This window comes from Dufourea novaeangliae, unplaced genomic scaffold, assembly GCF_001272555.1.
Source record: "Dufourea novaeangliae isolate 0120121106 unplaced genomic scaffold, ASM127255v1 scaffold115, whole genome shotgun sequence".
In the NCBI taxonomy this organism is placed as follows: domain Eukaryota; kingdom Metazoa; phylum Arthropoda; class Insecta; order Hymenoptera; family Halictidae; genus Dufourea; species Dufourea novaeangliae.
In genome coordinates, this window is record NW_015373998.1 from 1,103,977 (window position 1) to 1,176,065 (window position 72,089).

At 34.8% G+C, this 72,089-nt stretch overlaps 2 protein-coding genes across 2 annotated transcripts; both read right to left on the reverse strand.

Annotated features, from left to right (window-relative positions):
- Positions 1-10,897: 10,897 nt before the first annotated feature.
- LOC107188136 lies at positions 10,898-15,036 on the reverse strand. The gene is made up of 4 exons (XM_015576387.1): positions 14,959-15,036; positions 13,057-13,302; positions 12,030-12,172; positions 10,898-10,985 (listed from the first exon to the last, which is right to left on the reverse strand). Exons 1-4 carry the CDS (start codon positions 15,034-15,036, stop codon positions 10,898-10,900), a joined length of 555 nt encoding a protein of 184 aa, XP_015431873.1.
- A 3,926-nt stretch (positions 15,037-18,962) lies between these two features.
- LOC107188079 lies at positions 18,963-55,326 on the reverse strand. Its single transcript, XM_015576322.1, is given in 7 exon segments — positions 18,963-20,840; positions 26,397-26,593; positions 45,459-45,576; positions 45,578-45,600; positions 46,682-46,706; positions 54,393-54,479; positions 55,006-55,326. Coding segments are annotated over 7 exon segments (2,649 nt in total).
- Between the last annotated feature and the right edge of the window lie 16,763 nt (positions 55,327-72,089).

Consider the following 72,089-nt stretch of genomic DNA (forward strand, 5'->3'; position numbering starts at 1 on the left):
AAGTTTTAACAAATTTAAATTTCTTCAAGTTATGATCTGTTTTGAAATATAAGAATGTTCTGCTCTCATAACTTTACAGTTTGTTTACTTTAACGGAGTTCCTAAATTCGCGTATTTCATTACTAGAAACAATCAATGAATAAACACAGCGTGAAAGGATTGGTAATAACGGGCCTTCAACGAAAAGAACAACGTTGTTGACTATCATGGATCACTTAACCACCATATAAAATTACCAATGGCTGGATCAGCCTGCCTGAATAATTGAGTACTTCGTTTACGGTTCGTTACGCAATCAAATATGCGTATCACATTCGGGAAACGCCTTTCGTGAAAAAATCACTCTACCGTGGGAAAATCTACTCTAGGAGGAAAGTGACCAGTTGACTACGAATTTTTTTGTTTATTGAAAAGATCATGAATATTTAAGGATAGTATCTTGTATGTAGTGTCTGCAACTTAACAACGTAGATGTAAAATTATACTTTTACATAAAATGTTGAAACTTATTTTTTACTCGTGTAAAAATGGTATTATTATCATATTGATTTTATAATATGTAATATTGTATTATCAAATCTTACATAACACCAAAATAAGTTATAAACGGATTATTAACTGTTACTTTGTGCAAGTATTTGTTAGTCTGTTTCAACCTTTTCGATCATTTTCGTTTTCCTACGCTACAGTATTAAATTATATTTTGTTCATGGAGGTTTATTACCTACGAAAACAATCATAGTCTAAGAATTATTAACTAAAATTCTTTCTTTAAAACGTTGAAATTATTTTCAATTAACACCGTCATTAATACACAGCAAATTTAATATTTTACAGTAGACACAGCTAAGTAAAATATAAATGATAACTCCGATAAAATTTATGTCATACATTCTTTCCTGTTTTACCTAATATTGTATAACTATCAATAGACACCATAAATTTCTTCTTAATTTCTGTTTGTTCAAAGGAAATGTTTTAGTTTATTTATGGTATTCAACCTACAGTTCAGACTTTGCTTTCTTTGAATTTAAGAATGTCTACAAAAAATTGATAATACAAATTCACAATTACGAAAATTACACGCTTTGTTATTGTCTGTCGATGGCGTCCCGTGATATTTTCACTCGTATTGAAAGTTCTCATGGTGCCAGCCATAAGAAAGAAGCAATTTAGGAAAAAGAGACAAGTAGAGAGAGAAGATGCAGGACTATCCTAGTCAAGCAGTGAAAGTGTTTTGGAGCTCGAATCACGTGCTTCAGTTTCCTCAGGTATATCACCAGGTGAACTCTTACCGAGGAGTTCAGTATCATCTTCACCATCCTTCAACTTCCTGACTCGGTCTCTTCGTCCACGTTACCGTTACTAAACGGAATCGCAACGTGCGCTTCGATTAATTAAAATTCACGTGATCAAATTTTTTCATTAAAATCCATCGGACTGTATCGTCAAAAAATTAATATTTTCTTCTCGTATTATTTTTTTTTTTTAAATCAGTTTCGTGCACTGTGTTTATATATTCGTGTGGTAATTTTGGGAAGAATAAAATAAACGAGTGAGTGCATTGTGAAGAATTTAATGACACTTTCTTCTGCTGGTTTGTACTCAGTTTCTTTATATTTAACCCTTAACTGGTGAAGTAGAGTCTGAGGAACTCCATGAATATTTTTCGAATATTTTATTTTGATTACGAATGAAAAAACAAGTTATGTAATGAGTAATCGGATTTGTGTAATAATTAATAAGACTTTCATCTCACCAGTTAAGGGTTTTTAAGTAATGTTTTTAATCAATACAAAATAACGAAAGTAAATTTTTAGAAGATAAATAAATGAAACCATACTAAGTTTATAAATATTCTGGTAAATAAAGAAATCTCATTTCTTTAATTCATTCTATTATATAAATTTGAACTATTGGAAATTTTAATATTTCATCAATGTTACAAGCAGTGACATAAATACAAGAATTCAAAAGTAGGAAATATTTTATCCTGTGGATCTCATGCAGTTGAAGGAAACACGCGTGCACCAAACATAATAGAACAAAAAATTTCATAAAACTTAATCAGATTTGTAGTTTGTTTATAATTTCTTTAATTTCATTGTTCTTAAACTAATTCATTAGAACATGAATCTCTACAAATATCCATAGCCTAATTGTTAACAAACTTCACGAACACTAAACTACGGACGTTTATGTATTTAAAATAAAAACTATAGTAAAATTTCACAATGTTTTATTTCATTTTTAACGATGTGAAATCATTGGGAGACTTAACAAATTTCGATTTATCATTTATTATTGTAATCTAATTGAAGAAAATATGATTCTGCATAAAGGTCCACAGTCTAGCGATCAAAAAGGTACGCTCTGAAAAGTAAACAATTTTCTGCTTCTATTGTGCCGAAGAGCTGGGAAGAAAGTGTCTAGATGAGAATACGATAAAAACATTGTTATGCTGTGACATACATTTTCATTACGGTTTTGCGGCTTCCATGTAATATCCACCGCGGTGTTCTCTTGTTCATTTTCGTTTGAATACAATGACGGCAATTAAGATACAAAACAGCGGTGCATGTTTTAAGGCGAACGGAAAAAATCTTTTTTCAGTACTTTATTAATTGAGCAAAGTGTAATCTTGAAATATTAGACGACTCCAAAAGACGTATAAATGTCGTGACTCAACCGCACAACAGAAAGTTGTTACGTTTATATTTCACAGGACTAACAGCAATTGAAGATGTCGAAAGAATGAATTATTATATAACTAATTTTACAAAACAATCCATAGTTTTGCTAGTTGTCTATGCAGCAATTTGAAGTATATACTTTTGAGGAGAAATATTTTTTGTAAAAGAAATTTATTATATATTGTTTCTATACGAAAAGAAAGAAATTGAATTTTCCTATGAAGAATAGTTTTTTCATACAAGTAGTGTTCTATATGTTTTTAGTTTACTAACAATGTCAGGTATTTGATATTATATGTTTTTACAAAATATAGATACAAAAAGATAACGAGGAGACAATATGACCAGATAAGAAAACTGGAAAGTAGATTACACTTTATCACCAGCTGTTTCTTGCAAGTAGAATTAATCAGAGATTAGTCAGTCATACACAAAAGCGCCCGTTTCTGGAAAATGTTCAAATTCGTGTATTTCAACAACGAACCTTCCCATGAATAAAATTTACCACACATTTCTGATCTATTTTTCCACATAGAATCACCTCTGTTACGCAGAAAATCTTGTATTTAGTCATATAAAAAACAATGAGCTTCTATTTTAAATACATAAAAATAATCGTATTACAAAGTTTTTAATCTTGTTTGTTCCTTTAATGGAACTACTGATTTGTGTCTTATAGTTCTGGTGCACGTTGAACATTTACCATCTTCTCTTGCTCCATTGGATAGTAAAAGGCATCCTTTCCTCACGTTCCTTGTTCCGGGCAAGTGGGTATCGTTTTACGCTTATGTAAAACTTTCCTTCTACGTAATCATGCATCACGCAGTTTTCTTTGTCTTTTACAATTTCTTTATGTAATGTGATAATAACGATATTGCATGGAGACAAATGTAAATACAGGTATTTTACAATTTTAAAGTAAAAATATCTGTAATACAAATGTAAATATCCTTATTTAAACTAAAACATGTATTGGCAATACTGTTCATAAAAGGGAATTTTATAGTCTTTAAAGAACTTTAATGAGAATTTTATATGAGAACTTTAATATGAACATACAAAATTAAATGTGATGTAATTGTTACGAAGTAGCTTATGATACAAGAAGTTGTTTGATTGTAAAAATTCAACATTATTCTAAAAAAATCATGTTCATTTTTTGTTTTGTCGTATATACAGACTATTTTTAAAAATCCAGGATCATTCTTGGGGAACTATTTGGAATTTCCAAATTCTTTTACAGTTCATTGTTTCACCAGACGAAAAATGAATGTATGGTCTTTAGTTTTAAACTCTGCAACTTGTTTAAAAAATTCTCTGTTGCTTCATCATTCAAACAGTTCTCAAATGGCAGTCCTATTGATTCAGCATTTCGATAGACTGTTGTGTGTTACGAAAGGTCCTTTGTAAAAATCCTACGGTAAACTATCGAGTATTGACGAATGTATCGAATCGGGGGAGGAAGATTCACGCTGACTCACGCAAAAGTAAATGGAACAGAGACTTACCTACCACTGAGAGGGGATTGCGACAGGTTCGCTCGAGGGACATAATTAGAACAAGGCTGTGGGACTGCACGAAGCGAATGTTCCAATAACAAATACCGGATACAGGGGAACGCTCGTTGCCCAAATGATTCGGTCTGTTATTTCAGATTGACAGTCAACTCGAATCAGTTAACTGTTCCACCAGCACTGTTGTTACCATAATTATAATTTGGTGGATCTATAAATCTCTGAATTATAATTTGATGGTTACAGTAACATATTGTTATTTTAGTAATAGGTATATTATTTTAGTGTAAGATATTATATTATTATATCAATATATTGTACACATATATATTCTTGTAATACATCAATATATTAGGTGTACCAATAAGTAGTCCACTTTTTCTTCTATTTATGAGGCAATCAATTTTAAAGTAAAAGTATCTTCTGAATTTTTCACTGACAAGGGAACCTCGGTGACTGATACCCACCGATTTTGATGCAACTTTGTTGAAACGTTCATTAGACCTACCTAAGAATTTAGCTGTAATTTGTTCGTGCTCATTTTTTATTTTAAGGCAGAAATCAACCCTTTTATCCGAGCCGGCCTTTCTATGAAAGTGTTTGTAAATATTAAACCACAAAAGATATCAAGAAATTGTTTAAATAAAAGTTATGTAGTTTCTTGAGGCCTATAAATACGTGCGAAAAATGTTTCAAGAAATAATTTTTTTTAATTTTTATAAACGAGCACGAAGGAATTACGGTTAAATTATTTGGTAGATCTAATGAACATTTGTACAAATTTGCATCAAAATCGGCGTGTATCAGTCACCGGCGTTCCCTTGTCAGTGAAAATGTGTAGGATGTTGGAAAATTATTATTAATAATTGTGAAACAATATCGATCCTTGATTTCCATAGAAATGAAAACTGATTTTGTCAAGGAATAGTGGATGTCGTATTGGTACACTTATTATTATAGTAATTATAATGAAAAAAATCTTAGTTGGAAAATTCAACATTAATTTGTTCAGTTAAGTAATAATTTGCTAAAGAAGCCGCTTTTGCATATATTTTAGGAAGGCGAATGAACGGGAGGAATGTTTCTAAACACGTTGCTATAGTTGATCAACAAAACTGTTGCTATAATGAAGCTGAGTGAAATGGGCTGCTCGTCCTATTTAATAATTATTGTGGTACTACTTGCGATATTCGTCAATGCGGAAAAGGTGAATACAAGACGCTATACAGTACAAGTGATAGTGCCAATTAAAATAATTGTGACTAGACTGTGGATCTTTATGTAAATTTACACTTGTCGAGTATAATTTATAAAAACGAAAATTCAATAGAAATAGACTTTTCCTATCAATGATTTTGTTGAATGAAAATTTGAATAATTTTCAATAATGATTTTATTTTGATTTGATCTGGACATTTGCAAATGCTACAAATACATAAACATTCACAAAATAATTATAATAACAATTAACAATTCGAAATTTGTGATACATAAAGATATTCTGTCTCTATAAACGTTTCTTACAGCAAAAGCGACAAATATTCAGGGAGCAAGTTTTACCAGCATTAGGGGGTAAAATACCGGAGGAAGCATTCAGAACTGATCGTTTGGCGTTGAACCGACTAAACAAGGAAGGTATCACCGTGCCTGATGGTGTCGTTTTAGACGCTAGACACGTACAGAAACATTCGCAACACATTGAAACGGTGCCAGAAGTGATAAAGGCAAGTATACAAATTTGAGCACTTCCAATTTTCTGAGAAATAAATAATTGACGTCTATTTAATATTTCATAGAACATTCTGCAATTTACGCACGAAATCATATGTTTCAAATAAATACCTACTTTATTATTGTTTATATTATTGGTTATAGTTCAATTCTTACATTGAACATTACATTTACAAAATATACAAATACAACATTTATATACTTAAAACAACACGTATAAATAAATCACATTTAGCCATTTGAAATCTCTAATTCGAATCGTGAATGAACGCGAATTAACTTTTATTTTAACTTGAAGAAATTTTAATACATATGTAACAGAGATAGTGAATAACAGGAAAATCTGGTAAAACACAAAATATTATTGTTAAAGGTGTATTTAACGCCAGATGGTCGCTACGTTCCACCAGAAGGACGGTTCCATTACAATCATGCAAAGACGATAGACACGACATACGTTATTCGCGCGCCCCATCGACAGTCTAATGGCTACGGTTACAAGCATTCGAATAATCACATCGACAATAAACATCATCGAGACTTCCCGAAAGTACAAAGTTATCCGAACTACAGACAATTCGCGCCCATAATAGTGCCCACGAAACCTGGAATCTACAAACCTATTGTAACGCCTTTAGTACTTCCTGGTAACACTGATTTGTTAGAAGATCCTTATTTGCCTACGTGGGACATTCAATACGACTGGAGCACTGTCTACGAGCCACTGGATGATTACTTTGTCAACAATATCGCCCTCTTTAATTCCCATCAAGTAAGTTTCAGACAACAGTTTATTACACAATTAAAAATTGACAATTTAAACAACCATAAATACCGTAAGTTTCATACATACCTATGAGCTGTTAAATAAAATTTGCTTGTATGTGCAGAATTATTGTTTCTTAAAAATTCAACATATACATCGCATTATATGTTATTTCGTTAGTATATATATTTTTATCAACAGAAGAAAATGGCTGCGATTTAATTATAACCCGTTTCATCAAAACACTATCTGAGGTACCAGAGATATCTGTGGGCTTTTATTTCAAACAAGTTTTTTTAATTTTATATTAAAGTAGACAAAAGGAACTATTACTTATCGAAATCGATTTTGAAAACATCAATATTTTACAAAATGGCGGCTGTTTGAACTTAAACTTGTAGTCTTCGACATAAATTTTCAACTTCTTATGTTACTAAAAAAAGAAAACATGGACGAATCAAAAATTTGCTTTGTCATGTACTAGATTTTAGTCCTAAGAAAATTACCACAAAGTTTGATCGAAATTAGTTCAGTAGTCTTTTAAATATTTGTGGTACCGATATTGAAAATCGCATTTCGAGTAAAACGCTTTTAAATGGCAACCATTTTCTTCTGTTGATAGATGTATAGCTCAATTTTTACAGAAATTATTAAGAAAATAACATGTAATAAGATAGCTATGTTGAATTTTTAATAAACAATAATTCTGCCTATCGAAAAATATTTTTTTAATTTCAACAAGACAAATATTACCGAAGACGAATTTTTGTGTATTTTCTTAGGAAAAAAATAGTAAATTACCAAACACATTATTCTTAAGTAACTTCAGAAACTTACTAGGTTTTTCTATCCTAGAATAATAGTTTACTCATCCTGTTTTCCTTAAATTCGTTAAATTCCACAACAATTTTCCTCGCTAAATTAATGGTAAAATAGCTATTCGAGGTAAACTTGTTGCAATATTAAAAGACCTTGTCACGTCTCTGTCCCGACAAAGATATAAAATGATATATCTTACTTAACTGTCACGAGTGGACGACCACAGGCCACGCGGGGTAAAACGCGTGTCGACACACGAGATTCTAGTTTACCTAGTTCGTTTAGGCAGACCGCAATTTTCTAGGATTACCAGCCTGTGTGAGAAGATAGGTCATCTAGCCGTCCTGTTCTCAGGACACGAATGAAAGTGTGTGCTCCGTGAGTACACTTGCTACTGCACGCTCGCTTGCACCCGTGGTATGCAAATTACACGCGAAACACCAATAACAGGCTGCTACGCCTTTTCCTTTCTTAACGGATTCCATCCGATAATCCCGCGAGCATCTGTCGCGCCAACAGCGGTTGCATCATTTCACCTAGTTTTGTACAAACGTGTTGATTGGTTTAGTAGATTATGTGTACATATATTTCTCAACTTCGTTCGCCTCTTAAAAATTGCTAGGTATACCAATGAATAATCCAACGTTTTCGATTTCTGAACGAAAACACTGTACGTTTCAATGGAAATAAAAAAATATAATTGTCATAATAACATGTTATTTTAACCATTAACAGATTTAGGAAGTATGTTTTATTTAAAATATATTGCGTGTAACTTAAAAAATACTTACTTATACCGCAAATGAAATGTTTATTAGAAACATTTATTACTATGCCGCAGAATATGCAGATTTCTTTGTAAACTTTATAATTAGGGAATTTATTTATATTATTAGTAGAGAAGCTTTATTGCAGAAATTATATATAGAGAGACTAGATTTTTATTGCAAAGCGTGAGATTGTCGTACATGAAATATTGATAGTCCACTGTTTCCTTAATTAGACTGAGAAACGGATTAAATTCAGTGTACCTTCTTATCTTTGTGCTTGAAAATTATGTGGTCTCACTTATATATTGTTATAACAATTTAAAAATAATTAAATGACACCTTCGCAATTATAACAGGATAAGGAAGAAACCATATTTTAAATTCACACGTTATTTAAATACATATATACAGTCCTGTTTTTTGCAGATTATAACCGACTATCAAGGATTTCTAAACGATTTCCACGGACGATCATCGAGACACGTCCAATCTCATCCTGCAAAAGCAAATCAGAATACTTCTCCAAGAACTAGGAAACAAGAGTCGAGGAACAGCGGTACAAATTCGCAAGCAACATATTATGAAAATGTCCGATTTAATGTCAACAATATAGTTTCTCGGTATACCAATCTTACTAGTATTCCAGAGACTAATTTCGCATGTAACGGCAGAAGGGGTATGTTTGCTGATGTTGAAACTTACTGCCAGGTGAGTGTTTATCTGTCGCAAAAAGAATTTAATATCTGGTTTTACGTAAAAGGTATCAAACGGAAAGAGATACAGTAATTCTTTTCAAGAGACTTGAATCAGATCAACGTAAGATTAGAAAAATTAAACTGCACAATTCTAGAATTAGCAGATTCGACTTAGACTAATCTAGAATCTAAGGGCTCGAGTCGGATTAATTCGGGACCGATAGGATTAAAGTCCCATAGTCCATTGGTCCTATTCGGGCCACTTCTGAATTGACATTTCTTTTTAAAATTCTTACTGATTTATATACTTTCCGTCTAGGTTTTTTACAACTGTTCAGGTTGGTCAATGACTGCTGCACTTTGTCCTGTGGGTACAGCGTTCAGTGAAGTGACAAAGCGTTGTGAATGGTGGAATACAGTGCAATGCAAACGATAAATACAATAAATTATATATTAAACTATATTAAAGTTACAAAGACGGTAGCAGTAGCTAAACAGTTTCCATATGTCTACGTTATTTAATAACTGTAATTTAAATAATGAATTAATTTATCATGAGAACATACAATTTTAAACATATCAGCTTTAAAGGTGTAGAGCAGTAATCTTTCTTTAAATTTATAAATGAGAATACCACTACGATAAATATTGTATTGTTTTTCAGCGATATCATTATTTTGCAATGTATCAATATCGTATTGACAAAAGAATTTTTTATAGATGCATAATCTAATTTCTTCGATATCTGATATATTAAAATATTGTATGAAGATGTAAAAGCGAAGTACATGCAAAATATTGTCGTCACAGTATAATATACATATATCCATAAAGTAAAAAGATGTAAGGAAACTTGTAGAAGTGAACAATTTATTTATTAATATCTGTATATAGAAATTATTGTTGTAATATTATTGACGATTAATATTGATTACTGTCAGTTTTTATTTCTTATGTTGCTTATAATATCTCAAGTATATAAAAGGGCACAAATTCGTTCAGTATATGATATGTCATGGAACAATTCGACGTATTGGGCAATAGTAATAAAATCAAAGCTACATTGATATGATTAATATTTAAATCGGAATACGATGATAAAGAAGGTTTTATTATATGATTATTATTATAACGTATTAAAAAGATAATTTTATTTACCCAGCATCCAGATTAATGCACCAAACACATTTATATTAATTTTTTCTTAAACCTTAATTTTAATTTTCAAAGTGAAAAGTCAATATACTAAATTCATGTACTGTTTGTTCTTTATTAATCAGTATTTATACTGTTTCAGAAGTAATGAAATTATATCTACATCTTTTGACAAAGCAAGAAACAAGTATTTTCTTATATAATCTGTAGTAACAAATGTTGTTAAGAAACAATAAGTGATTCTGTTCCATTGGAATTCTTTACAATGCTTAAATATTTGGTACATTTGAATACAATGGTGTTATGTCTTAGCATTTAATGAAGGTTCGCTTAAGTTATACAATAATTTACTAAATAATCATTATCTAAATTCTTGTGTCGAAGTCAGTTTTAAAATGTATAAGCTGTCCATTCCTGTGCGTGAAAAATGTTTCCTTCGGATGTGAATGAAAATGTAGAAACATATAACAAGAATGTTAAGAAAAGTTAAGTTGTTATGTAATTCCTGTTATTAAAGCTAGTTTGAAAAGGTCTAAATTTGCATAGACATCTACAGTCTAGTTCTTGTTACAAGAATTAACATTTCCTGTTTAAATTCTGTTAATTGCTTTCTTAACATTATGAAATATAATAAATTAGACAGATGACGAAGATTCATTCGCAGCCAATGATGTTGAATTATTTAAAAAAGCATGATTTTTTAATAGATCGAATTAAAAGTAGTGTTCGTAATTTTGAACAGCAGCCACGGTCTTTAAATCACAACGATCCTCATATGTTTTGGAGGAGCATCCTTCTTTGGCTTTGGTAAATAGGGGTTCTTCTCCGGATATAAATTTAAGCTGAAATAAATCAAACAATAATATACATTACAAGAGGTTGTATTTGACTAATAATCTGTTATAAATAAGAAGTTATAGTGTTACGTTAATTAATTTCTAAGCGTCTATCTTCTCTTTAGTTTCTTTTCATTTTATTTTCTTATCACTTATCCACGGATTTCTTACAGTACTCTCACGTTACCTTTAACATAGCTGTCGTAAAGAAGGTAGTACAAGAACTGAAACGAATTGAAAAATATCTTACGAATTATTAAAATTGTTTAAGAAATCTGTTCCACCCTAAAAGTAAGTTTACATCCGGTTGCAAACGAGGCCTTATTTGCATACCAGATTCCGACACTTCCGACACTCCTTTCCAGTCGACAATTCTATTGTTAAAAAAAAAATGGTTAGCTATGAGTAATGGCACTTCAACAGACCCTACGCGCCAAGTAGACCGGGTAATTTCCATGTGTTTCCTTTCTATCAGGTAAAGGTAAAGGTAGGCATCCCTTGTTTTCAAGAGGAAAGGCGTAATCTCTCCCCATACCAATACAAAATTTGTCCAATTACGTATTAGCTGTAATAAGTATGAACCCAAGCGTTCAATGTCAATGTCAGTCGATTCCCAACCGGACACCGAGCAACAGGAAGCTGCTTATACATACTCCACTACTGTAAGTAGTGATCTTATAAGTACAGTCTTTTGTATTTGTTTACAATTTAAACCAGTCTTTCGAATATTGTAATAATTTGAAAAGTGTAGATCATGCATGCTACATTCTTAAATCCATTGAAACGAATTATATTGAAAATACTACAAGGATATCACATAATCCTAAGAAGTACGACTTTGTGTAAGAAAATAATTATTTTCTAACAAACTCCTTATTTTTCAGATTTTTTAAACATAAAGGTCAATTGAATGTCATATAATATATGATAAAATTCGTTTCTGGTAATTAAACATCAGACTTGTTCTTTGAAATAAATGTACAGTGTTTTTATGAAACTTGGTTCAGAATTTCCATTCAAAACTGTATTTATTAAGGAATAATAACATACCTGTACAATTCTATAGCTTCCGCACAGTTCACGTTATACCACCAATCGCAAGCGAATTCCTTTTGGTTGAAAAGGGTTCCATTCGTACACAGGAAAGACGCGCCTTGATGACCTTCACGGCCGTCGTGACAGATGTGATAGGCCTACGACATTAATGTACGTTATTCATTATTGTCATACGCGATTTAAGCAATGAATATGTTGGTATAAAAAATACGTAATTATAAAATATTAGTGTTGTCCAAATTATTACTGTGGTAGATGATGTCCTAAAGTGCAATTTTGCAAGGAAAACGTTTAAAAAATTACTTCTTAAATTTTTCTTATAATATTTCTTTCCAATTGCAAAGAAAAATAAATATGATATCTCCAATGTTTCTTAAATGGTTTGGACCAACTCGAATATTGTGAAGTTTTTACAACTAAATGTTCGTCTTCAAATGAGAAAAAATATGTGAAATTGTTCACTTCATTGGTGCAAATCATTGGACGAACACCTACGCCTTACTGCATATTTGCATGCAATACCAGTAAATTTATTTATTTCCAAAAAGCAGATTGTAAATAGATTGGAAAATGAAAAGGAAATATTCGACTTTACTATCGCTCGAATATTGTCATAATACAGTATCGATAATACTACCAATACTTCGGAAACAAGATTTCATAAAAACATTTTTCATTTTACATTTTCGATGTGTTTTTGGAAAATATCAAGAAAAATATTATTAACACCCCACGTAAACTTCTTTTTTAATCCCGATGTAACATATTAAGCCACGTAATACGCTTCTATTGCAACGAGAAACGTCATTAAGTTTTAATTAACGCCACACGTGTCTGACAGATCATTCAATTTAATTTTCCACTAGCACGACACTTCATGGAAATAAATTGAACTCTATATCTTCGATCGATCTTCTGCCATAGAAGTAATTCCTTTTTCTTAACACTTTGAAATAGCATAAGGAATACATGCTCGTGATTTAAATAATTAATGAGACAAAAGCCGAACGAAGCAGATTACCTGACAACCGGTTTCCACGTTCGCGTACATTCCTGGTGCGAATGGAACGTGCGCGCATGAAAAACTTGTCGGCGGTACAGTGTGATACAAAGGATAGTCGACGCCGGGAATACCAGGAATCTTGCTGAAGTCTTGTTGATTCTTCGGTTTCTCGATCGCCTTCACGACGATCGGTCGATCGAACTTTGCGTACGGTTGGTAATTTTGGTAGTCATTGTATCCGTAATCGTCGACCACTATTCGATGCTAGAAAGAACAAAGTTATTATTATAAAAAGCAAAAGATTAACGAAAGTATACTTTATAATATAAATAACAAATATTCTGACAGAACAGTAAAATATCGTTTACAACATGAAAAGAACAGAAATACAGTTATTATTGGAAAGGGAAAATTCGACGATAGCTTAGTATTCTTAACGATATAAAGGAAAAAGTATTCTTACAGTAAAGTATTCTTTATAATGTAAAAAGAACAGGAATATAGTTATTGAAAAGAGAAAATTTAACGGAAACTCACTATTGTTTATATCATAAATAGCAGTGCATTTCTTGTAGATATTGTATTTGTAATATTTAGTTCGACTATTTACTACATAGACTATTTTATTTAGCTTGATCAGTTACACAATATCTTCGTGTTATAGTTATATTCTATTTATCTTAGGTGGTATATTAATATATGAAGAATTATTGATGTTAATACACGGATCCTTTCATTTCTTTTGTTCAGTAGCAGTATGTATATCAATATTAACGTTTTTCATATTTTTGCGATGGTCAAGGTAAATGAAGCATCTTGTATAATGTTAATTATGATGCTTAACATTTCTTATACCAACCTTAACAGTTTTAAAGCGTGGGAACAGAAAAAATTAGTATTGGTGAATAAATATTACATTTTTACGTTACTATCGAGATAATATTTACTATATTTTGATAGTATTAAATAGTATGTCCAAGAATAGGATTTAGTATGAAATAAGTACTACTCAATATCAGTTTGTAATATTGGACAGTGCTGTAACAGTCTCATAGATTATTCTCCAGGAAGATATTTCGCATATACAATATTGGAATTATTTAACTTCGATGTTATTTGTAATCGAACGAATAGAAAGGAAGTGAACGTACGATACAAAATTGTTCCAAGTGAATCACGCGTAAAATGATCGTGCAAGCTACTAAATATTTGTCAAAATGTGTATAAAGTGGCTTTATATTAATTCCAGTATTTACATTAATTGTTAGATTCAGTTATAAATAACTTTTACTCTCTTTTCTTAAATTTCTGTCGATGTTTAAAATTGACATTCATCCATTGCTCAATTGTTATTAAACTTAATTACTGTTATCTGTTAACTATTTTTGCTATAATCATTACTTAATTAATGAAGCAGTTCATTTATCACTCAACCCAATATTATACTAAGCTTAAACACGATAATTCCTTTCCTAAACATTTAATAACTAATCATGTAAAAATCATTTAACATTGAACTCGAATCTTCATATAACTCTTAACATGAATAATTTTAGAAAGAAAATGAAAATAGAGCAAATAATTTGTTAATGAGATGCATAATTTTATGAAAAATACGTACAGATCGTGCACTATGTATATTATAACACACAGTCCCTGTAAATTGTATCCTGGAATCTTCTATTCTCCTAAAAGTTAACTGTATACCCATGTATTGTTATGATATAATCGATACCTTTACTGTTAAATCAACAGACAATATATTCTAAATTCTAAATGTACTGAAAATATTAAAAGAAGCTAGAATAGAAAAGTTTATGATAATAATTCGAAAGCTCGTGGTACAACGTTAAAATATTAAGTGAATTGGAAGCATAACGATGACCTTTAAGAATAGCCTTCAAGAATAATGTGGATTACCTGTAGAGGAGTAGTGTAGGCTGTTACCAAGAAGATGGCTATCAGCAATATAGCAAAGTTGCAACAGTCCCCGGGCATGTCTGCACTGTAGGTAATAATAAACGAAACTAGTCCAGTTTTCAATGCGCAGTCGAGTTTCAACTCGCCGACTGTTCAAAAGATTATGTCACAGCGTGAGAGAGAAAGTTGTACCCGGGACATAAGTCGAGCAAGGACCTATTCTGATTTGATGTGTATACCGTCTAATTGCAACGTGGAACACCGTCTTACATAAACCCACGAATCTGTTGTCGGTGGCTTTTTCTTTCGTTTTTTACGTGAATGCCAATGTTAATGCATTATCGAACGGAGACTCTACGAAAAAAGGTTACAAATCCCTCGAACTATAAATATGGATGTACAACTGAAAATGACAGGAAGTCAAAAAGAAGAAATTATAATTTGTTTTACGTTTCAATCGATATTAATGAAAATGGAACATTGTTTTAAGGACGTTGGAATAAAACATGAAACGAGAAATTCGTGACAGACATTTTTACGTAGAAAAACAGAATAGGCGGATATTTTGTTCAGTTCGAATAGATTGTTAGTTTACAAATAACCAAAGTCACAAATTGTCATTAAATAATCAGTAATAAAGGGAATAATATGTTTTTAAAACTACCTTAATAAAAAGGATTCTGCTTATTATATTTTATTCTTGTTACACACTTACCAGTCGTGATTTCTGTAATACCTTCACTGAAAGTGGCTCCATTATATTTTCACATGCCCAAAACAGCATTACAGGAAGCTGTTATATAATTTCGAAAGCTCGAGGAATTTTCTTGACGTTATTAGAACGAGAATAATAGAGAGTTAATACAGGTATATAGTTACTTAAACTTAACTTTCGATGGTATTCATTCGCTGTAGTACCTACCCTAGATCATTGGACCATCAATTATAGTGTTTCATCACTGTGCTCTTCGCGCTTTACACTGCTCAATACAGTTTGTGACACTTATTTTAGCTAATGAACCAGTTAAATCAAATTTTAGCAAAGCACAAACGTGTCCAAAATATTTTAGAATCTGATTTACAAAAATTGAAATTCTATTATTACTTTTTCTTGCTATCATTTTACTCGAGTGTCTTATTATTACTAATTATTTTTCTTATGTTGATATTTATAAACATTGACAACGAAATACTAATATAGTAAATTTATAATATTTTAAATAAATTGATAGCAGTTAGGTCGATGCAAAACAGACAATAGCGTACCGCCATCTGTACGCTCATTCTAAGTAGAAATAGTCAGTGATGCACAGACATATAAATCAGACATATTCGAAACGTCTGAGACATTTTTAAATTTAATTTTCTCGAGAACTAAAACTTGATATTGAAAGATTGTACTCTGCATTTTTTACTCATGTTAGCATCAATTCGTGTTCAATTATACAAACCTCTATATAACAATTAATTTTATCTCGATTTGCGTCAAATAATATGAAAACAATTAACGTACCCGTTCAAGGTATTACTACATAAGAAATTTAGTTCTATTTCTAAATAAATTATTAATTTTAAAATATTAGCTTTATGCAAAATTTGTATCGTTTTTGTATGGATTATTACTTGAATCCATTCACCTTGATTAAAGAATCATTTCAAAATTATATATCACTTCATTTATCAAGATTATTCTTGCGACAAATGTTTCGCACGAACCTTTCATTAGAAAAATATCCTATATGCATACTATTAAAAACCCACCAGTGTGGACAATAGTAGTCAAAAGCATTTTCTTATTCAATTATTAATTCTACCAAAGTGATTATCTCAGTATTCAGTTAACGGTTTAATAGTTTATGTTTGTAAGCAGTAACTTGTAAGGAAATTTGATCTCATAGTTTGGTTCTATTACAATTATTGCTTAAGTGACCGCCATTGTCTCTCTTACCCTGCTTTACAAGACGAACATAATTAAAGAATAAGCATTCTAGGGAAAAAAATTGAATTACACTTTTGAACAGTTTTATTAAGTAAAAATCTAGTATATACAAATAGTAGATATAAATTAAGAATTATTCGACTTAGCACCGTCGCACGTACCATCTACAAATACTACTGCGTAAAATGGGTACACGATCGTACCGATTTACGCGAAGAAATTGGTCGTTCCACGATCTATACTCACGCCTGGAGAGCGGTGACTTGATTCGATCGCTCATCTTAATTGACATCGTGTAAAGAGGTCGAAGAGCGACTGAAGCGACGAAATTTTGCTGTTTATGACGTTTCACGTCCCGGATTCTTCGGAATTTTTTGATTCATGAATAACACGATCGGCGAGAATATTTGTCACCATTCGTGTATCCCTTTGTCGATCAGTATGTTTGACTTACTTTTTTTTTCTTTTTTTAATCGTAGCTCAAAGCAATACACAACATGAATGTTTAACGAAAAAGAAAAAATATATATAGGTTGAGGAACACAGAACAAATTGTCCCGCATTGAAACTAGGAAGTGGTAAATCGTTGCTACACTAAAATTAATAGTTATCATACTTGCACATGAGGGAACATGCAAACACCTTGTTAGCGAATATCTTTCACTCCCGTTTTTAATGTACGAAACTGAGACTGAATGGTATGAGAAATGGAAGAGCGACTTGTCGGTCCTGTAACACGTGTACAGAACGTGAAAATATGATAATTGGCAATTTCTTTAATATGTTATTTGCTTCTGTCCTTTTTAGACGCAAATATCAAACAGTAACCTGTCGACCGGGGATAATTTTTATAAACATTCATAGTATGATATTCATGGTAAAAACACCATTTGCTCGAAATAAAACTTTTTTTTATTATAATAATTTCGTTATTTTCAAATTTCTGTTTTCGTTTTTGCTTGGAATAGAACAGAAATTAATTAGAAAAATAAAAGATTTTGTTTTATACCATTCCTCAGATTCATATTTTCTATAAGTGCATAAATGTCGAAATTCAGAATATAATTAAATAAGAAAATTCAAGTTAAAAAAATTAATCTTCCCCTGTTAACAGGTTAACATCGTATGTACGGCAGAAGGTTCAAAATACAGAGGTGTGCAAATTATTAGAATCAAGCTATAACAGTTTACAAAGAACAAAAACCTTTTTTTTACAATATTTGTACGTTGATTTAATGCCTAATCATATGACCTTCCGGTCGAATTTCAAACACGATTCCATGTACAGATTAGGCATGTAGTACATTAAAATACACTGTAAGCTTTCCAAAATTTTAGTTAACATATATTCGTGAAAGAATGTCTATTTGTCAAGGTAATCTGAAGAAACAACAAAACTCCTCGTTATCACTTCAAATCTTTCGCCCAAAGAGACATCCAAACTCTGAATTCATACGTACAATGAATTTACACTGTTAAACAAAATTATGAAAGATCCTAAAATGATGGAGTGAAACTGAATGTACCTACTTGATTTTTAATTGGTCAATACCATGGTAATCTCACTTTTGAACCCATCCATAAGGACCTTTAAAAATTTAATTGTCAATATAGTATACAGGGTGTCATGTAACTAATGGTACAACCGGATATGGGGTGATTCTATGCTTTAAAATAAATCGAAAATATACAATAAAATTTCACGTGAGATTTAATTTTCGAATAAATCAACTTCGAAAATTAACCTGAAACACGCGTATTCGTTATGATAGGAAGTAGAAACTAAATACTAGCCATTGTGACGCGTAGGGTCCAACCAAAACCAGCATCTTATTCAGCAACCTTTAACTGACACAAAAAACCAGATTCAATTTCATAATTTTGGAATTTGTTTAACAGTGTAATTTTTCCACCATAATTTCTCGATATTACCGTGAAAAAAAAACCAACAAAACCAACCACGAGACAAGAAAAAACACTCGTATCTAATAATCTGCACAATTCTATAGCGGCGATGCGATCCAAAAAATCAATCATGTGAATCAAAAATCGCGAGACCTATATTTCATTTACATGTTGCATGATTAATACTCATTTCCAAAGGCACCAGATAAGTGACCTTCTCGCTGGCCTCGCCTTCGCCGTCGTGCTGCTTCAGAAGCGGTCTGGTTCTACCGATCAGTTTACGTGGCCGTTGGATCACCTCCTCGTAAGCGATATATTCTGGTCTGGGGATCGATGGCTTTTGTTTCTTCGTGTAATAACCCGCGGACGTGTTCTCCACCGCGTACACTTGCTGGTCAGACTTGGCCGATGGTGGCACGGGAGTGACCGTGTATCCAGCATTGATCAGAGCAGACAGATCCTCCTCCGTCAGAGTGCGTGCTTTAGGGGTGGCAGTTTGGTAGACGGGACGGCTGTTGATCTGGGGTTCAATTTCTTCGATAGTTATCGACTTGATCGGTGACTTCTTCAACAAACCAGAATCAGACACGTACACCGATTGGGGGACAGATGGGATCTTTAGTTTGTGCGCTTGACGCGGTTGCGTGATGACCGGCTGCAATTGGGCGACATCGATTGGCTCGGCGCCGTCTGGTTTCGGGACAGATCTGGGGACATAGGAGGAACTGGACGCTTGGTACTTCTGCAGCTCGTCGTTGCTGAAGTAACTGTTCGGCAGAGTATAGGGTGTATTGCTAGTTTGCAGATTGTAATGATAAACAGGAGAATCCCCGTCCACCTTTTTCCCTTGTACTTGATTCTTCGAGATCGCTATGATCTGTTTGTTGAGCTCTCCCCGTTCCTGCAGCTGCATCTTGTAGAGCGCCTCGGCCTGCGCTTGCGCGATCTCCTGGGCGCGCATCTGGTTCTTCTCGAAGTTCAACGCATAGTCGGCCACCTGCTCCTGGACCTTCAGATGAGCTCTTTGTTGAGCTTCCAGGTGTCGTATGGCGTCCGCGTGGGCCTTGAATTCAGCCGCCTGTTGTTGTTTCCTCGCTTCCGCTACCTCAGTGGCCGATTCAGCCTTCTGTTTCGCCCTATAGGCGGCCTCAGCTCCTTTCGGGAGCAGTTGCTCGTGCTGATAGTTGCGACCCGCGTCGCTGACCTGGGCGCCCTGTTGGATCTGTTCCAGAGCGGACCGTTGTTTGTCCTGCTCGTTGTTCAGCTGTATGTGCGCCAGAGCGTTCTGCGCGTGTTTCTGGTACTCGACTTGAGCGACCTTTTGGAACGCGATCGCTTGAGCCTGGGCTTGAGCTTGAGCCTGCGCTTGGGCCTGCTCTAGGGCCTTTAAGTGCGCTTCGTCCGCGAGGTAGTCGTACTGGGGAGATGGAGTGAAGGCTTTCGCGGGCTGTGGTTGGTACTGGGCCGGTTCTTCGACCGATTGGTATCCCACGACAGGTTGCGGCTGATGGTAACGCGGCGGCGATGTTTCGATGTGGTACTGTTCCGGTAGCTGAGGTGGCGCTGCTGTAGGCTTAGCGTATTGCACTGGGTAACCGACCAACTGCTGGGAGTACGCGGATGAGCCTCCTTTCGGCTGGGTCGGGAGCAGCTTGAATTCTTGTGCTTGATTCGCTGAGACCAATTGTAGGAGTTCTTGCTCGAACGTGCCCAGTTTCGGTTGACTGTAGGAAGGTACCTGGTAGCTGTTCGCCCCCGATTGGCTAGAACCTAAACGAGCGGTGCGTATCGCTTCCGCGCGACTTTGAGCGTCCACTTGAGCTTGTATCTCCGCGGCTGCCTCCGCTTGAGCTAACGCCTGGGGATGAAGTTGAGCACGTGGCCGGGGCGGAACTACCGTCGGCTTGCGGTAGTTGTAGTAGGCTTGTTGCAACGCTTGTTGCTGTCTCGCGTACGCCGGCTGCGGTCTGCGTTGGGGCGGCGCCGGCTGCGGTTGCTCTTGCGCATACTGCAACGCGGACAGGTACTCCGGTGGCAGCTGTAAATATACGTATGATTTTAATTAGAATGAAACTGTTTATTGAGATTCACGTGACCTGATCTTTGTTCGACTAATTCAATGCAGTATATTCATTATACTAGGACGTTTCATAGATCAAAGTTTTGGGGGTCGTTTCGCGAACAAACGGTTCCAAATATGTGTAGTCCGAACGTTTGGCGAGGAATTTGATCAGTTCAAGCTGAGCTTGATCATAGTGCGGAGTTCGAACTGAAAGTTGCTTCCAAGCAGTCTGATAATTACGGAAGTTTATGCAAATTCGCAATTTCAGATACGAATAGCTAAACATTGAAATGGAACAGAAGTTTGAATTTTGCACTGGAGGCTTTTAGTACGTTAGTGGTCACACACAAATGGTATGAAACTTTATTAAAATCTTTGCTTTATTGCATTTTCCAAGTTGATTCGAAATTAGTACATAGTACTACTCGTTTGTTTGACAGTTTCTCCGGTGTTTGTACCCATGAAGTGAGCAGTATAGATGCACTTATTTTATTAAAAATATAGGATATTAGTATCATGATACTCGTTGTGCAAAAATTAAGAAATTAAGTTGTTAACCAGAAACTCTATAATATATTATGTGTACCAATAAGTAATTCACTATAATTTGAATACAGTGGCAGTGCATTTCAGATTCAGAATATCTTCCAAGCTTCTGTTTAGTTAAAATGACGAAGAGTGATGGGAACGAGCTACGAATATTGCTCAAATACAATAAGTTTTCGAATTGTTTCGAAATTAATACAGAGTTTCACAAGAAATAGTAGACCATTTATTGGTACACCTAATATATTTGCTTTTATTCTATAAATAGGTATTTGTTTGACTACAATACAAGAAATATATCGAGTATATGCAAAATTAAAAACTATTTTGAAGTCGTAAATTTTTATTAATGTTGAACAATTGTTACAGCAATTATTACTTTAAATAGTTCCCCTCATTTAGTATAAACTTTTTCTACTGTTCTAGCAAAAATTGAATTCGTTACTGCTAACATTAAATATCGTAGCAATATTGACTTAAATATGATGGCCATTGCTTTCATATACACTTAATACAATCTTATTCTTCATTAATTACACTTAATACCATCTTATTCTTCATTAATTACACTTAATACAATCTTCTACATTCAATTAACACTCATACATTAATTTTGTATCCACCTGAGTGACAAAAATAGTAATATTCATCGACATTAGCTTCTTCTTTAATTTTCTTATATGTATATACACTTTATACATTAACTAATACAAGAATTTATAGAGTCATCAATAAAATTCCATTGATTTCGCATTTGTTATAGTGCACGTTTGAAAGAATCCTCAACCACGTTAAAATATAAAGTGAAAGACAACCGTTATAGTGCATCGTGATCGAAAACCGCAAAGCGCTGTTTTAAAATTATTCCAGTTTTATTAACGACTGTCTTATGAATGAATCGTCAGCATTGTGGATGAGTCGATGACCCATAAATGAAGGTAAATAAAGATTCATTCAAAGCGACTCGTCACGGTAACGGTACACAAGGCCGTGTACCATATGGAGAACGTATCTAGGGCCCGCGAGACCAGTAGACGGATATACTCTCGATCATTGGGTGTGGTATTACCGGTTTTGTCAGGTCGAACCGATTAGAAGGTAAAAGTTATGCAAGAAAGCACGATCGCGTTTAGCACGGCTAAACAATCAGGATCGAGTGTAGGTGTAGAGGGACATAAGAAACCCTTGGAAACTGTACCAGTGCAAATCAATGATTCATTCTTCTGTTTTAAATGTATGCTTTTTTTACTTCGTTCTTGAAAGTAAAGATCTGCACTTTCTATTCCATTTTTCACCTTCGTATCCCTTTCTATTCGTTTAGCTATTTACTCGTTTATTCCATAGGAAAACTGTCGTGGAATGGAACCTTCTTTCGTCGATTAAAAATTTATTATCAATATTAGAAATTGGTATATTGGATAGAGATGTTAAAGTAATTATATGTGCATTCTAGTAAATTTCATATCTAGACTGAGAATGTTTTTATAAGATTTATTAATTGTTAAACCACTGTAATGTTTAATAATACCTATATACATGTTCTTTTTAATGTGACAAAACTTCAACTAGAGGAAACGATATTTTGAGAAATCTTATAACTTTGTGCACTTAATGTTTGCAAGCTCATGATTTCTAGATACAGTAAGCATTAGCATACATATTTTATTTAATTCTTGCTTTTGTGATAAATTAGCTTTCCCAATTGTACAAAAATACTTAAAGCCTAATTGCAAAGGATATAATAAAAATAATATATAACATTGAAGAATTTCATTATAAAGAATAACAAAAAGTGTTAAAGACTGTAAATATAGTACGGTTTGGAACATTATTATACTTAATATGTATAATGAGTTTCCTTTCTTTGTTACTCAATGATCCGAAAATAGTAACGAGATTATATAATCACGGTAAATTTGGTATATTATAACCTGTTTCAGAAAGAGGATTTACGATTTCGTGAATTCCTATACTCTGGAATCCAGTTCCTCTCACTTTCAAATAACTCAAGTATTTCAACCCAGATTATTATGGAAGAATGAGGTACAACAGTGATTCCGTTAAATATCTCGAAAATTCTAGTGATTTTTCACATTAAAAATTCTGTACATATACAGAATTTTACATTAAATATTCTAGTACAATTCTACTATCTTACGTTTGTTTAAAAAAACATTTCCTTAAATCTATTAAAGAAAATAGTCAATTTTAATTCGTATCAACGAAGATATATTACGTTTGCAAAATTAAAATTTAACAAAGTGGAACAGCATAGCGCAGCTCTAATGATCCAAGATGACATTAGAAGTCATTATACTTGTAAAACCATCTATCTATAGCAAGTAGACTACGGGTTTTATTTATTCATTGCAAACACGCACACATAAAACATATGTAAATGAAAACTTAAACTCATTTTATTCCAAGATACATGAAATCTCTTAACAGATGAACACAATTTATTCATTCGGTTCTACTTTTTGGTAAATGAACTATACAACTGTGAATTTGCATAAATACGTGTTGTTTAGTAGGTAATAATTTGCCAAGTAAATCCTTCACGTTTGGCCTGCTACATTTCTTAGAGTTCCAAACCTTCTTAAACAATCAATTTATTATCGTTGTACAATGTTTTACCACCTTTTTTCTACAATATTTCATACGAATACATAAATAATTTTAACACACGAAAAAGAGAAAATATTTAGTTATAATTCCGTTTAAGCGTTTTTGTTTGTCTTCTAACGGAGATGAGTTACACTGGAAATGTATAAATTTTTCAGTGTCTTCGAACCGTATTAGTGACGTGACAATGGGCCCGGCGTAAAGTATGGAAAACGAACGCCGTTGAACCAATTGTAGTTGTCGCAACGAAATATCTAGATAATGAAGGCGGACCCTCCGTTCTAATGGAAAAGAAAAATCCTCGCTGCTCATGGCTATGCCACGCGGAGTTAGTCACTACGTTAGCCGGGTGATAGGCGGCCAATAGTCACGGTTGACCGAGAGCAATGATGTTTGCCCGTTTCTAGGAACACTTATTGTCTTTGGACAAGAAAGGCGTACAGGGCGATATTATGGGCCATTTATGATGTTATCCTTGAAGGGATCTATATTTTATTAATATAACGTCGTGACGCGTAAATATCTGTCTTTAGTTTCTTACCTTTATTCCAGTCCAACGACACGTTACAATTAACGTTCACGCGATATACATATACAGGGTGTGCCATTTAAATCGATCACCTCGGATATCTTCGAAACCGAATGACGATACCGAAAAATGTTTCAGATAAAAGTTGAATGGTTTCGAGGAAGAAATAATTTCATGTGACTAGTTTTTTTTGTGGATGAACTCTTAGAGGACATATGAAGGTCAAATTTATTTTTTTGTTTTAACGGAATCATATATTTTTTAACGAACTAGTCGACGCAGCTCGCCATTCTCTATAAAAAAAGTATTAAGCTATTATATCGAAAATGATTAGTTTAGGAGATATTTTAATATCAACATTGACATCTAATTGTAAGGACGTACTTACTTTTGAACATCAATTTTAAGAAGATAACATCGTATTACTAGTACCACTTAGCAATTTTTAAATTAAAATTCTTCCAAAGTAATGGTTTCTCGGCATAAATAGTATTTTCGTTTATAGGAAAAGACTAGCTGCATCGTCTAATGCATTACAAAATTTATGATTTCATTCGGAGAAAGAAATTTGTCCTTCATAATATGTTCTCTAAGCGTCCTCCTATAAAAAATCACATCAAATTATTTCAGTATTGAAACACTTCAACTATTACTTGAAATATTTTTCGGTGTCATCAATCATTTCGAAAATATTCGAGGGGATCTATTTATATAACCATCCTACCTATTTTTCGTCATTGTTAAATTTAATAATTGTCGTGCATGCTGTGTTATATAATTATTACGTAGGAAACTTTTGTTATTTATGCATCAGTCCAATACATACTGTAACCATAAAAAATACTGAGTATGATTAAATTAAATGTAAAAGTGGAAATATTCTTTGTGGAATGGTTAAACCATTAAAGTATTGAATAGCTTTATAAGTACCTAACGTAGTGTACTTTATGTAATAAGGTATTGTATAGTACCTATATTTAATGGGTATAATTAAACAGTGTGTAATGTTTAATAATATTATTTTGAAAATTGAAAACGAGAACGATATTATAGCTTTATTTTATTACTTTGCTATGACCTAATTAGTATCAATTATACAAATATACAACATGAATTTAATGAACTTCCAACAGAAGACACTATTTTTAACACATAGTATAAAAAATTTCTCAACGTAGCTTTCGAAATAAATCAGTTCCTCTTAGATCTTACGATCAAATTCCAGCAGCACAGTCAGTTAATCGTGTATTGAGAGAAGAAGGATATAGAAACAAGGCTCGAGAATGCTTATCTTCTGAGATGTAGACAATCACAAGTTCATTAACATTATGTGACATTGCTAGGTCACACTCGCGAAACGTAAACAACAGTAGTGCGATATCGATTAAAGATAGAGATAATAGTACAGGTTCGCATAGAGTATCCGCGACATTGATCTTCGATCAAGGATCCCACTACAAGTTATACTTCCTCTAACGTGCCAACTCTTTTCGAACTCGAAGCTTGTATTTTATATTCTAACATTTCAAAATATTGTGGAATTGATAATTAAAGTTTATAAAATAGACTGTTTGAATTTGGGAAAAAGAAAGTATGATGATTTAAACATTGCTGTCACGGGATAAAAGAATTTGAACGTGACATTAGAATATACAGATGACATTTTATTAAGGTGGAGAGGTCAAGGTCATTTGAAAAGTCGGTGAAGTTTTTTTTTTTAATTGTCATATACTACACTTTTTTTACAAAAACATCGCGCGTGGAATGTTTTAAAAAATCGGTAACTTGTTCTATTTATAAAAGTAGTATATTGTTATTAAACAGCATATTACCTGTTGAATACCATCAGCACTCTGAAGGCTATACTGATTGGCCCCATAATCGGTGCTGGCTTGTATCGGTGATCTCTTCACAGGCTCCTTCACGTCGATTTCCAACATGACAATGTCGTCCGCATTGCCAGGAGACGCTTCTGCCTTTTCAGCCGCGGGAGAAATCGTCTTTTCCGCGAGGGAAATTGCTAAAAGACCTATCGAACAAGTCACACATTTCAATTAATATTATACAATAATAATACTCAATAGAGAAACACAGATTATATACGAAACTTAAAATAGTATATTCCGCTGTAAGTGTACGTATACTCCTCATTTGTATCAGTACACTATAGAACAGTTTTTATTCAATCATAAAATGTCCAAAAGTAGATGTTACACTACCATTTTGATTTAAATTACTATTACAGTTTTATGATAAAGCGAAACATAAAAATCCACCACTTAATATATTATATAAGTAACTAATACGTATAATTTATTATTTTAAAGAAAGGGAGAATATATTCCGATGAATTTAAAAATACGTATATGCGTTACCTTTTTATGGAAAACACACGGTTCTTCGCGAAAGTCTTCGAATATGAACGAAAACAATACTTTCAATAAAATATTAATGATTTTAAAAAAATGTTTCATATAATTGTCGAATGAAAATCTGTTTTGGAATATCGACAATAATTTATTCTCGAGGATTTTACGTATTCCTTAATGTTACTTCATATCAAGCGTGATTGCATGTTATAACTGACCTTGAACAAAAATGACTAATCTTTCGTGGTATGTACTTCAGACATACCGTAAGAATGGAATCCGTTAATTGAGAATAAAAACGAAAAGGCAATTGTTACCATGTTATCGCTTCTTTCATTATTTCATAACTTCTTTCATTTTCTAATTGCATTATGACACAACACGTATTACCGAAACCTTGAATAGAACAAAAAGATATTTCCGTATTAAGATAAAGTTAAGAAGTACCTATTTAAGGTAAGAAACAATTACCGTAATGTACAAGTAAGAAAACGCTAACACTTCAGTATAATTTCTTTCATAACAGTAATAAAAGCATGAAAGTTCTTCGTAGAGATATATGCTGTATAAAACTACGTTAACATCGAAAATTCACGAAAATTATCCACGCTTAATCGCTTTCTTAGTATCGTATCGCAAGTCACTATTAAATTCATCTTTTTATTTCTAACAGAGTATCGACATGGGAATATGGAATTGTAGGCAACAGAAAATATTTCTTGTATACTAACAGAGCCTGTAGTCTGTATTGTAGTAATCATAGAAACGTTCCTTTCTCCCGAAAGTTAGAACATCATTTCTAGCACATAACTCGAAATTCAAAAACCAACGACTAACAGGTTCAAATCGGACCAACCTAAAACTCAAAGAATCGAATTGGTCCAATCCAAGACCACCAGAATTGATAGTATTGAACGCAGGACCGACATACTCGAATTGGACTAACCCAGGGTTCAAGTGACTCGAACTAAACCAACCTACAACCAATAGACCAGACAGCTTTAGAACTCAGAGATTCGGATCAGACTTTTTCAGTGGTCAATTTGAATCGAAGCACAAAACATGATCGAGATAAGTGACACATCCCTTATACAACTGATTTACAAGAATTGACCATGTATATTAAATGACTATAATATACATGGTATAATGATTCGCAGTGTAATGTATCAAGAATTTTGCAGAAAGTATAGATAATAATTGTTTTCAAACGTAGTTTCTTTCGAAGTCACAGTGCGGAATCATATGTTCCATACGAATGAACGGTGAAATTACAATGTAATCGATAAATCGACGACAGATGGGTACTCGTTGGAATTACTCTGATTTGTAACACGATTGAACGAAATTGCGGAAGGACGAGATTCGCAGGTGACTTTTATGTCGTTCTGCTTGACTGAGAGTGTGCAGTACGAAGGCGGAAAGGAGTTGGGAAAGCAGTCTAACGCAGAGAAAGTTACGCGCTCTTGAGAAACTTTTCCCACAAGGTTTGCGTTCGAGTGTTCGCTATTCAATGAAACCTTCCGTCGATAGTAACTCAAATCGGAGCGGCTGGAACAATCGATGCAATAAGAAATGTTCGACAGTATCAACAAATCACCTTTGAAGTTTCTTTTACGAAACGATATTTTAACAATATGTAACAATGTACAGTCTATCGTTTGAACTTTCAGTTGTGTCAGTAAATTTTATTATTGAGTTGATGTATAAATAATGGGAATTTCTCCATATGAAAACAAAACCTTTTGTTATTCCTTTAGTTATATGTATTTTCAATTATGTGTGTGACATATCACTTTGAAAAAGTGATCCGTCTTTGGAAAATTGTATGACAGTAATACAAAAATCTTATTTGGGGAATCTCTATTATATAATATATGCATCAACTCAATATATTTTGATGAGAATACTACAACGCAGTCAGTGTGATGTATTAATTTAATACAAATTTTAATTTATTTTTAATCTTATAAAATTCCTAACAAGAGAAATATATTTTAGGTTAATCTCTGTCTTGAAAATCAGTCTCGAAAGATGTGAATTTTTAACATGTGGAATTCATAGAAATGCTTTAAAATTAAATTAATTGTTGAAACCGTCAGTTGAAGAACTTAATTGTAACAGTAACGGTATGCAAATTACAAACGTAATATACGCGTTCGATCAAAGTGGGATACCAATTTCGCAGAAATGCCTGTCAACGCATTTCTTGACAATAAAATAGTTTGTAATAAAAACGACCATCAATGAAGTGTTTGTTTTTGTCAGGCAATGAGCCGTTGATTTATTATCCGTTTCACTGAACATTGAACATCAGTATTGAAACACTTCTGATCTTCTGTATTTACTTTATTCCAAACAGTTGACGTTTTTATCAGGTAGAGAAACTTAAACATTTACTTGATCTCTCTTGGTAATTAATTGTAATTTACTGTAATTATAACTCTTCATAGATTGATTAGATAATCACCTAATAGATTACTTAGAATTACCCTAAAAATTCTTACACAAATATTTTTCGACATTTTTTAAATTACTTTTAAATTTGGTGATTGGTTTTTATATTGTATTATGTAACCTCGAATTTACAAATCCAATATCGAATCTTATGTAATTTCTAGTTTTTATTTATAAGTGTCGATGTATAAGTAGAACTTTCGAAAATATTCCATCGGAAGTGTAGGAATGTAGAACTCGACAAATGTCTGTAACACTTTCTAAACGGAAATATGATTTATGCAGGGAGACTTCAAACGTGAAAAAGTGCATTATTGAACGTATGTAAGTGAATTCACATGTCCCAGCAACAATTTTCCATCTTTTCACGTAACACAGATCGAAATATCTTAGAAAAATATTAAAATAATAAATATTTATTAAAATAAGTTTAGAATTTTTTGGATTACATTTAAACACTAGAAAGAATAATAACCATTTTCTAAACCTTTTCTAATGTTTCATTTCGTTATACTTTGTTCTGATTTGATATAAATTCGTGAAATCCGCAAACAAATAAGAACACATTCTGTTATGGCTATGGTCTACATCGTAGAAAACGAAATACATGTTCCATTACAACATAATCAACAATTACAACGTAATCTATACGTCTCTTCACTTTATGTTGTAATCAAATGATACTTTTTATAAGTAGTTCTTCAACCCTGGTGCACTGTTCGTGTCAATTTAACCCAAAACCAATATTTGAATGTTTAATTGTATTTCTTATTCCAGAAATTAGTTAATTACTTTGACAACCAATGGCTTACAATTTTATTATCTAGCGATAGGTAAATATTAAATGTACCAATAAGTAATCCACTATTACTTAACGAAATTAGTATTATTCTTTGTAAAACTCGAAGATTTATACTGTTTCATTTGTATTCATAGTGATGGTTCGATATCCTACAACATTTTTACTAAACGAACGACAAGAAAGATATTTTTAAGGTAAAATATATCGCCTCGTAAACGAAAAAAATGTTGGATTACTTATTGTTGCACCAAATATATTTCCTTAATTCGATTTTAACTCAGTCCGAAATTTTAATTCAACGAACACTAATACAACAGTTTAACGAACACTGCACTGAGGCTTGAAATCAGACTTGAAAAAGGACAGGAATTTCGCGTTAAATAACAGACACTGCCTGCAGCAGCACGTTTGCTCCTTGAATCTACATCCGTTGAATAAGTACTCGCCGGTATCCATAACACTTATTCACCGACCAACCCGGAAGACTTTCCTGCGGGTTCGATATTCTTTGATGTTGTTTTACTCTGATTTAACGTGACTAACTAGGAAGTCAGTTCTTGAGGTGTAATAGACGCGTACTGATACACACGAGACAGAGAATACATAGAACGACAAATTAATTAAACTATTGAACTCAGAAATTTTATCGTTAGATCGTGATTATCTTTTTTAAGATTGAATTTCTTGATGGAAAGTAAGCTCGATTTGAAAAGACAAAAAAAGACTGTTCTCGTGCGAAAGACGTAGCTAATTAAAAGAAGCACAATTACCGGTCTAAAGAAATGCTAAATTAAGCCGCGATAGATCAGTTTTATGTTCATTGTGTTGGTATTCAATTGGAATTTAATTAAGCGATAGCCTTGGAACTGTGGAATATAAACGGCTGGAAATAATTCCAAGGTGATATTTCCAATCTTCTGTTCATCTAGAATCTAGACAGATAAACTGGTCGTTAAACTTGAAACCGATTATGTAAAAAATAATGACCTTACTTTCGTCGATCAGTGTCAAACAATCGTGAAAGTGAACCCACAGGAAATTTCTCCCGTACTATTGCCACTACGCTTTCATTGCAGACGGATGCAATGATAATCATCTTTTTAGTGGTCGCGCCTCCGAACCGGTCTTCCTCTGAAAACAGCTTCCCGCTAATCGCTGAAAATAGCCATCTGGACAGCAAGGCATAAATGATGGTGTGCAAGCGTGTAATTAGTAAACTGCGGTCTCTGTGCAATTATGATGCCCACACGTGTGTAGGACACAGTAAAACGAATACTTTAGTACTATTTGTTCAACTAAAATGAATTTCTATTTAATTCTCGCTTTCGACAATTTGTAGCAATTATCCGTGGCTTAAGAATAAAGAACATCTGCGTTGTTAGCCGAAAGCTTAGAATGCTTGTGACTCTGTGATTGTGTGATTTTGTGACTTCGTGACTTTGTGGCTTTGTGACGCTGTAACTTTGCAACTTTGCAACCTTGTAACCTTGTAACTTTGTAACTTGTAACCTTGTAACTTTGTAACTTTAACTTTGTAACTTTAATTTTGTAACTTTGTAACTTCGCGACTTCGTGACTTCGCGACTTAGTGTCTTTGTGGCTCTATGACATTTGTGTCTTTGTGACTTAGTGACTTCATTGCTTTCTAGTTACGTGGTCTAGTGGCTTTGTGGCTTTGTGGCTTTGTGACTGTGTGACTATGTGGCTTTGTAGCTCTATAAGTTTGCAACTATGTGACTTAATGGATGTGATTTCCTTGTTAAATAAATAAACCTGAATGTTTACAAGTAATTATACTTTTTTTATATAGGTTAGATCAATTCAATTAAATAAAGTCAATGCAGTTAAAAGATTCAACAATTTTTAGCACTGCTAAGAATGTTAACAATATAAGAGTCTTTGGTTGTATTAATTGTGACACCGTATGAAGGTATTTTTAAATATTAAAAATAATAAAAAAAACACGAAGTAATCGAATTTTACATTGTATGTATCTTTCAGGTAATATATAATTTGATGTTTTCTCTCTTACGTAGTTGTAACGTGAAACAGTTCATATTAAGGTCAATATCAAGGCGGATCTAAAGACAATTTTCTGAAAAACAAGAATTAGAAACTTAATTATTCGTCTTTAAATAATAAAAGAATGCGCGCTTCCCCTCTGCATGAGAAATATCAGTTTTTACGATCAACTTTCTCTACATATGAAATCGCAAGTTATATATATATATATATATACTTATAATTTTAGAAATAGCACTTTTACTGTCACGCTATTTACCAGAGACATTTAATTATAGGTATTATACACAGAACAAAGCGGAGAAAGAACGTGCGGAGTACTGAGTGTAAATCTTATCTTCTTGCGTTTTTAAATAAGAATTAGTAATAAGATTGAGATTGACTGAGCAAATGTTCAGATACTTTTCAAATCCCTATTTTTGTTAAGTGATGTTTTTAAATCAGAAAATACACATGTACAAATAAAATTTTAGAAACTTCTCAAAAATAAATCCTTACCTACTTTTATATCACTTAAGTACATTAATAAGTCCTCAAAATTCACGTATTTATAACAAATTTTCACATGCAAAGTGCGAAGAATTTAAAAAAAACTTAATGATATTTATACATTATTATCAACAGAATAGAACATCTAATCCAGGAAATGAAATTCTACTTCATTTTCATGTTTAGAAACTGCTGTCTACAATCATGAATTTCCATAAAAAGAATCGCGTCATCGTTAAAATTCCGTATTTTTGCGTGAATCGTAACAACGAGTTTAAAGCAAGGGGAGGTTAAACGCCTAAAACTCCATCTGACTTTCACCTCGCCCGGCAGCCATTTTGCAGGCGAAGCTGCGAACATGCCCAAAGATGTAATTGTGAGAAATTCTAAGCTGAGGAAAGATTGCCAAATCGTTTCCATACCGCGGCGTGTGGCTTAGATCGATCTCTGGTAGTTACGGTGTGTGTGTGTGTGTCTGTTTTCCTGGCTGGAAAAATCTTTGTTTAGACCGGGCGCAGAGAAAAAGGAAATCCCCCCGGCTTGGTTAGCTCTCCTTTTCCTTTGTTACCTGCGCGAGAAATTACGCGGATACGAGCAATTTGCTCGCGTTGAGTAACAAACCGAGCGTCCTCAGCTGGAAGACAGTTAAGTAACAACCTCCGGTTAACAAATCTTATTTAATTAACGCCCACGGTATGGCCGTTCCTGGATATGTAAACTTTTTAACGGGTCAGACCAGCGTAACGCACTGAAACGGAACTTATTTTTGCGAGTATATTTGCGCGATACTGAATCGACGGAATCTTTTGAAACATTGTGTACTTATCGAGAGACTATTAATTGGCATTTATTTCTGTTAATTTAAGTATACAATTTTCTACGTGGACTGCCATGGGACCCAAATCTGCCAAAAAAAAAGAAACGTAGGAATTGGCATGCATAAATGGCCTGGCATCTCAAATAAAACAAAACAAGTATTTCGATAAAGTATATGCTTTTAGTTGGAGGATGAACATGACTTCAACATTCTAGAATGAAAATTGCAAGAATAGCAGCAATTTGAAAATCATGTATCAAAATCGCGATTTTTTTATACTTCGCACTGACAAAAAAAATTTAATGTGTTATGTTTTTCTTAATTTTTTAGGTTCATCCTCCAATAACATGTGTCTATTATAAGGAAGCAAAGTATCAGGTCTATCGGTTATATTTTTTTTCGAGTTTTCTTGCACACCAGTTTAAAAAAAAATAGTTTCGAGAAAAACACGTTTAAAGTTTGAAAAATATTATGTTATATTCCGTGCACCGTTAGGAATTTCAAGAAGGACATTTTAAGGGCATGTTTTTAAGACTATAAAATACTGAAAAATGCGGAATAAGAATGTTTGTAAAATTGAAAGATGTTTTAACTAAAAATTAACGCAATTATATTTTTTCATTATTTATTCACTTATGTAATATGTGTAGCATGAATGTCTTAATGAATTTGAATAATTATATGTTTCCTATTTTGTTCAGTATGTATCAGATAGTTCGATCAGGCGGACGCGTAACAGGCAGGTCACTTTGTGTCGCATAACAAAAACATTGTCCCATGATTGGACCTTCTTGGAACCCCTGGGTATTCCTTGAATATTAGTTTTCCTTTATACTTGGCGATAACTTCCTGTAAGTTCAGTTCGGAAGTGTCCTTCGTCGAGTGTCGAACTATTCGTGTCTAGCAAGTTTCAAGAGTGCCCATTAGTTACATCAGCGACCAGGGACTCAAGTTCATAACTCAGATGTGACTGTGACCTCTGGAATTACTAGTTTCATGTCATTTTTCTGCAATGTGTGCAAATTATACGTTTAGAATCGTGAAACAAAAATATTATTAGTGACGTCGCGTCGTGAAGTAGCATTGTGAAGTTGACGTGTTTTCGCTGCCACGAAGTAATAGTTGTTACAAAGTCTACGAAAACATCAGAGAGGACGATTACAGATGGATTTTTCTAAGGTACAGATTTTTTATGTATTTTTTTCGGTAATATTTGCACATTAGTGTAAGTGATCAAATTTTGATATATTTTTTCGGTAATATTTGCAAATTATACGTTTGATGAAATTCTACAATTGTAATAGCGACGTCACGATTTTTTAGTGTTTTTGTTGCCACCTTTAATAGTGATTCGATGTCATACGACCTACAAAAAGGTCAGAGTCGAAGATGGGTTTCCCTAAATTATCGAGCAGGTATATTTCCCTATTCCATACCTTTAATTACTGATTTCACGCTTTGATCTTTCACTGGAACCCCTCCAAGTCCGCTTTGGAGGAATGAACTTGTATTTTCGAGAAAGTTTTTACACGAGAACGGTGGATTTTCAAACCAATAGCAGCTTTGATCTTGAATTCGTGCTTCGAATTCGAGCAACTTGAACGTGAAGCGTGTTTTGAACTTTGTTAGTCCTGAAGTGAAAGTGATTCTTACAAGTTAAATTTGTGACATTTGCAAATAAGACTCTAATGTGCTACGTCAGGGGAAATTAAGAGAAAAATCGAAGTAAGTTTCATTTGTGTATTATTTGTATCGATTAGTGATTGAAATAATTATTATTTGTATTGATTAGTAATTGAAATAATACACAAATAAAACTTACTGCGATTTTTCTCTTAATTTCCCCTAACGTAGCACATTAGAGTCTTATTTGCAAATGTCACGAATTTAACTTGCAAGAATCACTTCCACTTCAGGACTAACAAAGTTGAAAACACACTTCACGTTCAAGTTACTAATCAATGCAAACATAATTGTGCAATTCATATAAATTACTGCTGTAACATTTCGTGTACTCTATACTCAAATCGAAATTTCATCGTGGCTATACATCCCTGTTACTTTATCTCCGCATAAAATTTAACAAGTACAGTCCTTTTCGTAACGCAACGTATAAAAGTTAATTTTAGAACGCATAAAATCACACTTTCTAACGAAATAGACGGTGTGTCTGTTCCGAAGATAGTATTAAGTATGTTGTAAAAGACTGCGTTCGTTATTCGAGTTTACGAGACGTAAAATTAACAGGTTACAAACAGATTAGCCGGTTTTACGCAACATTGTTCATTCACGTCCTTTTGAAAGCATACTCTACTTATTACTGTGGAAAACGGGAAACAGTGCCTGTCTCGCGAACTCATGATCATTATAACTGCAAGAAAATCGTCCGGCAATGAAAGGTCGGTAGCATGGTTAAGCATTGGTTCTCGCTAATTTCGTTACCGAGCCGAACAGTTCAAATCTGTTGAGCCTGTCGCGAGCGTGATTTTCGATAGATCCCCGCCCCTGTATTTCACCGATTGACCTATTGATCTAACATAAGCTCTCGAATGGAGCTTGTTCTTGCAATCGTTAACTTCTTCGAATCGATCGCCGACTGTGGGTTGACTGCCTTGCACGCCGGTTTTGAAACACTGTTATTTCCCTTAACTACGCGGACTGCCCACAACGCGGGGCCAATTAATTGAATTTTTCCTCTCCAATTAAATTCATTCTACTTTGTCGCGACCGACTTTGTCCCCGCCTTGGCAAATCGATGAACGCGACAATTGAATGTCAAGCGCTGGTAAAAGGTTTTGAAATGTTACAAATGCATAACAAATATTTGTTATGCTCGACAAGTAGCCTGTTTGCGATTACGTTAACTAATTTAGGGAGTTTATTGCAGTAAATTGGAATATGATATATAAAGACAGACGTATAAGAACTTTGTGATAAATATTGAGAAATCAAATGGAAAGATGACATAGATTCAACTCTTTAGACAAACTTAATGTTTTCAGAATCTCAATCGATTATCGGTATTTTTATGAGTAGACATACAACTTTCGTTATTGAAAATCGCCAATTAACCACTAATAATCCGAACGATCAACGACTCCTAGATTTTTATTATACCACTGCAGCCAATTTAACCTCTAGGATGCCGGGAGTATTCCTTTCGGGACATTGATAAAACTCGAATAAGTCGAAAAAGAAGAATAAAGTTTTTCATACGAGGCCTCGTTTTCGAGAAAAACCACTTGGAAGTTTCATCGGGGTGATAATAAGTAGAAACGGAACGTGCTGAACAGACGCATCAGCCGAGTCTTATTCAAATGCTCGCGTATCCAGCAGATCTTCAGATTGGATTATCTCGAAAACGAAACCTCGAAGAAAACATTTTATTCCATTTTCGACTTATTTTCTCATGTAGAATCACTCCCTCCCCGATTGTACCATCAAATACTGGGACACCCTGTATACTAGAGGTTTGAAAAATGAATATTCATATAAAAATCTGTGCCTCAAAGAATTAAGGGGTAAAAAGTAGCTACATATCGGTTCAATTTAGATTAACTTCTTGTTATTTAGTTCGTGTTCCGCGAAATACGATTTCATTTCGTCCAAAGCACAGATCCGTTCTGACAGTTCGATCAGTTTGTAACGGTGTAATCGTATTTCTGCTGTGTTTCGACGATTAATCAAAAGCCGGTAGTATGCCTTATGCACGTCACAGGAACTGTAACTGTAGCCGCAGCCGCGAGTCAGTTACTCAGTTAGAAAGGTGATATCGTGTCCTGTACCTATATACATGCATAATATCTACTTATTTCACTTTCCGATACCCGATTTCTCAATCGGTAGTGACATAGGTGCAAAAGACCGCGTGAATATCCTCGTTTGCTTTACTTTCTTTTCCATCGTTCGTTTACTTGCTTGTACGGTTCTTCGAAAACACACATTTATGTTCGAACCGTATCCTGTTGGATACAGTGGCTGCCAAAAGATTCTTCTAACAACTATCAGACCCGTATTTCTTGGAAACAGTATAACAGAAGATTTTTGACATCACCAAATCCGAAGAAGCAATGTATCCTCAGTATGGATATATCGAGACTTTATTCGTATTGTATATTTTTAAAAAGATGCGTTGAAATTACAATTTGGACGGTAACTTTTGCCAGCCACTGTACCTTTATACCATAAGCTCCTAACGTGGGTGCTGAGGAGATCTGGAGTGTGGGACGTTCTAGTTATGTTGTTTTCTTTATTTTCGATCTAGCTTTTTGAGATACGAAGATTACACGCATAATCACATTTGGAAATTTTGATAGTTTATTTAGATTTAGATAATCAAAGTCTTGAAAATTTTATTAGATCGAGATAGTTTACCAGAAAGGAAACTTTGAAAGGGGGGCCTGTGAGCCAAAAAAGGTTAGGAAACTATGCTTTATACAGTAAAGAACCTAATCATGTTTAGTTTGAAATTTACAGGACAATGAAAATCATTAGATTCATTCCAATCTTTTCACATTTCACCAATTTTCCGAGGAAATATCAAGAAATATACTAATACATAACCTAAAAACCAACTATTGTCCTTGTAAGTTTCTTTGTTGGATACATTGTTTTGTACAATTTTTGTTATGTTCAAAGATATTATGTGTCGCAAGTGCTTTAATCAGAAGCAATCTGAAATTTCATAAATTTGTTAATTCAAGCTAGTGTATATACAATGTAAATAGAACTCCACTGATAAAATAATGTAATTTAATTATTTTCCGTTGTTGTCGCAATAAGATGTAAAAAAAAAACCGTTGAACTCATCGGTGTGTTCACTGAGAACGGTAACTTTAATCAAATCGCAGTTATTTGAAATATTTCTGGGGCACGACCTTGCACGAACAAAGAGTTCTTTCCAAGTTTTTTCCGTTCACTGGGTAAATGAAAGGGACTTTTCAGTTTTACGTAGTTTCTTCTACTGTACTACTCCCACTAGATCCTTGGCGATATTGCCAATGTATTACACATTTATTGCTTCCAACGAACTTTTTTTGTCGCTTGTGCAAAATTTCATTTTGCTACTGATCTTCTAAAAAGAATACTAAAATATACAGTTTCACGTAATCAAGTATCGAAAAATGTAATGTTTAATTTCACATATTTGGTTTGAATAATACATGCGACTGAAACAAATATAAATATAGGCCGCCATATTTATATCGATTTCATGATTTCTCTTTATATTCTTATCGAAAAATTTAATTTTTCCTTGAAATATTGCAGATTAATAGAAAATTCGGGGATCTATTTCTTGTAACTGATAATAAAAACATTTTTTAAAAGAAAGGCAGTCATCACATTTGCACACCAAATAAATAAGACTATACATACGAAATTGAGCCTGGGCTTAGGTTTAAATAATGAAATCGACCTATCGTTACGGAGTTTCTCTATTATGTCAGGTTGGCCAAAAAGTAACGTCGAATTTCTGCAATGGATGATGTTTTTTTTTGTTTTTCCATACAACGCACTTGTCCTAACTAATAAAATATGTGCATATTCTGACATTTCAACACGTGGTTTAAAAAAAAAACAATTACGATTGGGTTCAACTTTCTTGAATTGACCTTGTTTTCTTTTCTGAAGTCACTACACACGAATTTTCGTGAAATCACACCACCACGAGAAGTTGTACTTTTCACCAAGCACGCTGTTTTTTATTTCAAAGAAGAAAAAATGCTTCACAAACAACAAAAATGATTTCCCATATGCATGATAACGATGCTGTAAACGAAAATCAAAAAAGCAAAATTGCTCAAAAATGCATCTTCTGGTCACTTATTTTCAGACCAAGGTCAATTTAAAGAAATTTAACCGAATCGTAATGATTTTTCCTTTAAACGATGCGTTGAAGTGTCAGCGTTCAGTATACGTATCTAGTTTATTAATTGCATTCAGTGTTTCGTATTGAAATCCGAAAGGCATCGTCTACTACAGAAATCAGGCATTACTTTTATGGCCGACCCAACAGTTAGATAATAATGCTCCCGACATCGATTCACATTGATATTGCACAGCGCGGAAAGACCAGAAACCTTATGCAAATCCGGTAAACTCTTTGCCGGAAGCCAATGCAATCGGACGATGACTTGGAAAGCCAATGAAACCCGTCGATCCACGACGGGGGCCCCGTACACATCCTTACTCCTCATTATTATTACTAATTGACTACTCTCTCATCATTCGAGGAACCTCAGAATCGAGTCGTAATCGACGGGAAATAACGTCATACGTCTTTCAAAATCTCTATTAATGAGAAACCGAACCAAGGACGAGGTTGTGATTTCCCCTCGAAACGAAAGCACGGTTTTTGTATTGCAACAAATTCAGCCGCGATCGAGAACTGTTTCTAAAACGTCCGTTATGATTGCAATTATATTCTGATCCTCACGCGATATCAAGTGTTCATGCACCATGGTACATAAGGAATGAAGAACTCGCAAAGGTTTACAAATCCCTACTGTGCAGGAAAGAATTCAGCGGTTATCGAACAGATACAAAACAAAAATATTAAACCATCCAAACCTGTTGGCCAACTGTCTGTACACTATCTACACAGTCAGAAGACTGAAGAAAAAACATCCACTGGATCTACCCACGCGATAAGTACAATTTTAACAGTGCTACTGCAAAGGGATTAGCACCCACATGGTTATCCTTACCGCCAACACAACTCGCAACTGAATGTCCTCGAGACAAATTATCGGAAATAAAGATAGGGGAAAAAATTGTTTCTTTCTAAGAAAATAAAAAAAAATTAATTGTTTCTTTACAATAACTATCATTGTTCTCACAAGGGAGAGACCCCAACTGTCAGACTTCGATTTTAATGGGGTTTTGTATAATGATGGTGTACAGGTTCCTAATGGTAAATGTGAAATATTAGGTGTAGACACTCGATAATTTTAATGATATAAACACTTGAAGTTACGGACCTTCAAGATATACTATGAATATAAGTTAAGTTTGTCGAAGTTACGCTGGCACAGTAAAATAAAAAATATTACGGTGAACGGGAATCGATCGAAGGACCTCCGATTTACCAGCCAAACAACCTTATAATTCGATGAATTTGATTTGTAGTCATTACATATTAAAGTTACATAACTTTAATTGTTAGTATCTTTAAAATTAGTGTATATACCTAATATTTCACACATATCATTCAGAACCTGTATACTATCATGTTACAAAAGTCCGTTAAAATCGAAGTCGGACAGTTGGGGTCCTTCCCTAGTCAGTAATTTTACATTGATTTATGAAACACTAGAGCAGAAAAATCTTCAAATTTATACTATATTACTGTTTTATTAAGAAAATTGTGTATTTAATGATATTCTATGTTTTTCGAACCCTCATGAGAATCTCCTATTTTAAAGAAATATTAGGTATTCTGTTCGCATAGTATCAAATGAATATAAAAATATTATAATTGTACAGGTGTACAAGGGCAAGATCAATGAAGTAACAGTACAATTTTTAGTTTTCAGTAATAACGATCAAGGCACAATAATTACACGTTCTACGGAAATATCAAGAATCAATTACCTCGACCTTCGTTATCTAATTGCGTTGATAAATCACACATTTCCTTGCGGGAATCACGCGAGAAATACGCCGGGAATGACAGTTTGTAATTATTTCCACCGAATAATTTTGATAACGAGATTATTCGGGAAAACACGACGGCTGTCTTCATCGATTCGATCGCGAAAAAAAAGTGAAATGTCAATGTCCATTTCTTCACCATCATTCCGCACTGTGGGATTGTTATTTTCGTACCGTGAAATCGGTACGACACGGTTAATGCGGACAAATCAAGTATTAACGGGGAAACTAATATAATTGGATTTTGTTCAAAATAATCAGACACGAATATTGTACCTAGAGTTTCCCTGAAATCTAATTGATTCATGAGATACCCACGCGTATAGCTTCTGTAATTTTCAAAGTGGAAAGCAAAATGGAAATAGTAGCACAAAGTTAAAGAAGTCCCATCAAATTTTAAAATGATAAATAGTACGTAGTATATTAACCAGTTATTTTGTACTATAAGTATATTGACGTCTTCAGAAAGAAACATTTATTTATCTGCGACGTAATTCCTCCTTCTGCAAAGAGAAATTATTTGTTATTGCGAAACGTTTTGCGTTTCATTTGGAACGAATCTTCATGTCTAATAATTGGAATTATACGGTGGTTTTGTGGAGCCCATGCACCGTAAAAATTCGAGGTTAAATGGTTTTTAATTGCAGAGGTTCCCGTTCACGTATTTCTGCGCGTAGATTCTCAATAAAAGTCATGTAAAATAATACGAAATAATATTTCAAATTATTCGTCATTAATCTTGGAATTTTATTTATATTTTATTAACGTCTTCAGGGACGAATTTATGAGACCAGAAGAATATTTCTATTTATTCTTCGATTGTATTTAATTAAAATACATTTGTAAATATTGACGATAATCAATTGGTAGAATATCCTTCTTTGTTGAGGAGTTTCCTGATGAATGTTTAATTACAGTTTCGGAATGATGCTTGAATGAAAGAAAGGCTAAACGTACACATACGTGCCAATATCCCTCAGGAGATTAACATCGAATGTGCTTCTAAATTTTTTGCAAACATTATATAAATTTAATTTTGCGTTAGAATGAATGTTGTCGAAATAGTAAAGTTCACTCGATCCATGTTAAGTATATGTTTGAAGGTTTTATGCAGAACTGTTCACACGTGTTGAAACTCATTAATTAGCTTCGCACACACAACAATACCACTGTCTTCTTTGCCAAATTATTCCCACAACGGATTTCACTGACGTCGGGGTGTAATTATTACGTTGCGATAGCCAGAGAAAGTTTACACAATCTTGATAGAATATTGGTAATCACGATGTACAATTATTACAAATAATGCAGTGCTATTTGCAATTATAATAGAAAATCCAGTAAAACTTTGGGGGCAACAAAAGTCAAGGTTACAAATGGTTATAGTTTCATATAGTCAAGTCGAATAATCATTCAGTAATATTTCAAAAATCACACTATACAATTGCAACATAATTATCTTTATTTGTATTTATCTTAGTATTGAATTTAACGTTTAAGAACAATTCAAAAATATCATACAAAAGGAATAAAAACATAAATTCTGGCGATATAATTTAAATTCTATATATTTTGCCTTCTTTTTTCTGGATGACAATCCATACTATATTCCAGGGGAATAACGAAATCACTTCTGAGTTTTTTTGAAGCAAATCCTGAATTCTAGCAAAAGTAGATTATAATAAATTTAAATTATTTCTACCAAAGATATATTTGAATTATACATTATTTATCAATACAAGGTCTATTACCTTTTGGAATACTTTTTGATTCTTTCCTGAACCATATAAATCCAAAAAGGAATTAACAGTTTGACTGTCACATCACTCACACGTAGGTAACACAATTCCATCCAAAACTAAAAAACGAACCTTCTACATACGGTATTGAATAGAAGAACTTCATTCGAGTCCACGATATTCAAGAGGAAGCATGAAATCAGTGCCGCGATATATCTTGATTTATACAATTCCCATATCGTTAAAAATATTTTTAAACAGACAATTAATCTAAACAATCTACACATGTTAGAACCGTATCGTTTCAACATTTTCGTTGCTCGTTACGTTCACGCAGGTATGTGAAACTGACAAAACAGCGAACTCTTTTCAGTGCATCAAAGAAGAAACACTAAATTTTTTTGCAATGTAATTCCGTATCGCCAGATTCCATGGAATTTCGTGATATATCTCCCCCTTCATTAAAGTGCGTCCTGCGAATGGAAAAAAAAATGAATTCCCGCCTATACCGCAATGAAAGTAACGGCCTGCATATTTGTATAAACCGAAACGCGAAAGTGAACCGAGTTGCTCCAGGAAGCAAGTTTCTAATACGAATGCAATGCCCGTACGCACCAGTTTATCTGGCGAATCGAGGAAAGTCGCGGCTCTGCATGCTCTTAATTTTAAGGAGTAGTCCACACCGATATAACACGTGGCAATTTTCTCGTGGAAAACAGAAGCTTTATACGTATTATTCGCATCTACGACTAATTACGAGTACCCTTAAAGAAGAACAATGGCCAAGATCTCAGTTACTCGAAGTAAATAATTTCCACAAAATAACAACGGAGCTATAGTCTTTCCTTTCAACTGAATATATTAATTTAACATCGCAAAATGTTATTTCATAATGTTATTTATAAAAACAAGGGCAAATGTAGAAATTCCTTCTGTCTTTTAACACTTTGTCTGCGGGTAACAGAATGTTCCATGATTTCGAGGATGATAATCTCTCAAGAAATACGAATTATTTTGTATTGTTCCCGATATACAATCGCTAGTGGTGTTTAATTAATATTCAGTGATATATTTCTGTATATGTATATAAATGTAAAACGCTCGCAGATGAAGTGTTAAGTATGTTGATTAGGCTTGAAAATAAAATAGAGAATTCCTTGCATCTGATGAAAGTTCCTTCCGATGAAGAATCTTTTCTGCGGTCTAAACATGATATTCTAATCATTCCAATGAACATTAAGAACATAGTTAAACGGAAATGACTTGTTCAAATTCAAAAGTAATTTCTCTTTACACGGTTATCTTTCGAAAGTGATCTAAAATCCGTGATCAATAATACTCCTACGAAATACAGAATTTACAAAATATTGTAAAATAAACCAAAAGGATTCCATAACGATCAGTTTATTATTAATTAATTGCATCGACGTTGCAACAGTTGATTTATACACCAGATAACTCTAGCAATCATAGTAAATGTGACGAATGTCACTCATTTTCTCAAACGAATCTTCAACGCACAGAATTTTACAACAAAAAATTGCTTTGTTGCACAGACACTTTATTTTTTATAAAAACTAACAAAATAATTTTATTATATTATTTTTTATTTTTAGTAGTTTCACGATTTAACTGTGGTACGACTAATGTGTTCCATCATGCAAATTCAAGCACTAAAAAAAATGGAACAGTTTTCATACCACTCTACTACCAAGAATTAACGAATAAATTAAGAGAATTTATTGAAGAATGAAACATTCAATCGAAGTAATCGAAATTCCATAACGAACAGTTTGTTATGAATTAATTTCATCGATGTTGCAACAGTTGATTCATGTAGGTACTCGATTACTCCAGCAACAATCATCACTCCCGATTTCGATGAAATCCGCACGTTCTGTTCGAACAATAATTCTCGACAATCATCAAATGTGCAACATCGAACGTTTTCTCGAACGAATAGTTTCCTTTTTTTTTTCTTTCGTGTGTTCTATCGATCACTGTCGTCGACGAGAGAGCAATACTTTCGATCGTTTGTCCTCCGATTTACCGAACCGCCGATCACACACAAACGGCGAGGTCGCACGCACATGGAGACACGATCGGTTTCGATTTTACCGGCCGGTATATCTCGAGAGTTTACATTTATTTTATTTATTTCTAATTCTTGCCTTTCGGGGCTCGGATGACTTCCGACCTACACTTCAATCTTATCTTAACTATAACTCTTATATAATTAATAATTAATACTAACATTTCTCTTTGATCAGTTTGACTATCATTTAAATTGTATCACTTTTTGCCCACTTATAACACTTAATTGTTTCTTTTTTCTATTCCTCTTTCACCCCCTCTTTGGTATGCCCGCTTTATTTATCTAGATTTCTATCTTGAGAGTTTACATATCGCACAGGAAAAACAACGTTCACAAAGCCGACTCGAACACACAAAAAAAAAAAATCAGGAAAATTTGATTCGTCCTTGATCCTATGAAAAAGGTGTGTGTGTTTGTGTGTTTGTGTGTGATGGATGCACAGTGCACTCACCTGCGAATATAAGCAGCCGCATGGTGAACAAATGAGTGACGAAGCGACGAGTGAATGTTCGGAAGAAGTGGACTCCTGGTGGCTTTATAGACGAAGGGGAAAGGCCGCGCCCGACCACGGGGCCAGGTGGGGTTGTTAACCACTTTTCCACAACGGGGACCGTGTTCCAAGTGAGCATCGCCCGGCACCACGAAATGCAGAAAACAAAGACATTAATGTTACTCGATTTTGCGTCTCCCTGTTAAAGGGTTAAATCCATCTTTGATGTATTCAAAAAAATACTGCAATTTCGGGAATTTATCTGTGAGAGACTAAAAACACTTTTTTTGATCGAAATTCTTTCAATAGAGACTGAGACATGAATTAAATATAGAAATTTTTAAAAAATTTTTTCTTTGACACTAAAATTACCGAAAGTAAACGTGTTTCTATTTCTATCGCGTTGGTCTGTCACTTGTATATTGAAATCAAATGTTGCGGAGAATCTCAGAAAACAAACTGTTGGGTATTTTGTCTATTCTGGTAGTTTTAATGTTAAAAGGTTAAATCAATCTTGGATTCGTTCGAAAAAAGTACCGCAATTTTGAGAATTTCTCTATGAGTGACTAAAACCAGTTTTTTTATCGAAATTTATTAAATAAAGGCAGGTACATGTGAGTAGTATATAAAAATTGTTTTCAATTTTTCTTTAACACAAGAACTGCCAAGGATGAAAGTGTTTCTATTTGTATCACGTCGGTAAAAGGGACGGTTTGTTGAAAATATGCAAATGTGTTTTTCAAATGGTGGTACAACCCGAAAGGATGTGATCTTATATGCAAAAATAAGTCGAAAATGTAAAAAAATTAAATTTAAAGTACAATGCTTCGTTTTCGAGAAAATCGAATTTGAAAATTGCTGGATAGGCGTGCAATTGAATAGCACTTGGCTAACGCGTCTGTTCGTTGAATTCTGTTTCTACTTATTGTCACTATCAATGCGTTCGCGTTACATGAATTTTAAAAATTAATTATCTTGGGAACGAAGCATTCTACAAAAAAATATTTCTCTATATTTTCGTCTTCTTTTTGCATCTACAATGACATCCTTTCTGGTTATATCACGATTTTGGAAATATTCTGTATATTTCAATAAAACGTTGCGAAGAATCTCAGAAAATACAATGTTAGGTTAATTTAATCATTTTTATGGGAGTTTACGAACCAGTATTTTTGACTCTTTACTGTATAATTTCTGAAGAGCAGATTTCTGAAAGAAAATTGAACAATAAAATATTAAAAGAATGCAAGTTGTTTATCGTTCGAGGTAGGATTTTTTCGATATTTTATTTTTTATCTGTCTTATCCATAAACACTAGTTCATTTTCTTGCAAAGAAATTACCTTCTTGCTTTAAAGTATCACCATTTTGCTATTTTTCAACCGAACGAAACAATCCTACGTCGGACGATAGACAGCTTAAATTTATTTAATATTCCATTGTTCAAATTTTTCGTGAAATTACTCGTGACTAAACCTAGATAGGAATTTATTTCTTTTGTTAATGATTTTTTGAAGGTAAGTATAATGAGATAAACTTATTACATATTATTATACGTTACTTTTAACATATTATTTACTCAGAAGGTAACTTATTAAACATTATTATACATTATTATTTATCATTTCATTTATAGTTCTTCTTACTCGTGTCTTACTAATTCAATTACAATATAAATAAATCAAATTCACAGTCTTTTAATAAGGATGCAATGGTTATTCAAGGTACGTTGAGTAATGTTGCTGCTCAAAATATAGGATGTAAAGAACTGACACGAAACGGACCCGTCGCGGATACGAACGGACTGATTTTAGTTACCGATAAACGTTATTTCTTACGTCTGTTTACTGGCAGATAATAGACATAGAGTGATTTTATGTGAATGAAATCACGTTTCTCGAGCGTGTTGCGCAATTTTCTTTGGGACAATCGTGAACTGAATAAAATATGCTGGGCACGACCAATCTTAATAAAATGATTGTAGATATAAAAACAAATCGAAAATGTTGTATAAAGTTTGATCGAACGGAGTTTTATTTGCGAGAAAATGAAGTTTGAAGTTCAAACGAATAAATAAACGTGCAATTGAGTAGGATTTGGTTGTCGTGTCTGTTCATAAATGACCATTTCTACTCACTGTAAGGAGGATATATGCATATTACAAGTCGATTTTCTCAAAAACGAAGCTATATACGAAAAAATTGTATTTTACATTTTCGATACGTTGTCACACGTACGCTCATCCCTTCTTCGGATTTACTACAAATTTTACAGGACTTGCATAATAATCGCAGTAACAGAAAAAATTTTAAAATCAAAAGAAATGAATTATTCACTTATTTTAGGATGTTTGATGAATATATTTTCTGACATGTTTGTTGAAGTTATGGCATGGAACAGTAGTATTTATGTGGTATGTGTATGATTTTTATTATAGGATGTAGACTTACAATTTGTGGGTGCTAACATGAATAAATTCTATCGTACAAAGAATCGATTCTAGAAAACTATTTCTGAAAAATCGTCTGTAAAAATGCCGTAAATATATAACTAATGGGACTGATTCTACGAAACCATTTTTGAAAAGTCGTTGCTAAAGATACCGTAAACATCTAATTAATAGGATTGATACTACAAAACTATTTTTGAGAAGTCGTGAAAAATACCGTAAACATGTTATTAATAGGATTGATTCTACAAAACTGTTTTTGAGAAGTTGTCACGAAAAATACCGTAAACACGTAATTAAGAGGATTGATTCTACCAAATTGTTTTTGAGAAGTCGTCGTTAAAAGTAATACAAACATGTAACTAATACCACCAAGATACATATGTACGGAGCAGTGAAGTCGATCGAAAGGAAAGCACGACACTCTGTCCGCTTAGGTGAACGCGGCACGGTGAATGTATTATAAGAAATTCGAGAGGAAACTACCGGGTCACTAAGAGTTGGACCACCGTTTGGAGATACGGTTAAACAAAGATGGAACAGGGAGAAATAGAGACCACTGATGTAACTGTAATCTTATCGTGTATCAGAAATCCAATAAACACAATCATATGCAATCAGAATGACGAAAGTGCACGTTTAATTTGAACTCGTGTCGAACCATTCAAAAGAAGTTCAGTCATTTTAAATGAATCCTTGAGACTGGAACGATTTATAGATCCAAAAGGTTATGTATTCTTGTGAAAAGTAACTGAATCATTAGATTATAATTTTATGTAATTATGCAATAACTTTTTAATGATTTCAATATATATATACATAATTGTTTATAATTAATTGGTCCTCGCAGCGAAGGAACGTTCACAATTTCTCTTTATATCAACGTTCACTTCGGAACTTTTCCACGATCATAAAATTCACGTTTTTTTGTTCAAGACTTTATGACAAGGAACATTAGTTCTTTCGAGAATCCAGAGTATTGTTGAATAACCTGAAATGAATGTTACAGCGTAATATTTATTTTACAGTCTGCAAACTATTCAGTTCCAAACATTCGTCAGGACGTACAAGTTCGTCGACCACGATCAAAGTTTTAGATTCGCGTGAAAAGAACGACGATCCGTTAACGATCATTCTGATCAAAGTCAAGTGCAATCTTATACATTCATACACACACGTGGAAACGTTATCTCACGGTGAACTTGTGTCTATTTTCGTTCCCACACAATACATATCGGTTCGTGAATGTGTGTGTGCGCGCACAACCATAAAACACCAACGAACGACCTGTTATAATCGTTCGAACATTTAACGATACTGTAACACCTTGAATCGTATACGTATTTTATAGAAATCGCGGGAAACTCGTTGAACGTCTACAGACAAAATGCCTTCCTCTCCGGTTCTGTATCCGTGATAAAAGCCGTATTAACCGGCGATTTAATCACGGCTGCGCTCGCGCGCGCGCACTCGTTCGCTCTCTAGCGCACGGAGATTCTATGCGTTTGATTTTCAAACTGGATCAGTGCCGACGTTTTACGATTGCAACAGACAATCGCCCTCGCAATGAGAATTTCTCATAGCGAGCCGTATGTTAAGTTTGGCCGTGTATGTGCACGCTCGTGTGACTAAGTGCGGCACGGCAGACTGTAATATAAACGCGGTTATGCTCCTATAAGCCGCCGTGGGAAAGGTAATCGGTCAGAAGAAAAGCAGACTGTATAGAAGGCGTGTACGTGTACACGCCGGGGCGGCACACTCGCTTTCAATCTCCTGTTATATGATCTAAATAATTTCGAGCGCGCGCACCGGAAACTGAGGGACTTTTTTTTTATCAGGATTCTACCCCGATGACATAACCCTAGTAGGCCACCTTCGAAGTGTGCACGTCGACCGTTCGATCGGAATTAGTCGCGTAAATTACAAAAATATTTATTCAAGATGTATTTAGGAATTAAGATTTATGTATTCGTGACCTACCTGCTGGATGTTGAGTTTAGGAATTGTTATTGAACTCGATATTGTTGTTACGTATTTCGTACGGAACAGAAAGTATGTGGGATGGATTCTTCCTCGATGACGTAATCTTTGCGGCCTCCTTCGAAGTGTACCTATTATATGTCGACCGTTCTTCTATCGATCGGAATTAATGCCTAAAATTAAAAAAGTGTTAATCCAGAATACAATTATCAGGCCTAATAACGAGTAATCCACGAATTTTCTTAATAAAATAGTAATGTAGTTTAAACCTAATATGTCTTCTCGCCATGGTACTTGGTAAAAATGGCGTCAATATTGGAGAACAGCGACGAATATTTAAACTCACAGAAAACATTTGTCGATAAAATGAATAAATTATGTAATCAATGATGCATCTAATAAAATTGTAGAATTATTGTATCGAACAACAAATCGTGTTAACGTATTTTACGGAAGATCAAATGAAACCTAGTAAAACACTAATTACCAACATAATTGCAGGTACATTTCGAACGGGTAATATCCATTTTCGACAACGTTCGTAAACTCCAAATGAAAAGTACATAATTGCACGGGTTGAATTAATACGCCGGTTCTGTGTAAAACACATGTGTAATTGCATTCGTATTATTATCTAACAGTCTGTAACTATCGTGTAACTTTTTTTTTGCGGGCGTAACAGACAAGGGCGTTTATGTTCGAACTGAAAGCTACACTCGCAGAAGATAATGCAAGGTAACTGTTACTTTTACTTCATACCAATTCGCTACGATAGGTAGCATATATCCGAGGGAATTGATCATTTCGTTCGAAATAGAAGAATACTTGTTGGAGGCAAACGTATAATAAAATTTCCTTAATAAACATGAAATAACATTAACATTCGTACTACCAAGCAAGTCAAAATGACTTGTCAATACAGTCTTACAACGACGATTAAAATGTTATGACAATACATTTTCTCAGATTTTTTGCACCTTTTATTACGATATAAACGTGAAGAAATTAGTCCATTTCTAAATTTCTAAATTTTCAAAAGTTTTTCACGTCTATCCACCGATTGAAACAAATATGAGTTCATCGTCGGTAGTTTTACTGTTAAAATCAATGGGAAAAAAAATATTATATTAAACGATATTATTACCATCTTAAAGCGGCATTTTTTGTTTACTTTACTACATTCCATTTATCATGTGTTTTGTTAAGGTATGTGGCGGTAACGTTTTACAAAATATGATAAACAAAAGCGAAAAAATACAAGACAATCTGGAATACCTACTAGGATATTTCTACTTATGAATGGTCAAGTAATGTATTATAAATGCAAGGTCATTCTAACCAGAGAAAGTAGATAGTTTATAACGCTGAATTACAAACTTTCCTTTTATCCGTCCCTCAATCACAAATCGACATCTTCTAGACTGCATATTTTATACATTTGTGGCGTATTCAACTGTGTAAAACACAGGAAAGCAAACATATTCAGCATAGATTAAAAAAGTTTCTACTACATTTTTGGCTTAACAAGCTTTTGAATCGGACTCCTTTTCTTCAATCCTAGTTTCCAAAAAACAATCTATCAAAGTGGAAATAATGAACATTCGCGTTATCGTCATAAATGAAGGAATATTTAGTGAATATAACAGAAAATTTTATTCGACGATTCCAAAAGTTGATATCTCGTCTAAAAACGTAGAATATGAACTAACTCATCTTCACTGACAATATTCTGTCCACTACTAATGCATGAATTGTGGGATCATACTCCCCTTAAAAAAGTACGGAAAAGATTCTATACGAAATTAAATACTATATATAACAAAAATAATTATTAAATTTTCAAAAAGAGTCCATTTGATCCAAGCAGATTGATTATTAACAGCAGTGGTAATTACTTAAAAGAATAAACACATACATGTGATTGGTTAGTTAATCATTGGTAATGGTACAATTCATTAACAAATTCATCATTATTAACACGTTACGTAAAAGTACCTGCGCATCCATTTGAACCCTGAAATGCGTTGTGAATAATATAGGGAACCTACCCAAATTAAAACCAAGTATTTCTTCGACTGGAATCAGACTGCATTGTGTATTAACAATTGTTGGCCATGGTATTTTTATTTAATATTTAAGTTTGATAATATGTACCTCTGATAGAACCTAATGATAGTGGTACAAAATGCCCGTGGTGCCATTTATAACAAAATGCCTAAGCTGCTAACCACTTAGTATCATTCTTTTGATGCTAGATGGCGCCCTAATAACTTTTTGGCACCACGTTAATTAGAAGTTTTTTTACAAAAATGATGACTGCGAGAAGGATTTTTGGCCACTAAGAAAAAAGTTTTTTACCATTTGAGTGTCACTCCCTATGTTACAGACAGTCATAATCGTGCAAATCGTGTTCCTATGTTACAATAAATAGCCTGCAATAAACGAGCGCCCACTATATGTCGTCATACCTAACTTGTATGCAACAACGTTATTTCAATTGCTCCTTGTTAATAAGTTGTTATTAAGATATCTGACCATTGAATATTACAAAACAGATCAGGAGCAATTTTTTGGTACCATAATATTTGTGTAGAAAGACCATTTACTATCTACTTTGCAGACAAGAAATTTTTGCTTTTTCATTTGTGAATATCTCATTATATATAATAATTGCGATGGGGGCAATTTTAGATTCCGAGGGAGCAAATTGGGAGCAATTTGTTAAGATGAAAATTGTTAAGCAATACTAATATTCCGCGCCAAATATTCATCGGTTAGTTGGTGGCCTACCTAACCTGTAGTACCGACTCTTTAAAAAGCCTGTGATTTTAGCGACCTCTACGTTATGAGAACGATGAATCTGCGGTCGGTAGTGACAATAAAATGGAAATGGGGCGACGTCGCCCCAGTAAAGTGAGCCGAACAAATTCATTGAATAAAATGTCTACTCCTATATCTCGTCTGTGTCTATATTATATCTCGCCTGTGTTGTAATACAGTAGTTGAGTAGTCGCTCGATAATTGATCATTTCGAGGGTGTAGACTGTAGAGGACCAAATTTTCAGACACTGATCAATTAACGAGTGCCAATTACCCGCAGCCCGCAGTCCTATGGTCGTATCAGGTATATAGAGTCTTCAAGGAGCTTTTTATGTGATTACATTCATCTTTTAAAGTGGATTAGTGCATATGTTTGTTCCCGCCAAGTCGTATTAGTCGCGGATCTACTGCTCTGACCAATGAACTACTCGCGAACCCCCGGAGATAGCCGAATGAACAGGAGACGTTGACGTGATACGACGTAGAAGCCGTTTGCTCGTGCCAAAGTGAGTGTTTGACAATTACCTTTCATCTTTATTCATGTATATTAATTACTAGTACCTCCATTAGCTCTCTATCGTTACTGTCCTTTAATATTTATCCTATTTAGACTAAATAATCTCAAATCAATACAATACCTAGGTATCGGTTTAGTCTTCGGTTTCATTGTGTACCAATTAATGTAATATTTACGTATTTCTGATGCAATTTGTAATCTTTGCGACACACCACGAGTTCAATAATTGTTAATTTATAACGGAACTATTGTTAATATAGTGTAATTACTTAAAGTTTATGTTTATTTTCCGTTTCAGAGTTTCGGTTTGAAAGTATGCACTATCGTTCTGAGCATCGCTGGTTGCCTTCAAACGGAATTCGGCGGGAAATTGGTGTACTCTGGTAAGTTATTATGATATTTATTATAACAACAAAGTGACACTTCATTACTTATTTTTACATTGTTTTTAACCGTAAGTGAAATAATCGTGATTTCGTGGTTTGTGTCAAGATCAAATGAGAAGTTTTTCGAGCAATTTTTTCAATTCATATATTTAATTGAAGCATTCAAAATGGCTTCCTTGAATGTTACAAAATTTAAACTACAATACTTCGAGACATTCAAATGGACATACACATTAACAGTGGTACTTTGTTTAGTTTCAGGAATCGTTGTGGGATTAAATTTCTAATTTATCAAAATAAAATATCTATAAAAACGTGTTATTATACCCTTTTATAATTACTATATGTGAACATATTCTTTTGACTGTCCTTTTCACGAATCAAGGTGTAAGGTCAACATCTGAAGATATCTCTTTGTGTAAAGATCATCTGAACATATGCCTCCGCTTGAAGAATATGAGAAGTTTTTTGTTATTGCGAAGATCATATGGATATTTTTCTTCACGTGACAATCATCATGAGGCCCGTGCGAACTTAAAAAATAACTCGTCTCGTTGCATATGGGTTGACCGACTGGTAGGCGGTGTTAGTGTGTGGGGGGTGGGGGTCGATCTGTACTCAAAGTAGCCTTCTGGCAATAAATCGTGCCAATCGGCATTACAAGCTATTAATATTTCACTTTCCTCGTGAATTCTATACACAGACTTAGTATACGGAATTTATCCGTATACTAACGCTGCTTACCGATCCCTCTGGATTCTCCGGAGAATTCAGACATCGGTCGCGTTTTGCCTTTTTATTAACATTTAACATCTCTGAAGAGAACCAATTCTACAATACAAGATGATATAAATTTCTAATTACATTACATATGCTCATTGAGTAAACTTATAACAAAGTGTGTTCATATATATCTACCGTAGTTTATACTTAATAATAGCTTGGTATTTGGTGCGTGAACGACATGATGAGTGGTGACTCTATTCCGATAATCCCCAACATCGTTCGGACGTATGTTTCTGCGTTGCGATTAATTTAAGTTATTATATATGTGTGTGCTAGTGTGTATGTGTTCGTTGCGAGCGTACTAAGATTTAAGTCGATTATAACGAGAAAAATTGTAAAAGGTTGATAGACGTGGAACTTGTGATTCCGTCTATCTTCCTCGGGTCTCCATTCGCAGCAACCTCCACGTGGTGAGACCTGGGCAATTGGTATTCGATAAAGTTTTGCAAAACGCGGATAATACCAAGCCAATGGCTGCGAACAAGCTATTATTAATTCACTTTGCTCGCGAGTTCTTTACACGGACTTAGTATACGGTGCTAAGGCGTGTAGGTATACTAAGGCTGTTTACCGATCCCTCTGGTTTCTCCGGAGAATTCAGACATCGGTCGTGTTTTGCCTTTGCCTGGCGTAGCTGCATAAGTATATTTGGATTGAAAGATAATCGTGCCACATCTGTTAATCGCCTTTCGGGAGATTGGTGCCCTAGAGCGGAGACGGTTACGGTCTCAGCTTCTTCCATTGCAGATCGGTGTCCATTATTGGCTCCGGCATACGCTCTGGTTGGTCGCTTGGGCTTTAATCGGTCGAGTCTTTCACCGAATAGCCAGGGGGGATTTAGGGGGCTTTTTTTGTAGCCAGGTTTTGAAGGCACGTTTTGAATCGCAAACATTTTGCTCTCAGTATACACGTTCATACAGTCACATGTTCATATATATATATATATATTTTTTTTATTTGATTTTTTATTAACATCTAAAATCTCTGTTGAGATCCATTTCTGCAATACAAGATGATATAAAACTTTAATTACATTACATATGCTCATTGAGTAAACTTATAACAAAGTGTGTTCATATATATATATCTACTGTAGTTTACAGTTAATAATAGCTTGGTATTCGGTGCGTGAACGACACGATGAGTGGTAACTCAATTCCGATAATCCCCTTCGTTTGAACGTATGTTTCTTCGTTGCGATTAATTGACAAAAGTTGTTGTGTGTGTGTGCTTGTGTTCGGTCCGAGTGTCATAATGCAATTCTTAAGAAATTCACCACAAAGTTTTTTTTTTTTTTTATTCTTGTATTCATTTCTTATACATATACCCCGACTGTGACGCGTATATTATGTCAGACAGAAAACTACATTTTAAATTACTTAAACGTACTGCTGAAAAGTCGCTAGGAAGTATATTTTCATCTTTTATTCGTCATTCGAAACTCGTTATCTAGATAATGAATTTGCCCATCTCTGATTGTAACGAAGATAGGTTTTATTAATGACCATCTATTATCGACGAACGTTTATTAACACAGTAATATATAACTGGACGACAACCACCTTCGCGTTCATTAGCTTTTGTATCAATTATTCGCTCCACTCGATATGAGTACTTATTCTCGACACCGAGTTACATTATATACATCGCAATGAAAAATATCGATACTAAAAATACTTGGTATCGGTACGAAAGTATCGACTATTTACGTCTATTTATACATCGGTTCACCCCTACCATTAACAAGAACGCTAACCAGAACGATAACTCTTCAACCGAAAAGCAAGCTTCCCAATTGTCCCTTTCAGTAGCAACAATCGCGGGCTCTTTGAAATCAGATCGCGAGCATGTCCCCAGTATATCAGTTACACAGCTGTCAAGATCGTTCGTATGGTAATAACTCGCCAGAAAATAAGACAGAAAACCCGTAGAATCGTCTATCACAACGGGTGCAGCAACATCTCTTCCGTTCGAAAAGAGCACACGTTCTCGTTCGAAGCCGCCTTTCCGATACCACGATAGTACCCCACCGCGGAAGAAAAAAAAAAAATACTAATATATCTGGCGACGCGTGGAACCAGGAAGGATCTCGCGAAATCAAAGAAACACGGGGAAGATCGCGGCCGCGGTATCGGAACGGTTTTCTCGACCGGCGAGCAACCCAGGGGCCTCGACGAAACGAGCGAGCGTTCTCGTCTTCGGCCGATCGAGCGTGCCGATAATCCGCCGGCTTACGATTTACCGTCATTCGCGGATCGGCCAGGCGGGGAACAGCGTCGAGATGGAACCCTCTCTTGAATCGTAGCAACCGATAGAGGCACGGTTGCGTTATGTTGCCGCTAATTTGGATTTATGTTCGCATTCGCACGTCGTGCTCCCCCCGTGTCTGGCCGACACCTCGCGCCGCCAACCGACACACCAGGCCGATCTCTCGATCGCTGTCCTCCTCCCACTTTTTCCACGTTTTGCAGAAAATTTAGCCGCCCGTCGACTGTTTCGCAGCTGAGAATCGAGGAATCGAAGCGTACGTAATACTGGAATAACGTGGAAACTGTGGTGGGTGATTTTATAGTTGAAATTGTTAGACAGTTTTCTGCGGGAAAGCTTCTCTTTTCTCTTTGTAATTTTCTGATCAATAGTAATTGTTTATTCTTCTTATATTTTTTGCTTTGGGAAATTGCTAGGACACGGTGCGTTTAGTACAGTTCGAAACTTCAAGTTCTGATTTTATTTTGCAAGAGAAATATTTTGTTTTAAGAACTGAAGTCTCTACAAAATTTTTGCATAAATCTTTATCGAGCATAGTTAAGGAAAAACATAATATATACACTTATCATTTTTTTAGCACTACCACCCGGTAGCTTAACAATTCCTACTTTTTACTACCAGTAAATAATACTATAATACACAATTAAAAATAAAATTTGAAAACGCCGTGCAATTAATGAATAGGACTTGGTTAACGCGTATGTTCATTACATTCCGTTTCAACTTATTGTCACCACGAATGTATACTAGATAGAATTTCTAGGTAGTTTTTCTCTTAAATGAAGCCTCGTATGAACAAAATTTATGCTTCGTCTCCGACTTACTTTTTCTTATAGAATCATCTCCTGCCCGGTTCTACTACCGCCGACTTGAGACATCCTGTACATTTCAATAAAAGTCAGGAAACACTTCACTAAATAAGATATTTGACGAACAAGTAACGAAATGTTAAAAAACTATCGAACGCATAATTTCAAGCCTCATGGTAGTTCCGATTGTCAACTGCTCTATTCACCGCAAGCTTTTGATGTTAGCCCAAGATAAACGAACATAAAGCGTAATTTCACGGCGACCGGTTGTTAACGCGTCAAAATTACGTCGGCCCCTTTGCATTCTTGCCTGTATTATCACGAAAGCTGGATCTTTTCTTTCCTAGTATCTTTTAATGAAACTCGCCTCGTAGTGGCCGTCTACGACGACGAAGGAAGGGGTGGAAGAGGTGCAAACCGCCGAGCATATCCGAGGAGTAACTTCTATCGCGGAAACTATCGGGTCGTCGTCGAGCAACGCCTGTAATCTAGGGCCGTAACCACTTCGTCGCAGCAGGGAGAGGGACGGGGGAGAAAAAACCGGCAGAAAATGAAATACGGATTACAGTGGTTGGGGCCGAGCCATGATAATGACGGGTAATGACGACCTCGACCGTACCCAACCCCCACCCTCCCCCTTCACTGCTGGGGTGCCTGTTCGGATCAGATTTTCGAATTTTTTCGCGCCCGCCCCCGCGTGCCCCGTCCTCTTATTGTCGTCGATGCCACGCAATTTTCGTACAGAGTTATCCCCCCTCTCGTCGACGTTTAGACGCAGCCCCTCGTATAAAGTTACTGCCGTTGAGGACAGCGTGATCTTGGAGGAAAGAACTTGGATCTTTCTTGCGACGAAAGAACACTCTTACCCTTGGTGTTTTTATCGAGGTGATTTAGAATAGATTTGGGCAGAATTTTATTGGAATAATATGTACTAGTGATAATAATATTGTAATAATAATAATTGATTGTGACGGGCGTAAATTCGCCCAATATACATTCAAATAACAGGAAGAACGTATTATAATAAAATGGAACTTAAGCATAATTAAGATTAAAACTAAAAAGAAGAAGAAAGATAGAAGGGTAAAACGAAAAAGAAAATAGGAATATACAGGGTGTCCCATTTAAGAGACACCCTACGTATTCAAGTTAAAGACCTTAATAAACTAGAATACATTTTTCAATTCCATTTTCCACTGAATAAAAGCGCCGATAAAAAAAAGTTTTCCGTGAGTCCTAATTTTGATAACATATATGTATAATCTAAAAGTAAAATCTAATATGAATATTCACTCAACCTGAATGCCAACTAATTGTATGTATAAATTACTGTGCTTTTTTTGTCTTTTATATAAATAATATTCATTTAGGGAAGAATCGGGACAAACGTAATATGGGACGAATGTAACAACTGTTATAAAACAAATGCCAATCGACTAATAGCCCTCTCCTCCCATCTTTATACATATACAAATTCCACATTTGTCGCCATCACGCAGCAGTAAGCGGTTTTCTTAATACTACTACCCTATTGGACTAATACGTCAAAAGTAAGTTTGTATTAACTCTTTCAATTATGTATCTTTTTGTTTCAATCAAAAAATCTATTACCGATTACTGGAAAAAATTAATGTTATTACTACGTTCATATTTTGAATTTTAAAAAATTTTAAAAGTTTATGTTACGTTTATGTTTATATTTATCTTCATATTTATGTTTATATCTATCTATAGACTAAATAAAAATATCATTTAAAAGCATCTATCTTTTTACTTGGTTTTTTCAATTTAGATACGGTGTTACAATCAAGGACTTTTTGTATTTTCGGTTGTACCTTCGCCATATACATATAACCCTATATGTATAAGTCCTTATAGAAATCGAAAAAATACCGGTATTTATTTCGGTTTTTGGTAATATATCGGTTTCGGTATAGCTTTGATGGCATAAGACCGGTATCAAAATCATACCGGTTTAAGTCCCTGGTTACAATCGTCCCTAGTAGTAGGGACAAAAGTATCAAATAAGTGAGTTTATAGAAAGTCTCATTTGAAAAAACTGGTACAATATATTCTAAGTTTTGAGGTTTGCTTAGATTGTCCTATAATTAAAGTTTCTCATCGTATAAGAATTTGGGAAAAATTTTACAGAATTCGAAAATTACAAACTCAAAAAGAAAAATTGTTACGTTTGTCCCTGGTCTCCTATAGACTTATTGGTTAATTGTAGTTCCAGCTACTTTCACCCGAAGCCAACAGACAAGCGTTGTTTTTGCCGACGCTTTTTCTTACGCCTTTTTTTTCGGCTTAATTAGCGGAGGGAAGCGAGGCGCGGCGTACAAGTCAGTATTGTTGCGGCTGGAACAGGTTCAGCGCTCCGCCGCGTACTGACCTTTCGTCTCTCGAGGGACTCTTTTCCCCACAACTATGCCGCGCGACCGAGGAGGAGAAGGAGGAGGTCGTGGGGTTAAATGGAATAAGAAAGCAAAAACTAATTGCCTCGCGATTCGCAGTTTACGCGCGAGGATGCAGCAAATAAAGCGTCAGGCGCGCCTCCTTGTACGGTTTTCGACACTCCGGCTCGATTTCGTTATTAATACGACGCGCACCAAACAGGTTCGGAGCTGCCTGAAGAAGAAAAAAATCACTTATGGATGTTGGTTCTTTTTGTTTTAAAAACGAGCAATTAAAATCTTATCGAGCAAAATTTTCCTTTTCTCGATTTATTTATATTCCACAATCATTTTTATTGTCTTTTGTGGACTGTTTCTGATTACGTTGTACGTATTTTCTAAGTTCTTTGCGCCTATTATAGATTGGATGGCATAACTACGAAACCATCCTAAAATTTTCAATCTTTATGTTTTGCGGTTAAAATAAAAACGAAACATTTTTTTTCTAGGGAATATTATGTATGCTTTTCTGAAGAAACATTATTTCTCAACTCGATTTCAGATATGGCATGCTTGGTTCGTTTTTATTTTAACCATAATACATGAGAATTGAAAATTTTAGGGTGCCTTTATAGTTATGCTACGCAGGCTTATTTTTGGTTTTCAGGCTTTCTTTTGGCAGGGATTATTTGATGTGTTCCACTGTCTCGATGAGCTGGTAAGGCAGTATAGGCATTTTTCTGTATATTTTCGTTTTTCAAAGATCACGGAGTCTGAATAAGAACCAAGTCGAATTTGATATGTTCTTGATATCCTTATAAATAAATATTGAATATGACAAAGAAACATAGATCAGATATTGGTGAACCTAATCATTAAACTGCGGATTTTATGCAATTGTAGCTTATAGCGTTCTGTGAAATTCAATAAAATACAATACTTTCATTGGTTGCAACGAGTTTTCTACAGACGGCACATTTATTAAATTTATTTCTGTTAAAATGCTTCCATGCTTCCATCCAGCGGGCTGTAGCATTTTATACGGAAATACTGAACTAATTGAAATCATTTTTCGTATAACTGATTTATCATTTAACTTTTTACATTAAATAAAAAATGTACGTACTGAGCAGAAATCGTGACGTGATTAGAAATAGGGACATTGTCCTTAGCTATACTTATTTCCAGTTGCAGAAGTTCTCTTTTAAGTTGTAATTTATGTTGTTTTTCTGACGTAATGTCGAATATTTACTGTAGTTTATAATTAAGTGGTTGACAGTTATTCGCACGTTACATTTATACAATGAGTTTAAATTATATATAAACTGTAATCGTAACTACTTTTGTTACCGAGTGATGGTTTTAACGGCGCCGATCTTCAACTATGTAGTCGAATACCGCATGATTTGCAAACACCTTAAATTCTTGAATTACGACCAAATACATTAGGGGTATCGTAAACGTCGGTGTTATGCGAATGCCGTTTCGAAAAACAGTGTATTGATTCCGGTAGCAGGATAATCTACAATTCTAATTTGCCAGAGTTTTATTAACGCTCGCAGAGGCTGCCCATACGAACTATTATTCAAATCGTACTATAAATTTCGCTCAACGATAAGAAATTAATTCTTTCCTCACTGTCGTCTTCGGATAGGCAAGAAGACGAGCAGTTAGAATACGAATTAGAAACTCGACTGAAGCTAAATATTCACACGTCAATGAGATTTTACTATTTTCATTGATGTTTCATTATACTTTGTGGAGAGTCACTATTACAAAGTGTATTCGAAAGTAATGGTTACCATGAAAATGTTAAGGGTTACAAAAAATGAAGATAACTCATTTCGCATCGATGACCTTCAATATTGTTTTTTGTATAATTTATTAGTAACAATTTAATTTTTTCTGTATATTGTACGTTTTAGATTGCATTTAATATTTATACTTACAAGCGTACACAATATATGTTTCTCCTTGGTGTGTACTAAAAACGTCGATAAATTGAATTAAGTGTCTATAATATAATGCATAATAGTTACGTGTACAAGGATACATAAATAAATAGTTCTATCGTGTCTGACAATGTTAATCACGAATAGACCGTGTAATAAAACGTGGATTAATTGAAAGGAAGGAAAAGGAAGTACCTATTAAATATATATAGACAATTTTCGTGTAAGAAAACCGTTGTTACATTAAGTCTTCTTACGTGTACAATAAAATTTGCAATCAAAGTTATATACGTATGTAATTAAATATTTATATTACGTCCAACGCATACTGAAAATTTCAATCAACAAAATGGCGTTCATTGGGTCACCGATTGTACGACAAGATGCGAGATTGAATTAATGTCTTCCGAGTGCTTAATTGAACGATTCTGTATAAACGAGCATCGCGGTTTTTATTCGTTTCTTGGCGGCGCGCTGTGTGTGTATTCCTATGAGATATTACTTGCCAAGCAATTAGTTCTATCTTTCTTAACCTTTTTAACCTATCGACCTCTTCCTCCTCAGCTTCGCCGCATCCTTGGGACCGATTACATTCTTGCAGGACAAGGTTGTTAGAAAGGGCTGGGAGAAAGACCGGTGAACGTGTCTATGGCGAGGTAATAAGGTGTAAAAGGAAGCTCGGGAAAACAAGAATAAACGAACCGTTCCTATCGAATCGTGCATCATTGTCATTTGGAATTTTCATAAGCTACCATTTTCGGATCATAAGAAGGAAAATGAAAGAGTAAATATTGGTTTATATGCGGGTAATTTAGTTTGTTATAGGAAATGATAAATATAAATGCATTTAATTCAGTGCAAAGATAACAGTTCTATGTGGAATTCACGGATACGTCACTGTAAAGATAATCAAACGGAAACGACGCTAGACGTTCGTTTCTTTGCATTTATTTTACTGATGTGCACATTTTTCGCACATTCTAAATTCAAAGGGCGCTTGAAATGTACATTGTTTATGTATTTATGACGTAAACTTTCGTACACTTGAATAAAGCGGTGTTACTTGAATATCGATAGATTCAATTTTCACGTTATAGTTTCCGTAAATTAATCTCTGAGAACTTGAATAAAAAGAAACAGCAGAAAACGATACATTGGATACTTTAATTTAAGTAATTATCGAAGCAGCACTTAATTGCAGTATGACAATATAAATGTAATAATGGGAAATTTTATTTATTCAGAAAACTCGTTGATTTTACGATTACCAACGCTGAACCTGAGATTGTTCATAAAAAATGAAAGAGTTACGACCTTTTAGTACCGCACAAGCGAAAACGAGTTTTTCTCGAAAAAATCGCCGTTTCACGGTCACCAATTTAACAATTTTGTTTCGATTTTTGATTTCTTAGGTTCAGTGGGAAATTATGGATCTAACAAATAAAACTCACCTTGTGAAATTGAATTACAGTCTGCATCGCTATTTTTAAAGTACATATAAGTATATATTTCATACCAATGTTTTTTTAAACATAATGATAGTAGTAAACATTTGGTAAAAGGATACACCTGGAGGTGCTTTCATTTTCTTACAAATAAATGAAAATAAAAGGTTTCTTTTCGCGAAAAACGATTGCCCAGTCCCTTTAATGGGTTAATTGAACTGCTCGCGACAGACGACAAAATTGAATTTATGGTATTCTATATTCTATAGGATTAAAATAACACGTTTATTTGTTTCTAAAGTACGGAAAGCAGAAAACGAGCGAGATTCGTGGAAAAATAAACTCTTAAGTACAGACACGAGGGAATTAACCAGAGGTTACAGGGTTAAGACGATAAGTGGGAATCTGCGGGCGGAGAAGGGACTAACCCTCTTTCGATGGAAAGATGAGATACACCGCATTGCGAGACGGATAAAGACGAAAGAGATTAATCGTCCTCGGATGGCTTGCAATCGGCAGGTATCAAACACGCGAGGCTCACTTTCCATCTTGAATGAATATAAACGATCCTGTGCTTAACACCCCCGTTCCGACGAATCGTCGCCGATTACGAATTATCGATAATGGCTGTACTTGAGAGCAGAAACTTGTCTGGAAAATCGTGGAACGTATAATATTCGAAATTAATTCTCTGTTGTGCAACCACGGATAATAATTGCTTAATCAATATCTGGAATCTAGACGGTGTCAATATGGCAAGTCCTTGCTTTAATACTCGACGTCGTCTTTTTTGTTAAAAGATGCTTCTTCTTTCCTGCAACGGTAATTTTGTTTAAAACATACATGTATGGTTCTTTGTATTTTTCTTATAATGTGTTTATGGACGGCCAGTCTATTTTATTGGGTCGTTTGGAATGTTTGTAGGGTTTTGAGTATAGTGGTTTCGTTACCTTTTTATTGGACGAAGGTGAATTTGTAAATTTAACAATTTATGTCTTCACTATAGTAATTTTGTACCACTGTATCAATGTTATATCGAAAAACAAATTACATAAGTTGGGAAAATCACGGACGGATGAAAGTTAATAAAATTTATGAAGCGGTAGTTATACAAACTACGTGAATTTTGTTTTGGTGTATGAGCATCTGTACACCTTTGTAAAATAATAGTTACCTGCATCATTAATTGCGAGGGAGTCTTATACAATATTTTTGATCCGTAATATATAATGCTATTTAGTTTCAGATACGTTCGCTTTCGCAATGCATGAGAAATTATAACGTTGAACTACTTTTAACATGGCGAGCACGGTCATAAATGACTCTCGGCTCTTATTATAATGACTTTCGAATTGTTAAAAAATTTTTATTACGGAAATAGAAAGCTAAAGATTTCAACACATACCAGGAAAGAACTGCGGACCATTTTTGCACAATAAAATAGGAAATGTAGTATTAATAAGACCTCTTGTATATCGGTGATTTGAATGCATGGCATGACGCCTTCGTTGACCAGGTAAAGCAAATTCCATATGAAGTGTTAAAATATATTATTATTGATAATACTAAACAATCTGAATTATTACCATGTTTCGGTATATATAATAAAGTTTTGTGCACTGTTCTTGTAGAATAGTTAATTTCAGTTTACATATATTGCATTATTATTTTAGTGTATGTTATTTCAATATACCAAAGAAGTAACAGTAAAGTACACACTAACTATTTCCATAACTTCTGTTATACTATTGTGACGTAATGTGTTACTTGACATTACGTGTGGAGCATAATGTTACAATTCTGACTGGAACTATAATTCGATTGTATCGTATGAAATTATTGCAAATTCATGTGGTAAATGCAATTGAATTATAAATTTTATTCGATTGAAATATACATCGTGATAACTAATAGTTTTTCTGAAACGAGATATTATCTAATATATTCTGTTTCCATAAGAAGTGTCCTTCGCAAATATATATGAATATTATGATATATATGAAAAAATTCTTCAACGTAAAATATAGTTTAGCTTAACTATCACTTTGATGCAACCTTTTTCTCGCAAACAACTTTGAACCCCATTCTTTACGATTTTCTTGGCGAGTGTAGTTTCCAGAATTACTTTATTGTTAATAATTTCGCGGATACAAAAGAAATTTTATTTCTATCGTTAAGTGTTAATACCAGCAAAGCAGTATTTCACTTCGATTTAAAGAAAACGATTAAAATTTATGTTTATTACGTCCAGTTTGAAATCGTCAACACGTGTCTGACTCGATATTACAAGGCAAGGAGTTAATATCGTTATTGCAATCAAGGCTCAGAATATAACGAACAACCGGCCGAATACCTGATTAGTACCAAGCCCTGCCATGCAAAATAATAATTTATCACGGCACGGCGGAAAATTGGATTACCGTACAGGTCCGCGAATACTTACGCTGAATTCATTTAATTTCGTATTCCGCCCGAATTAAATTACGATACTACATTCGCGGGTCGATTTACGGGCAACGTCCACAGGCGCGATAATTTAAAATACCCGCGTTTTCGAGGTCGCGGACCCGTCGTAATAACACATCCAACCACGGGAATAATCCGTAGTCAATAATTGAATAACTTCTTGACAGGCCGTCGAATAAATTAAAATATTTGTATTTTCTCGCTCAATGGAGAACACCAATGTTTCGTGAGTATTAAATACAGTCTGTCTAATGAGTAAGTGACCGTCAAAATTTTTACCTCGATGCAGCTATCATAAAAATTCCAGTGAATTTAAGTTACTTGATACTTTCTCAGGAGATGGTGGGTCCGTTAAGATGGCGAATGTTATTTTTTGCTTCTATTGTTAATACATACAGACTATCTTTGTTATGTTATAAAATAAGAAATCTGCAATCCACCATTTTCACAGGTTTGGTAGTTCTAGTGTTAAATGCTCCTCCACAGTTACCAGATCTCAATATATTTGAGCATCTAAATATATGAAATATTAGATTCTAAATTGATAAAAATAAATATGAATAAATCTTATACTTTCAAAGTGTATACTCACATTTGACTCTCTGCATATTTTTGTTACTAAAATATGTAATACATGTTATAGTAAAATATTTTTGATCAATAAAACGGTTACACTTATTTTCGCTTATTATCACCATCTTACACCAATCTCCCTGACTTATTAGACAGACTATAAATTAGCGTCGCGACAAAACCAGGAATGCGAGAAGAAGTGAAAAATCGTGGTTTTGATACGTCGACGAGGACGGTAATACTGTCGCGGTCTCGAACGTATCATTACGCCCCGCGAAAGGTTTACAAAAGAAGCAACACGAGACGTTTAATCACCCGTTCGCGACTTATCGTCGGGTCCTTCATTCTCGTAATATATTCCGTTCCCTTTCGAGACGGTAATAAGAGCGAGCAGCGTTTCATAGACTTCCTTTTCTTTTCTTTTTTTCTTTTTCGCCTTATTCTACATCTTTTTATTTTCTCTTCGGTATCCGACCATCGTTCGAGCATTTACTTATACCGCGGAGCCACGATCGATCTCCGAATCGGTGCGACAATGCTTGTTGCCCGTAATGAATCTTGGTTGTCGCATAATGAGAGCATAAATTATGCGCTACTCGTACCGTACCGGGGGGCGCACCTCTCTCTTTCTTTAACGTGGGCCCACAACGCGCCTGTACCCGCGATAAATTCTATGCCATAGAGTCGCCTCTCTCTTTCTTCTTCCCCTCTCTTCCTCTCGTTTATCCTCTTTGCCTCTTCTTTGTCTCTTCTAGGTCTTTCTTTCTTACTTTCTCTTTTGGATCCTTTGTTTATTCAATTTTTCTTCCTTTCGCACCTCTGGCAGAGATTTCTCGAGGCTTCTTTATGTATGTATGTTGATTCCCTTCGGTTTTGGTCCTGCTTTCTCTGTTGTTTTGTCGCACTTGTCTGTTTGTTTTTATCATTTGTATAGCCTTTTAATAATTTTGTCCCAGTTTCGTTTTCGAATTGTTCAGTTTCTTATTTTTGTATCATTTTTTACTATATATATACGGCATATCAATGTCTTCCTTGTTTCTTGTGTTTAATTTGATGAAAACATTCTGTGGCAATTGTCTGAAAGTTTAAGTACACATTCATTAGTAAGAAATAAATTAAACTATTGGCATTGTAGGTTTGATTAATGTAATACTATATGAATAGATATTTAGGATTTATATACTCAGTGAACATTGCATTATAGAATATAAATTTAGTAAAGAAACAATAATTTTTATTATTTTTTGACATTTTCTTCAAGCATGGCGAAATTTTTGAGTCTGTAAGTCTTTTAGACCAAATACAATTTTACTGATTAAGAAATATGTTTGTAGTGTTACATTAATTAATACAATCCCTCTACATTCTCAGTGTAATTTTGATCACAATTCTTTAGTTCAGTGATGAGCAACTCAGCGCGCGCCAAACTCATTAGCGGGCAACAACGTGCAGCATGCGGGCATATGGTAGTGGTGGGTGAAATGTGTAGGTGAAATAAATCCCAATTTTTCCCGCGCTTTTTGCAAAATCCAAGATGGCGGAAAAACCTGCACATTTGTGGCGCTCCCACCAGTTCGTGGCGGAAATCGGAACTAATACTAAAACATTTTTAAGCAGCGCCATGTGGTGGCGTTTTTGCGAACTATCGAAGGAGTTCTGGAATTAGTTCCAATTTTCGCTACCAAGTGATGGTGGGCGCCACTAAATGTCCCGTAAATCCAGTTTTCCCGCGTTTTTTGCAAAATCCAAAAATCCAACGTTCCCTCTTCCTCTCCCTCAGCCCCCTTTTCTTATTCCGCAAATTCCTCTGAACCTCGAGAGCTTCTTCACAATTCACGCATTGTGCCATCCTCCAGATGTAGATACCCAAACATTCGATCTATCATCTTCTCCCTCAAAGTTCCCTCTTCCTCTCCATCAGCCCTTTTTCTTATTCCACAAATTCCTCTGAACCTCGAGAGCTTTTTCACAATTCACTCATTGTCCCATCCTCCAGATGTAGATACCCAAACATTCGATCTATCATCTTCTCCCTCAACATTCCCTCTTCCTCTCCCTCAGCTCCCTTTTCTTATTCCACAAATTCCTCTGAACCTCGAGAGCTTTTTCACAATTCACTCATTGTCCCATCCTCCAGATGTAGATACCCAAACATTCGATCTATCATATTTTTCCTCAAAGTTCCCTCTTCCTCTCATCAGCCCTTTTTCTTATTCCACAAATTCCTCTGAACCTCGAGAGCTTTTTCACAATTCACTCATTGTCCCATCCTCCAGATGTAGATACCCAAACATTCGATCTATCATCTTTTCCCTCAACGTTCCCTCTTCCTCTCCCTCACAACCCCCCTTTTCTTATTCCGCAAATTCGTCTGAACCTCGAGTGCTTTTTCCTCGTTTCCCTGGGTTAGCATTGTCCCATCCTCCAGATGTAGATACCCAAAAATTCGATCTATCATCTTTTCCCTCAACGTTCCCTCTTCCTCTCCCTCACAACCCCCTTTTCTTATTCCGCAAATTCGTCTGAACCTCGAGTGCTTTTTCCTCGTTTCCCTGGGTTTCCACCCGCGCCTATCGCTGTCGAGCATCTCTCATTGTTCGTCCTCGTCCCTCCCGATCGGTACCTACGTGCAACGGCGCGGCATGGTTCACGTGAAGGTGTATATCGGCGCGTGTTCGGCCGCGCTCCAGCGGTCCCGTCGCTCGTATATACTTACCTGGCAATTAGTTTTGCGGAGAATGTTGTTGTCCTTGGTGGTACGGACGCACACGCGCGGTCTACCGCTCGTTTGCGGGGGTGTCCACAGCCGCGAACGGCGTAAAGGGCCCCCTGGTGTATCGGCGGAGCAGCGAGGCTGGATCGGCGGCGTTCTACACATGAGCTTCTCTCCGCGAAAACTGGCGCAGGTGCACGTTCAGCTCTACGGTTCCACGGTTCTACGTGCCTCGAATATTCGCCACTTCGGGCCCCGTTACGCGCGTGGGGCCTCTCCTCGCCGACCTGTCGGGTGATTGTTCTTTGTTAATGGATGAGCTTCAAGCTTGCGCGTAATCATGGTCGACGTACCGCTATTTGGACTCTAAATTTGGACTGCTGGGGTTTCGTGCACTGGGTCGTTCTACAGTAAATCCTCGATGAGTGTTCGAAGGCTCCTCGGAAGAAATAAGGAGAAGTTATCAGGTGTAACGCTGAATTTTTAATGAGGTTTGGCACAATGATAGAGCTTGAAATTGTAAAGCAAATGGTATTTGTTTTAGATATACATGGCTATTAGTTTATGGAATATTTCATGTTCAATGCCGGGGAGCCTCTGAACACTCATCGAGGATTTACTGTATTGGGCAGAGATGGGCAAATTTATTATGTAGATAATGAGTTTCGAGTTATGAATAAAAGTTACAGGAGTACTGTGCCATTTTTTAATCCATTGACCCGTTAACTGCATTTGTCTACTACAGTGGATGCCTACTTTATCACTTTAAATGAAAATATCTGAAACCCTTCTTGCCGATTGACTGTACGAAACTTCTTTAAATGACATCCAAATATTATAAAAACGGGATCACTGTGACAACTACTTCGTTATTTCTGTGGCTGTAAGGAGAAACGTTGTATGTCGTATGTCACAATTTCAAAAAATTTGGGTTATAAAATCGTAAAATTGTCAATGTACACAATGCATCTAATAATGCCACCTGGTTCTAATAATTCCATCACCCACTGTAGTAAAAAGAGAGCACTGTAAGTGTGAAAACACGTTGCAAACTTAATAAAAGACGATGCACTCGATGCTCTGTATGATATTGGTACCTTCATTATTTTTACGTCCCCTCCTATCGAATCGTTATCTCGAGAGGAGTTAAAACAGCTATGATACCGATTTTTCCCGATCCATAGCGAAACGCATCCACGTTTAAATTACATCTGCTTAAGAGTGTTGGCCACGGAACCGCGCTCAGATCGCAAAACAATGGTGGCCCGATAAAATAACTGGAGGATTCATTTATTCTACGTAACTATACGTGCAGGCGCTATCATAAGAATACGAGGTACCCCATGGATCAGTGACGCGCAATCACTGGCCCTGCCTGACCCGTATAAATCTTCGAACACCAACTTTGTCAATTTTTACGAATAATACGAGAAATTGCTCTCGATATATTCACTCGATATCCTGTAGCGTAAAAAAGAAATAAAATCTGTCTGATTAGACTTTTATTTTCCGTCCAACATTATAGAAACCTTAACTTGAATCCCATTTTTATTCTCTAGTCCAGAAAAAAGTTATGCATAAACAACAGTCTTATTTATGACTTAAAAAAATAAATAAAATGTGTCTGGTTAGACTTTTATTTTCCGTCCAACATTATAGAAACCTTAACTTGAATCTCATTTTTGTTTTCTAGTCCAGAAAAAAGTCTGTTTGCATAAACAACCACAGTCTTGTTTATGGCTTTAAAAAAGAAATAAAATGTGTCTGGTTAGACTTTTATTTTCCGTCCAACATTATAGAAACCTTAACTTGAATCCCATTTTTGTTTTCTAGTCCAAAAAAAAGTCTATGTTTGCATAAACAACCACAGTCTTATTTATGGCTTAAAAAAGAAATAAGATGTGTCTGGTTAGACATTTATTTTCCGTCCAACATTATAGAAACCTTAATAAGACGAAAAAACCTTAACATGAATCCCATTTTTATTATATAACCCAGTTTTATCCCACGTTTATTTGCATAAACGTCCGCAGTCTTATTTACAACAATAAAAAACGAATTAAAGTGTGTCTGGCTAGATACGGTCTTTTCCACTGTGTCAGTCACCGTGTTAAAAATGAATTTTGCGCACCACTGCACTAACTAGCCAAGCAAAGCGTCTTCGTTTCTCTCACTCTTTCTATCGTACAGACACCCTCTTCCCATCGCTTCGGTTAGTTACACGTCTTTAACACCGCGGTACCCCTTTTCTGCCAGCGATTCGACGCGATAGATCGAAGAGGAAGAAGGTGCCCCGGCACCTCCGTCGATCCATCCCGTCCACAGCTAGTTCCCTCTCTCTCGTTCCTCCACTATCCACCTATCCCTTCTTCCTTTCCTTCCTTCCTTCCTTCCTGGAGGAGCGATCGGGGCCCCGACAATTTTTCTCCCTTCTCCCCCCCATTCCCGTGGAATCGTGGAGAGTCGGCGGTAACGGAGAGATACGCGCGCGGTACGAGGTGTTGTTGCAACAAGGTGTTAGATTAATTGTACGATTAAATCGTCGTAAATCTCGAAAAGGGGACGCCCACCGGCTCCGTGCCCGCCCCGTTTGCTCCGCGCTAGGGATGATCGAGAACGCGGCGGCGGCTAAAGCGAAGGGCGACAAGGCGAGGAGGGGAGGGGGGGGGGGGGGGTGCAGAGAGCGGTCAAACGAAGAGGGAAGCTCGACGTTTCCAGAGCGATACGAATCTTTATGGCGGAAAGATTCTCGCCATCCGCCGGAGAGTTCGAGACTTTTTTGTTTTGTTTGCTTGTTGCCTCCTTTGCTCGCCATCCCTCCCCCCTTTTTTTTCGTTTGTTTGTCCGTTCGCGCGCGTGAAGCTTCTTCCTCTTGGTGTATTCCGTGGATTGCACTGTATGCCCGCGCGTGAATCGGAATGCTCGCCTCGAACGATGATCGACGGTGCATAGTAGACGGGCAAGATATTGTGACGTTGTAAAATTAAGCGTTTAGTATGGGGTTGCTTATTCGTGTAATAGCTTCGGGTGACATTT

Bases quoted from the DNA above. Each gene is read 5' to 3' on its own strand.
- LOC107188136 (XM_015576387.1), bottom strand. From the start codon at position 15,036: ATGCCCGGGGACTGTTGCAACTTTGCTATATTGCTGATAGCCATCTTC. The intron at 12,173-13,056 runs GTAATCTGCTTC...TTAATGTCGTAG, and splicing joins ACGTGGAAACCGGTTGTCAG to GCCTATCACATCTGTCACGA. The intron at 10,986-12,029 runs GTATGTTATTAT...GATTTATTTCAG, and splicing joins GAAGCTATAGAATTGTACAG to CTTAAATTTATATCCGGAGA.